A 62025-nucleotide genomic window follows, 5' to 3' on the forward strand; every position below is an offset into this window, starting at 1 on the left:
GACTTTTTTTAGTAAAAAGTCGCTAGGGGGTCTGAAAACTTGCTAAATATAGCGACAAAGTCGCTAAGTTGGCAACACTGGTACCAAGTCCACACAAGTCACCACCGATGCATGCTCGATAAAATGGACGGAGCGAGAACACATCCGGGACTTTTTCGTGTTCTCGGCTTGATGCGTACTTCGAATTGGAACAGTACTTGGTCTCCGACTGATGACGTATCACGAGTACGCATATTGAGAAAGGCCCCACGTAAAAGTGACCGGTCTCGAGACATCCAACTCTACCAAACACAGAGGATGCTGGGACTTGTAGTTTTTTCCTTCCGGTGCGGTCTTCCACTTTGTTTGTGTTCAAGTTATTTCGATCATGTAAACATCAACAGAACACGTGAAGCCACACAGAGTTTGTATGTCGAGGTGGGTAGGAGGGTTTGGGGAGGGGGGCTCAGAGGGAAGAGGTCTCTGAGTCTGGACAATCCACATTGATGGCATTGCATGAAACAGCCAGGTCGCTGGACTCGCTGCTCCTGTGTCAGCGCAGAGCAGAGGCTATGAGGTGCCGTAAGGGACATTATTACTGAAACGCTCTCACACACACTAATGAAACGCTCTCACACACACTACTGAAACGCTCTCACACACACTACTGAAACGCTCTCACACACACTACTGAAATTTTAGCTCTCACACACACTACTGAAACGCTCTCACACACACTACTGAAACGCTCTCACACACACTACTGAAACGCTCTCACACATACTACTGAAATTTTAGCTCTCACACACACTACTGAAACGCTCTCACACACACTACTGAAACGCTCTCACACACACTACTGAAACGCTCTCACACACACTACTGAAACGCTCTCACACACACTACTGAAACGCTCTCACACACACTACTGAAATTTTAGCTCTCACACACACTACTGAAACGCTCTCACACACACTACTGAAACGCTCTCACACATACTACTGAAATTTTAGCTCTCACACACACTACTGAAACGCTCTCACACATACTACTGAAATTTTAGCTCTCACACACACTACTGAAACGCTCTCACACACACTACTGAAACGCTCTCACACACACTACTGAAATTTTAGCTCTCACACACACTACTGAAACGCTCTCACACACACTACTGAAACGCTCTCACACACACTACTGAAACGCTCTCACACATACTACTGAAATTTTAGCTCTCACACACACTACTGAAACGCTCTCACACATACTACTGAAATTTTAGCTCTCACACACACTACTGAAATTTTAGCTCTCACACACACTACTGAAACGCTCTCACACACACTACTGAAACGCTCTCACACACACTACTGAAATTTTAGCTCTCACACACACTACTGAAACACTCTCACACACACTACTGAAACGCTCTCACACACTACTGAAATTTTAGCTCTCACACACACTACTGAAACGCTCTCACACACACTACTGAAACGCTCTCACACACACTACTGAAACGCTCTCACACATACTACTGAAATTTTAGCTCTCACACACACTACTGAAACGCTCTCACATACACTACTGAAATTTTAGCTCTCACACACACTACTGAAACGCTCTCACACACACTACTGAAATTTTAGCTCTCACACACACTACTGAAACACTCTCACACACACTACTGAAACGCTCTCACACACACTACTGAAACGCTCTCACACATACTACTGAAATTTTAGCTCTCACACACACTACTGAAACGCTCTCACACATACTACTGAAATTTTAGCTCTCACACACACTACTGAAATTTTAGCTCTCACACACACTACTGAAACGCTCTCACACACACTACTGAAACGCTCTCACACACACTACTGAAATTTTAGCTCTCACACACACTACTGAAACGCTCTCACACACACTACTGAAACGCTCTCACACACTACTGAAATTTTAGCTCTCACACACACTACTGAAACGCTCTCACACACACTACTGAAACGCTCTCACACACACTACTGAAACGCTCTCACACACACTACTGAAATTTTAGCTCTCACACACACTACTGAAACGCTCTCACACACACTACTGAAACGCTCTCACACACACTACTGAAATTTTAGCTCTCACACACACTACTGAAACGCTCTCACATACACTACTGAAATTTTAGCTCTCACACACACTACTGAAACGCTCTCACACACACTACTGAAATTTTAGCTCTCACACACACTACTGAAACGCTCTCACACACACTACTGAAACGCTCTCACACACACTACTGAAACGCTCTCACACATACTACTGAAATTTTAGCTCTCACACACACTACTGAAACGCTCTCACACATACTACTGAAATTTTAGCTCTCACACACACTACTGAAATTTTAGCTCTCACACACACTACTGAAACGCTCTCACACACACTACTGAAACGCTCTCACACACACTACTGAAATTTTAGCTCTCACACACACTACTGAAACACTCTCACACACACTACTGAAACGCTCTCACACACTACTGAAATTTTAGCTCTCACACACACTACTGAAACGCTCTCACACACACTACTGAAACGCTCTCACACACACTACTGAAACGCTCTCACACATACTACTGAAATTTTAGCTCTCACACACACTACTGAAACGCTCTCAAATACACTACTGAAATTTTAGCTCTCACACACACTACTGAAACACTCTCACACACACTACTGAAATGCTCTCACACACACTACTGAAACGCTCTCACACATACTACTGAAATTTTAGCTCTCACACACACTACTGAAACGCTCTCACACACACTACTGAAACGCTCTCACACACACTACTGAAATTTTAGCTCTCACACACACTACTAAAACACTCTCACACACACTACTGAAACGCTCTCACACACACTACTGAAATTTTAGCTCTCACACACACTACTGAAACGCTCTCACACACACTACTGAAACGCTCTCACACACACTACTGAAACGCTCTCACACATACTACTGAAATTTTAGCTCTCACACACACTACTGAAACGCTCTCACACACACAACTGAAATTTTAGCTCTCACACACACTACTGAAACACTCTCACACACACTACTGAAACGCTCTCACACATACTACTGAAATTTTAGCTCTCACACACACTACTGAAACGCTCTCACACACACTACTGAAACGCTCTCACACACACTACTGAAATTTTAGCTCTCACACACACTACTGAAACACTCTCACACACACTACTGAAACGCTCTCACACACACTACTGAAATTTTAGCTCTCACACACACTACTGAAACGCTCTCACACACACAACTGAAACACTCTCACACACACTACTGAAATTTTAGCTCTCACACACACTACTGAAATTTTAGCTCTCACACACACTACTGAAACACTCTCACGCACACTACTGAAACGCTCTCACACACACTACTGAAACGCTCTCACACACACAACTGAAACGCTCTCACACACACTACTGAAACGCTCTCACACACACTACTGAAAAACCAAGGCATTTCAGTTGAACAGGAAGGCATTTCAGTTGAACAGGAAGGCATTTCAGTTAAACAGGAAGGCGTTTCAGTTGAACAGGAAGGCATTTCAGTTGAACAGGAAGGCATTTCAGTTGAACAGGAAGGCGTTTCAGTTGAACAGGAAGGCATTTCAGTTAAACAGGAAGGCGTTTCAGTTGAACAGGAAGGCATTTCAGTTAAACAGGAAGGCGTTTCAGTTGAACAGGAAGGCATTTCAGTTAAACAGGAAGGCATTTCAGTTGAACAGGAAGGCATTTCAGTTGAACAGGAAGTTAATTCTTGACAAAGAAACTGAAGGAAAAAGTGGTAGATTTCAAACAAACCACTACACAGATGTCTACTCAGCAACCTGCTAGTTAGGGGTGGGTTTTTATAATCGATTTATCAATTAAAATCGATTCTGGCTTGGATAACGTAAAATTGATTCATTAAAATCCTGAATCGATTTTTTAATATATATTAATTTTGCCCGAAATGCCAGAATCTCAGGTGAAACCGCACAAAATTTCAACAACCACCAAACAGCTAAAACAGTAAATGAGAGCAGGAACACGGATTCTGCACAAAGACGTAAACACACAGCGCGGACCCGCGGATCAGAATCAATGGGATGTCGCCTTTCTCACCCGACAGCACGGACACGGTCGGGGCTGAAAGCCAACAGCTGGCTGATTCTGATCTGTCGGCGGTCCGCGCTTTGTTTTCACGCCGTTTTTGCGCAGATTCTAAAGCTGTTAGTTTGATCTCTCTCCAAACAATATTGACTGAACCAGCAGCAAAAGAAGATCCAAACTGCGCTTCACATAAACATCGTCATGAATTCCCTCTGACGTTTACTGTTTTGCTTCCACCACGATAAAATCACACGTCATGCACAGCTCTCTCTCTCTCTTTCTCTCTCTCTCTGTACTTCAAGAACTTTTTCCCGTCTAAAAATCTGTTTTCTGCATTATTCGCTTGCTTGTTATGCACAAGTCTACTGTTGTTTACAGCGCTGTCGGCCGCTGGTTTTTTTTTGTTTTACATACTTCCGTAAAGAAAATCTTATTTCTGCCGTTCAATACTGAACAAATTTAAACATTTAAAAATTATGCAAAATGCAAAACGCTTAGCCGTGTGTCTAATAAAACTGCTGGAACGTCAGAGGTAACGTTCATATGTTGATTAATGGTTTTCTTTCGTTTTTGATGTACTGCAGAATATTTTTTATAAAATCCCAGGCCAGGAAAAATCACCTTCATGTTTTTCTGTGTTTTATCTTCAGCTACTTTTACACAAAGGCATCTGCTGTGACGCTTACACCTTTGATAAAGTCTTGCTTGTGTCAGCTTCCTTTTTTTAGATACAAAAATATGTAAATGTACTGATCTGAATTATAATATTGCTGACTGTCAAAATTTCCCAGAATCAAATTGAATTGAATTGAATTGAATCGAATCGAATTGAATCGAAACATGGAACGATAAGTTAGACAGCTTAGTCTTAGTGAGACAGCTGCATTACTTAAAAATATATTAGCCTCAGCATAAGTCAAAATTTAGAATAGCAGGAGACGGGCATTATCCTGTTTTTTTTTTTTTTGGCATATGTGCTTTTTGTCTTTTTTAGCAAAGAAAAAAATATCTTAAAATCATCAATAAAACCAGGGAGAGAAGGCTTAGCGTTCCTCCATTTAACACAATGGATATGATATTTACTCAAACGTATGATGATGTTAATAATGTCTGAGACAGATGATCCATATAAAAAAAATTATGATGTAATTCAAATAGTGGCACATCATTAATATTTAGGAAAATCCAATTTTTTAAGTTGCACCAAATACATTGTGTGATAGGGCATAGAAAAAAAAAAGATGTTCTAGGGTTTCATTTTCATCAGTACAAAAAGAACACTGATCCACCTCAAAGCCAAATCTCTTTTTTTTAGAAATTCTGCCACAGGATTAATTTTTTTTAAAGTGTGTTTCTTTAACTTTAGGTAGAATAGGCTATTTCATAAATTTTTAGTATGCTTTATCCAGTGTATATGAAATAACTAAATTAGAACCATGCAATGTAACCATTCTGTTGTAACTATGAAATATTTTTGTCTTTGAAGAAACTACTAACAAATTTCTTATTGCATTTTTATCAAACAGCTGACATTGCCCTAGCAATAAATTTGGGAGCACTGATGAGAAATTATTGTATATCATAAAAATTTTAATCAAATGAAGCAGAGGCAGTGGGACCAGTTCACAAAATTTGTTATATTCTCTTTGAGAACAGTTTAGACAATATTTTTCTGAAAAGTCTGGGTAACTTAGAATTACACCGTTATCATCCAACAAATCTGTTATGAATATAATCTTTTTGTTCAAACCAGTCACTCTTGAAAATTGATTTTTGATTAAGTGTTATTACCCTATTATTCCATAAGGTTGAACTATGGGGAGAAGTTGTGGGTAAATCTCATTTTCCCAAAAATGCACAGTCTGTTTTGGAAAGTTTGATATCTTTATGGGGATTTTATTTACCGCAAAATCACATTTCAAAATAAAGTCTAATCCTGTATACTATTTTATTAAACAAGGATCATAGGATGTGGAGCTAAGTAGAGTCTGGCTGTGACAGACAAGATTTTAACCATTTAATTCTAAGGGTGCCATCCATAAATTCTAATTCTGGAGTTTTGATACCACCTTTATTGTATTCCTTCACAAGCTGATATCTTTCTATGTAATGGGTTTTATTCCTCCACAAAAATTCGAAAATAACTGTGTTAGCCTTATTAATGCTTTTAGAGGAGATATATAGAGAGTGACAAGGATAAATCAATTTGGAGATGCCTTCAGCTTTAGATAGGATGTTTCTGCCAAAAAAAGCGAGGTCTCTGCTTAACCAGTGGCTAAGTGATTTCTTCATCTCGATGATACAGTTAGAAATATTGGTGTCTTTTCTGCTAACTGGGTTTTTTAGATATTATCAGCCCTATATATTTAACTTTAGATTCAACTCTAACCAAAGCTATTGAGGAGTCAGAGCTCGTATGAATCGGAAGAAGTTCACATTTTTTGATACTGAGAGATAAACGAGAAGCTTTAGTTTTCTCTACCATGTATTTATCTTTCAAAAACATAGATGTATCATCTGTGAATTGACTTATTTTGAAGTCTTTATTAAAAATTGATATTCCTTGTATGTCGTTAGAATTTTTGATTAATAGTGTTAACAACTGAGTTGCCAATATAAAAAGCTTAGGGGAAACAGGACATAATTGCCGAATTCCCTGTTGCACCTTGAATCCATTCCTTGATTCAAGGAAGCTAAAATATTGTTAAGTAATGCGGCTGCTTCACTTAGGCTACAAGCACAGCCGTCCCCAACCCCCAGGTCCTGGACCAGTACCGGTCTGTGAGTCGTTTGGTACCAGGTCGCAAGAGTTGAGGCTTGAGTTTAAAATTTATGGTTTTCATGGTATTTATCATTTTTTTTAATTTTTATATTGTTTACGTGGCACAAAAAAGGTTGGGAACTGCTGTACTAGCAGGTTGCTGAGTAGACATCCTTGTAGTGTTTTGAAATATACCACTTTTTCCATCAGTTTCCTTGTCAGGAAACAACTTCCTGTTCAGCGGAAATGCGTTTCAGTTGTGTGTGTGAGAGCGTTTCAGTAGTGTGTGTGAGAGCGTTTCAGTTGTGTGTGTGAGAGCATTTCAGTTGTGTGTGTGAGAGCTAAAATTTCAGTAGTGTGTGTGAGAGCTAAAATTTCAGTAGTGTGTGTGAGAGCGTTTCAGTAGTGTGTGTGAGAGCTAAAATTTCAGTAGTGTGTGTGAGAACGTTTCAGTAGTGTGTGTGAGAGCATTTCAGTAGTGTGTATGAGAGCGTTTCAGTAGCGTGTGTGAGAGCTAAAATTTCAGTAGTGTGTGTGAGAGCGTTTCAGTAGTGTGTGTGAGAGCGTTTCAGTTGTGTGTGTGAGAGCGTTTCAGTAGTGTGTGTGAGAGCTAAAATTTCAGTTGTGTGTGTGAGAGCGTTTCAGTAGTGTGTGTGAGAGCGTTTCAGTAGTGTGTGTAAGAGCTAAAATTTCAGTAGTGTGTGTGAGAGCGTTTCAGTAGTGTGTGTGAGAGCTAAAATTTCAGTAGTGTGTGTGAGAGCGTTTCAGTAGTGTGTGTGAGAGCGTTTCAGTTGTGTGTGTGAGAGCGTTTCAGTAGTGTGTGTGAGAACTAAAATTTCAGTTGTGTGTGTGAGAGCGTTTCAGTAGTGTGTGTGAGAGCGTTTCAGTAGTGTGCGTGAGAGCTAAAATTTCAGTAGTGTGTGTGAGAGCGTTTCAGTAGTGTGTGTGAGAGCATTTCAGTTGTGTGTGTGAGAGCGTTTCAGTAGTGTGTGTGAGAGCTAAAATTTCAGTAGTGTGTGTGAGAGCGTTTCAGTAGTGTGTGTGAGAGCGTTTCAGTTGTGTGTGTGAGAGCGTTTCAGTAGTGTTTGTGAGAGCTAAAATTTCAGTTGTGTGTGTGAGAGCGTTTCAGTAGTGTGTGTGAGAGCGTTTCAGTAGTGTGTGTGAGAGCGTTTCAGTAATAATGTCCCTTACGGCACCTCATAAGAGGCACTTAGCTCCCTCTTCCCCCTCTTGTGTTTACATGTTGCGCTGTCACGTGACGTGACTTAGACGCATTGGGGGTTGTTAAGTTGTTTACATATTATTTATATTTTTACCAGTTATTGTTGTTGAGAATTTTAATTGTAAATTTTGTATTATAGTTTCTCAACAGTACTTGTTTTGATTTGTTTACTGGTTTGCGCAATTTACTGTAAATTTTTTATTTTAAATTTTTTTTAAAAAAAAGTAAACTGCCACGGCAGACCTGATGGCATTTTCATGCTTCACAGCATGATTTATTCTTACAATAATCACATGGCTGCTGTAACAGTACATTCTGCTGCAGCTTTCCTGCTGCCAGCTGTACACATCACAATCAACAACAACAACACAGAACAGGTTTTACGCCGGCGAGGCATGATTGTAGATGCCGCGCAGGTGAGTCCATCTCACCTGCAGCGCATCGCAGAACGTACCAGCCTCCGGCTCACCCCGAACCGGTCCTTCCCGTGTGCTGTCCACCGTTACAATAATCACACGATTTCTCTAACAGTACATTAGTACAACGGCTGCAGCTCGCCCGCTGCCAGCTGTACACATCACTAACAACAACACAAGCAGAGCACAGGTTTTAAGCCAGCCAGGCGTGATTGTAGACGCGGTGCAGGTGAGTCCATCTTACCTGCAGTGGCATCGCAGAGCAGCCACAACAAGAAAGCATTTTCTATTTAATTATAAACTTTATCCTAATTATCTCCTGGGTTTTAACTATTTAATAATAAAAAAGGAAACATCACAAAAAAACCTTAAGGTTATAAAAATTAATTGAGATTTAGCAATTCAATGACGTATCCACCTTATTTATTGAAAAGTATCGGCATTGATATCGGCGATACTGGCCAGCATTTACTTGGTATCGGATCGATACCAAAATATGCAGTATCGCATACCACTAGACTAGTGAACGAAGGACTGAAATCTGGTCAATTTTTATACAAATGAGCTGTGACGCACCGGAAACGGAAGTAGTGTTTTCCCCCATTCGTTCTTTTATTTTCTTTCCAGTCCGGCTCCGCTCTGCCAGAGTTTTAAATACAGGAGAATGGAATACAAGCTGATCATGGCGGTCTCTGGCTTCCCGAGTCTCTATGACATGAACTCCCCGACCTATCGGGACCTGAACATGCGGAGCGACGCGTGGCGGCAGGTGGCGGAGATCGTCGGAGTCCCCGGTGAGTTTCAGAACAGCGCCGAGATCCCGGCGCGAACTTCAGCTCTCACACGGGAGCACTTTCGATGTGTGCGAGACGGAAAACTTTCAAAACATGTCAAACATTCAGATTTTCATCAAAGAGAAAAGTTCAAAACAAATACGGTTCGACCCTTATTATCTTCCGACGCTCGTCGCCTCTCCGCTCCAGCACAATAGTTCCTCTTCAGAATAATCAGCACAGATTTATGAAAGAAACACTGTAAGAAAATCTACGACAACTTTAATAAGCGGTTTTTACTCATATATTGTAATTACTGGGAATTAACTGGTCTTAGTGGATTTTTCTAGTAATCAGAACTGGGAAAAAAGGTGATGACGACCAAATATGTATGTGTGTATGTGTGTGTTTGTAAAATAAGTATTTAAGGTTTTACTCATGTAGACAGTCTTTGTTAACTGAACTTAAAAACTTTCAAATACAGTAAATTATGGTTCGCTGAAGAAAAGAAAGGAAAATAAAATAAAATACAGAATAAAGGAGCTGTTAATACGCTTTTGTTATTTATGTTGTTTGTTTTGTTATTTATGTTTATATGTTTTAACAAACATATAAACCTGGCCAGTTGCCTGGCTGACAACTGTATAAAACAAATTAATAATAACATGATAGAAATTACTGACTTTTTAAATTATGATATTTAAAAGCTTTTAAAATAAAATTCAACGGAAATTTTATTATTTGGATTTTTTTTTAAACAAACAGCCTAATATGTTTAATCATAAATGTATGGAAGGAAACATAATGTAAATTGTAAAAAACATCCCAAAAAATAGTTTGAATGTTTATAATTTATCTGGATTCTGCATTTTTTTTTTTTATAAAGAAATTGGTTGTTATTTTATTATTGCCTTTTTTGTCCTTTTAATTAATACTATTTAGTTAATTGTTTGCATTATTTTTAATCATTTTTTTAAATAACCGTTGGAAGCAAAAAATATGATTGAAATTCATATTTGGCTAAAAGTCACACAGGAGTTTGGAGCCGTGAGTATTTTCACATGTGAGTAATACTGTTTGTTATTTTCAGTCAAATTGCTTCAAATGTTGAATATTGTCCAAACACAAGTTTGCTGTGAAATATGACCAAGCAAACAAAAATAGTTTGGTTGTTTGGGAGTTTGTTTTAGTTTTTGCAGAATAAACTAAATTAGAGCAAAGATTAGTTTTAGTTTTTGTATGCAGGGTAAAATAAAGCGTTTAATGTGACTCTGTGTGTGTCTCTGGTTGTGGACACAGCAGGATGGTTTTACTATTGGATTTGATGGTTTTATGGTTTAAAGCAAACTTGTGGTTTTCCACATTAGAGTCGGAGTGCAGAAGGAAGTGGAAGACGCTGAGAGACCAGCACAGGAGGGAGAGGCAGCGTGAGAAGGAGCGGCGCGAGAGCGGCATCGGGCTCTTTAACTACCGGCCATGGAGATACTCGTCCATCCTGTCGTTCCTTAATCCGTTCATTGATGCCCGGGCAGCCGGCACCAACGGCTGGGCCCTGGACACACAGCCCTCTCAGGTCCAGGTGGCCGAAATGGTCGGCTGCAGCACGACCACGGAGACGCGGAGCGACGACGACGAGAGCTACGGTTCGTACTGACGCTTCCTTCTGATTGGCCAGCCTGCAGTAGTTCCTCATCAGCTTTTCCATGTGCAGTCCGAGCACCCGGATCTCTGATGGCTTTTGATTAATATTTTCTCGTGATTCGACATCGATTTAGTTCTGATTGTTTTGTCTGTTTTCAGGGTTCGCCGTAGCTGACGCGACCACGACGACATCCTCGTCCTCATCCTCAGAGTTCCCGCAGAGGAAGCGGCCACCCTCCGTCGGCTTGGACCCGTCCAGGCCCAAAGAAGCAAAGGTTGAGGTGAACTCAGGCGCCACAGCCACTGACGACGGCCTGCAGACGCAGCAGCACGCCAACATGAAGGAGCTGTTTGAGATGATGATGCACTCGGTGACATCTCTTGCTACGACCTTAGCTTCGTCACACTCTTCCTCGCAGACCCCTCTTCTGCAGCAGGATCCGCAGAGTCATCATCGCAGCCTGCCGCTGTCCTGGACCGTGGCGCGGCTGAACCAGCTGAAGACAGAGGAGCCGGAAGGCGACGTGGACGAGCTGCTCGTCCAAACGGACGATGAGGAGGTGGTGGAGGAAGAGTGCCGCCCCGCTTCTCCCAGACCGCTCCGGCCAAAGAGGAAGAGCGTCGACGGCCTGCTGGAGGAATTTCTGACGAAGACAGAAGCCAGGGATGCGCAGAGGGAGCGTGACATGGAGCGTGACATGGAGCAGAGGGACGACGTGATGCTGTTCCTGCTGAGCCTGGCTCCGGCTATGAGGAGACTGACAGCAGAGAAACAGTCATGGGTCCGAACCAAGATGCAGCAGTTTCTGCACGAGGCCGAGTTTGGCGCCACAAAGTTCCAGTGAGCCCACGAACGTTTTGATGGAAGCTCATTCAAAGGGGAAGGACTGAATCCTCCCTGCAGACTCCACACGTGCCGACTCTTCTTACAGGTGATTCAGGTAGCTCCAGATTTGATGGTCTGTCCCTGACCGATGACTCCAGATCATGGGTTTCTGTTTTCATCGATGACTAAACGGATGTCTGCACAAAGCCGGATTTCGGGCACATCGGGGTCACTGCAGGGTTAACGCCACGCTTCAGTGTTGATGTCTGACTACTTAATGGGAAATTTAATGGGAAGTTTAATGGGAACTTAAACTTCTGCACAGAGGACTCTGTGCACGTGCACATCCGTGTTCAGCAGCAGGAGACTTTCTAAAGTTTAGATTTCTCACAAGAATCTGTCCAGAAACAGTTTTTCATGACCGACTTTATTCCTGCAAGATGACCGTCTGCAGATGTAAAACAACTTCATCGGCTTGTGTCAAAGTGGTGATTTGATGCTAAAGTGTCTAAAATTTGAACCTTTGTAGATGAAGCCTACATCTGAATACAGAGTATTTATTCTGTCGTCTTTCTCAGACGGTCAAACAGCGCAGCCGAGGACAGTAAGCAGACGCCTGTTCTCTGACGGTCTGCATTTGTCCAGCTGTCAGTTGATCACAGAGCTAAGATGAGTCTGTGATCGAGCACCGTCGGCGTTCATACTCACTAAAGCATTCAGAGCACACACTTTAATACTTCACTACTGTACAGCACGCTGTTACACACACACACACAGAGACATGAACGGGTGCAGCTTGTATCATGTGTTTAATAAGCTGCAGGCTCCGCCTTTATCATGTGTCCATGTAGCCTGAATCCTGATGCAAGCAGGTAAGGTAAAGTGATAAAGATCTGCTGTTAAGATCTTTGTAGCAAATTAATTACTGTGTTGTTAAGTTTGTGTTCCAAAAGTGTCACACGCTACGTCAGGGCGGGTGGTGCACTCCAGCAGTGCAGACACACTTTTCCTCCTCTTCTCTGTCCCCGACCAACATACTTCTTTATCTGACGTGAACAAGGATCTTTTATGACTTTTGAATGACGCGAAGGTCAAACAGAGACGTGTTGGTTTGTGTGCCTCTGAGATCATCTCAGACTGTTAACACCACTCAATGTATTTTATGTACTTTTATTTTGAAAGGCCGGTCACACTGAGACCAAAGTGTGATCTTTGCTTTACTGATGTTGACCTCTCCTCTGAATCAGGAATTCAGTGATGATCAATGAAATTGTAAATAATATTTGTACCTGTTACCGGTAACCAGTTGCCGCTTTCTCCTGGTTTCCATGGTGACGCAGTATTTATGGAGCTGTGGTTGCAATCAAAGTTTCCTCCTGGCTGTGAGAGTGTGAGGCCACAGCGTCTTTGGTTATGTGTTCTGAGCGCAATGCTCCATGTGTGATGCAGAAAAGCACATTTTGTATTACCGAAAAGTTTCTGGCTGTATTTCTAAACAATCATAAGAGCGTGATTTTTCCCAGATAGCATTGAACGCTTCAGCAAAGGATTCCTTTCACTCTGGTATGTGTTCACTACTCTCCCATGTTATTCAGTCCTGAGTTGGAACATTGTTATGTTTTAGAATTCTGCAGCTGATTTTATTTTTCTTTGTTTGTGCTGTTTTTGTTTTTTGTTTTAAAAAAAAAACTCTTCTTGCAGTCATTTGTGTTTTTATTTCAAAGTGAATGCTCATAGCTGAGTGATGCTTAGAGTGAACTTCATATGCAAACATCTGAGCAGACTGCTGCAAATATTATTGCACCACTCATAAAGAGAGCTTCAGGAGGAGCCGATTAAAACCTGATTACTGACTGAAAAGAGCTCTTAGTGTGCTGCTGTGAATATTTCACCTTAATTTGAAGTTTTCATCCTTGTGCTGTAACACCGATTCAGCAGGAAAGTGCTGCTGCAAGGATGTTTTCTCACATATACAAACTATCATTTTCTGTTCTCTGGAATAACATGTGGATTACTGAACGCGCACAGACTCTGAACACAGTTTGAAGTCAGTTTCCAGAAAATTGCTGTTTTAAAAATAAAAATAATCTTTGGTCATTTCTGAGGAAATGAAAACTAATATTTTAACTGCACGACGCACAAAAGCAGTGACCATTACTCCTTCCGTGAACGTGCAGATACTCCATCTCGTAAGAAAAGAATCCAAAAATGTTATTTAATAGAAAATTATAATTAATAAAATATGAAGTTTTCCAGTTATTTATAAAGCTTTTCTTAAATTTAAAAATGAAAATAAATTTTTACAAATGTAAGTAACATTACCTGTCTAGCTTCATTTACCTGAATGTCGTGTTTTTGAAAAATTATAATTTCTAATAAGCGCACTTGTTGGTTTTAAGGTAAAGAAATGTCTCCACCTGGCGGCGAACTGCACAACTACAAGTATAAGCACGTTCAATCCGGAGTCAGCTGATCCAAACACGGAAGTGGAGGAGCAGTGAGTGGAGTGAGAAGAGCAGCGGGAGCTTCTTCTGTGGGTCTCTGAAGTTTTGAAGCTTTTTTTTCTCTCGATCCCACGAGACGACCTGGTTTCTGTGAGTCACGTGACAGCCATTTTCAATTTAAATGTGATCAGGGTCCGTGAAGTCACTCTGTCACCTGCAGACCACACGAGAGCAGGTGCTGATCGGACACGGTCTGAGTCATAAAACGTTACTTTAGTACTGCGGACTTCTTACGTGTGAACAGATTAATAAACTCAGAGCTTCACATCTCTGAACCCCACGGATTATTTGTAAAAACACAACAGGGCGGGTTCAGAGCGCAAACGTGGACCGCGTTAACCTGAATCCCCAAGTTTTAATTACGACCCTATCGCACCTGCTGGAGGACGAACGAGAGAAAGATTAATACGTGTGTGAAAAACGTGGTTAGAAAACCGACCCCCCCCGTCCCGCTGTGAATGTAAATACACTGAATGTTTGTTAGGAAATTTGGCGTCTTACAAGTTTTGCGCACATTAATTGTCATATTTTCTAAAGTATTTCGCCTGAGAGTCATAAAAAAAGCTTCAAAGTAACAGTACATGCTGTAGTAAATAGTCGGTGTCATCTTTCCAGACTTTTTAAACCTTTTTGTCCATCAGGGTTTCTTTGTATGTGACGACGATGACGGTGAAGGTGTTTCGCAGTCCGGCCCGTCATGGTTACGCAGTGGAAGTGTCTCCGTATATCCCCAGCAGAGTGGCCTGTGCTGCCTCACAGTACTACGGGATAGCAGGTCAGTAAAGTTCAGTGGTCACAGTTTGGAGAACACACCTGGATGTGATAAGAAAAGCCCCTGGTTCCGGCTCACTGCTGGAGCCTCGTGCGGACGTTAGAGGAACTCCAGTTTGTGTCTCTTCATCACTTCTGTTTCCTGACTTTTGATCCGTATAAATATTATGAAATAAAATAATACGTGCTGTTTGTTTCTGGACGTCGACCTCAGCGAGCTGAACAGACCCCGATGACGACGAGCATCACGCGGTTTTCGCACCAAAACACAGATCTGTGCGTTTCAGCTGTTTTTAAAGAGTCAGCTTTCTCATTCCCATCCACTCTGTCTGTGTGTGTACAGGCTGCGGCACACTGCTGGTCCTGGATCAGACCGAGACCGGGCTCACCTTAGTGAGAAGGTAACATCTGTTTCCTCATCAAAAACATCTGTTTTTGTCCTTTATGCTTACAGATGATGATTATAAGAAGTTGCAGGAGGTTTAGGACTCGGTTTCATCTAATTTCAGCACAGATCAGATTATCATCAGACTGCGAGGAAACCAGATAGAAACCCCTGGTTTTATGTGACTTCCACTGACTTCCAGGACTTCCACTGAGAGAGTGACATGGTCTAAAAACTCAGAAAATAATAAAAATGCAGATGATATATACAAATCAGTAGAAGTCACATTCCTCCTCATCTGCATTCTGAATGATGACGCATGTGTGATTATTCAGTAGATATGAAATCTTTGTGTGAAGTGTGCCATGTCTGAGGTTGTTGACTCCACATCTGGGGAAGACTGAAACACAGAGAGGGGGCAAAAACAAAACCGGCATCGCTGGTCGTCCTGTGAGGCGTCAGTGATGATGGACCCAAAAATCATGTTTGTCTCCTTCTGTTCTATCAGTTAAAGTCACCGTTTCAGAAGAAAAGGCTTCGGGCTGATGTAGAGAACTCTGTGGCAAAATAAAAAGGAGTGAGAATAGTCTAGCTGTTTTTTCAGGAAGTTTACTTTTCTGCTTGTTCGGTCGGAAGCTGCATAGCTCCGTGCTGGAGGCGACTGCTTCACAACACCATTAAAAATCCCGGAAATAATCCTTTAAAGTCGAATAAAGGAAACAAGAATTCAGTCAAAGGTCAAAGATGAAGTTTTTTATGTCGTCCTCGTGTGTGTGTGTCTCAGCTGGGAGTGGGGTGACGGCCTGTTCGACGTGGCATGGAGTGAAGCTAATGAGCACGTTTTGGTGGCAGGCGGCGGCGATGGCAGCCTCCAGCTGTGGGATACAGCCAATCACAGTGCTCCACTGAGGGTGGCCAAAGAACACACACAGGAGGTAACGCACACATGCTCACACACACACAGACACACATACAGGTGTTCTGACTGTGACGTGTGTGCAGGTGTACGCTGTGGACTGGAGTCAGACTCGAGGAGAAAGCCTGATAGTTTCTGGATCGTGGGATCAAACGGTGAAAGTGGTAAGATGAAAGTTTCTCCTTTCTTCCCCTCTCCATCTGTGTTCTGTCTTCTTCATGTTAGTTTTATCTCCGTCAGTGGGACCCTGCTCTCAGTCCATCGCTGACCACCCTCAGAGGTCATGAAGGGGTCATCTACAGCACCATTTGGTCGCCTCACATCCCAGGATGCTTTGCGTCTGCCTCAGGTGAGTCGGCTGGCCTGTCAGAGGGGTTTAAAGTGGCTGCTTTCACCATTAGATGGCGTTGTTGTGATGGTTTTTGGAAGCAGGCCTTAACATTTTTTGAACTTTGCTTCAGACCGCTCAGATTCAGCTTCACTTTGGATTTAAAGCTACAAAGAAGGAAATGTTTGATGTCATGAAGCTTTTTCTCGGTGTCTGTCTGCGAGCATGAGTGCACCTGAGCCCTGGAGGTTTTCGTGGTAATCACTCGTGTTGTTTGTTGGAGGTTTTCCTCATTGTGTGCAGTGTAGGAAGTGAGGTGAGTCTGTATGATGCTAGTAAGTATACTACTGAAGGTTTTAGTCTTAGTAGGAATTCATAGTTACGAATGTAAATCTGTAATTTAAACACGATGTGGAAAGAACTGTGCTTCAATAATGTAATATTTAATGTAATATTCTTGATATTTATAATTGAGTGATTTGCATATTAGTGCTATTTCTTAAATTTGCAACTTCTGTAACATATTGTATTATTTAATTAGTTTAGTCTGTTATTGTTGCTGTCTTGGAGCAACTGTAACCCATATAATTTCCTTAGAGTTTCCTGATGATTCTGATTTAAACCTGCTTCGGTGCTGATGCAGACACAGGGGTGTAGTTTGTAGCAGGAGGCGTGTCTCTGTCACTGTGATGTCATCGCTGGGTGCATGAGTCTGCCATCCAAGATTGAGGTTGCAGGTGTTTTTAGATTTTCTGCATGATGCACTTCCTGTTTCCTGTGGCACTTCTGTGGCTAATCAAGCAGTGAAGCATTTTTTTGGGTTTTTTCCCATAATGAAGGAGACTGTGGTAATAGGTTGACTGCTTTGGGGATCTCCTCCAAACCTCTGTCACAGTGATTTTTCTCTGTCGTTGTGCTTGATTGTTGAGTGGTGGGATCTTTAAAGCAGTCCTCCTGGCTCTGTTTGCTGCTTTTGCTGTAGCAGTGCGCTCCACAGTGACGTCAGACTGCTGCATGTCTCATTGGGTCATGCTGGAGACATCGTCATCCGCTGCCAGAGCAGGACTTGACAGATTCTCTGAGACTCTGCAACAGCTTGAAACTTAACTTCCTGCTCTCAGACCTACAGATGTTTGGGGTCAGCGACAGTAGACGGTAGCCTGAAGTCTATAAAACTTGTCCCACACGAGCATAAATCAAAGGCATCATCTTTGAAGGATAAGTCGAAGGTGCTGCGGTGCAGGGCTTAAAGAGTTGGTTCCTGGTTGGGTGGAGACTGTGTGGAGCTTTCATGTGTCCTCCAGCAGATGTGCACTTTAGGTTAACTGGCCTCGAGTGTGGAGGAAGAGTGGTCAGTAAGACCAGAGAAGCATGTAAAAGTCTGAGAAGTTGCTTTCTTGTGTGTCTGTCGAGAAAGTTTTCATCCACACAGCGATGTGAGTGAGTTTGTAGCCGGAGGGAGCATTTGGATGATCTCCTGGAAGCGTGTTTAAACTTCATACAGGGGCAGCAATGCATCATCCAATCTGCAGCAGCCGCCTTCAGCTCGAGCTCGGTTTGGGAGGTGCTGTCTGTCACGTGACTCGGCCGATGAGTTTGGGTTAATTGGTTTGTGAGCGAGCAGAGGTCTCTGATGAGATTCTTAAAGCAGGAAGATGTTAACCCCCCGCTGTTCACGGGGTAGTCCAGGTCCAACCATTTGACCTTAAATGAGTCTTTAGTTTTGATTGAGTGTATACAGAACACACAGCTGGGACAATCCGTGAGGGTCCTAACTGTTGAATCCTGTGTTTGTGTGCTATAAAAGGTCTGTTCGGGTTGGGTTCAGTTATTAGAAGTGTGCTGCAGTGGACTCATGCATGCACCAGCAGTCCTCAGATGGGATTTTTAAGGAAGTTCTGGATGTTTTTCATTTGATTTATGAACAAATTTCTGAGAATTTATTTTTCATGATGGCTGTGCTGAATTAAAACAAGTAAAATATCGTGTTTGTGTTTAGATCTGAGTTCTGAGTATGTGTCAGTGATCCCTGTGACAGATGTGTGATTAATGGCTCCTTGTTGTTGGCACCATACGATGACCGGTGCCACAGATGAACTTGAAGGCTGTAATTCTGGGGTTTGTTGTTGTGGTTGATGCTTCATATTTGTTTTGATTTGATTTGATTTTTGATCTCTCTGCTTTTTTTTATTGACCTGTTTCTCAACTCGGTGAACTCATTAAATTTTCTGGTCTGTAAAATATCAGGTTACGGCTTCAAACTGCCCGGGACAGTGTCTCGCAGTTCTGAGTTACACTAACCGGCTTTAATAACAGCTCTGCAGCTAAATGCTTTACTGAGAGCACGTCTCCATAATGAGACCTTCAGAGTGTCCGTGTCCGCCGCTTACAGCAGTTCAACTCCATGTTGGTCTCGTACATCAGCTCAACCGAACACACTGCATTTGATATTCTGCCAGTCAACTCGCTGCACGCTCACAATTAGTAAAAACACACAGTGTTTCTGTTAATGTGGTCCTAAAACACATAAAAGCCTCGGCTTTTACCTACAAGACATCCATTAGACAACAGATGGTTTGCATGTGTGACAGATTTTCCGTTATTGGTGTCGATATGTGAGAGAGCAGCTTTATTCTGCTCTCACTTCTAATAGGTTCCTGTTATTAAGATCTCCGTGAGGTTCAGCAGTGCAGCAGCTCTGCTCTATAAAGACCAACACACAGAGCTGTAACATAACAGCAAACAAAACACAAATGATGGCCCTTGTCAGGATGATCTCCTCCTCACAGTTTTCTTTTATATCGTCTGATTCCTCAAAAGTTCCCTCACAGTTTTGGTAGATTTTTATCCTTAAGTAACTCTTTAAGGAGTGATGCCATGTTGCCAAGTTCGAGGGTTTCCATTTTTCAGGATTTTTCCGTAGTCCAAACACTCGGCTGTGGTTTTTCCGAACATTCTCTTTATACGTCTTTGACTTTTGGAGTAACTCTTCTGGTTTCTGAAGCATGTTTAGCTGACCCTCACAGCCAAAAAACTAATCTTTAAAGAACTGTTTGAATCCTTATAGATACAAACGGTTATTCAAAATCAGCAAAGAACCAGCCATCACTGACTCCTACGGGGGGTCATAACATAGCTCCCTAAAACGTTCCAGCTCCTGCTTTAGGAAACAGTCTGTAATCCCTGCAGCAGCACTGGGGATTCAAGCTGCTGGAGCTGGAAGAGGAAACACTTTCTACGGCACAGGGATGAGGGTGTAAAGCGCTTGTCTTATCGGTCCTCCTCTGCGGTGCTGAGTGGTGTCCTCTCACCAAGAGTTAAGCTCAGAGATTTGAATGAGGACGCTCAGGCTCTTTGAAAATGTGTCTTGATCCGAGCACATCGGCGCCAGGACCTCTTAGCCGCGCGTCTGCCGCTAAAAAGACAAAGCCAACGATACCGGCTCAACCACAGAGCCGAACCCGAGGAGACTCGTTCACATGCAGCTGTGCCCCCTATCGTAGAAACAGCTGTAAAGGCGCCACTGTGCTTCCTTGGTGGGCGAGGCCTTTTGTCTTTACCTTTGAGCCGGAGGTCACCTGCTGATGTCAGGACTCTGAGCAAGGTGCATGGACTCCATTCACATTGAGACTTGCCTGTGAAACCCACGCTGAAAATCTGCAGCATTACTGAGCTGTGCTATCAGCACACAGCAGGCTACAGTAAAGGAGCCAGTGCAGTATTTATTTTGGCCTCAGGGTCTCATGAAGCTCTAAATGCTAAACACCTTGTCTGTACTTTTGTGTGTGCAGCTCTGCCTCCCAGAACCGAAGCAAGTATTTTAATGAAACATGTTGAACTTTAGTGCTTTTTTAAGCTTTTTAAAGCTAATTGTGTTGGAGGTGTTGCACGCATGCACAAAAACTGGCAGAGAAATGTGAAGCCAAACCTAAAAGTGGTCTGAAAGCGAGAGGAGAGCAGCTTGTGTTAAAGCTTTATTTAATGCGTCCAGTTGCCAGTTTGTTTACGGCAGCAGCCGGAGGCGAAGCTCTGCTGTGCTCCGCTTTCTGACCTGCAGCAGGAGTGATAAAACTCGGCATCAAATTAGCTCCGCGTTTATCTCTGTGTGCTCCTGCACCTGCTTCCAGCAGGCGCACTCACGCTCGATCCAGGTTTCTCGGCGTTCTGCACGTCCTTTTTTCTTTTCTTTAACTTATAGGCTTGGTCACAGCTTGCTTCTGCGATCAGGATGTGAGGTGGGCGGTCAGTTGTGGGTTTAATGAGGAAATAATGAGCAGAGCTTTGCAGCAGTTATAAGCTTGGTTATGTAGTTATGTAAAATTTGAGCGATGAGACGACATTCTGAATATTCGTTTAAATTAGAAATGTCAACGTTTAGGTTGCTGTCAAGGGCTTCTGGAGGATGGTGGTCCGCAGGAGACGGGTGATGATTGATGCTGGATGGGTGCGGTCTATACAACCTTTATTTCCCCCAAATAGTGTTGGCATCACCGTGAGCCTTGCGGGGTCCCTGTGGGGGCTCTTGAGCACTGTGCTGCTGCAGAATTTGCACAACTCGCTGATCATGAAACAGGCCAGAAGACTCTAATAGCTACAGTAGGTTAATAAAGAGACATCTGACATGCACAGGCATCAAAGACCAAAAACAGCAAGGCTGTTAAGACTCATGGGCCCTCCTGGGCCATGGCAGCATGTTACCTGAACAGTGTGAGTCCTAAAAGGTAAGACTGTGTATGATGTGAACCCTCAGAGGGGAGTTTTCGTCATGCATCCATGTTGCCCACTTCCTAAAAATTAAAGTCCAGCTGAGGGATCATCGTGTTTACACACTGGAGGAGATCCAGCATCCTTTGTAGAGGCACAAGTAAAACAGCCGAGCTAAAAGCTGTCCAGAGGTGCCCGAAAAGATGATCGTGAAGTGGAAATCATCATTTATTTTTTGGGGGGACGTCTTCTCAGAAGGTTCTGATCATGCCTGTACTCTCAGCACACTCTTAGCAGAGGTTGGAGTCAGAATGGAAGCTCTAATAAAACCTGCAAGCTCACCACAGTTTAGGAATCAAATATCAAATCTGACATTACATTTTGAGTTCTGTCACACGCCTTCAATGTTGGAATAAAGGTTATTCAAAACGGCCGGTGAGAGGTGAAGGTGTTTAAACTCCAGGCCTCAAGGGCCGGTGTCCTGTAGGTTTTATTATAAATCACCTCCTCAACATATCTTGAAGTTCTCCAGAGGCCTGGTAATGAACTGATCATTTGATTCATGTGTTTTGACCCTGGGTGATATTAAAAACCTGCAGGACACTGGTCAAAACACAAATGATGGCCCTTGTCAGGATGATCTCCTCCTCACAGTTTTCTTTTATATCGTCTGATTCCTCAAAAGTTCCCTCACAGTTTTGGTAGATTTTTATCCTTAAGTAACTCTTTAAGGAGTGATGCCATGTTGCCAAGTTCGAGGGTTTCCATTTTTCAGGATTTTTCCGTAGTCCAAACACTCGGCTGTGGTTTTTCCGAACATTCTCTTTATACGTCTTTGACTTTTGGAGTAACTCTTCTGGTTTCTGAAGCATGTTTAGCTGACCCTCACAGCCAAAAAACTAATCTTTAAAGAACTGTTTGAATCCTTATAGATACAAACGGTTATTCAAAATCAGCAAAGAACCAGCCATCACTGACTCCTACGGGGGGTCATAACATAGCTCCCTAAAACGTTCCAGCTCCTGCTTTAGGAAACAGTCTGTAATCCCTGCAGCAGCACTGGGGATTCAAGCTGCTGGAGCTGGAAGAGGAAACACTTTCTACGGCACAGGGATGAGGGTGTAAAGCGCTTGTCTTATCGGTCCTCCTCTGCGGTGCTGAGTGGTGTCCTCTCACCAAGAGTTAAGCTCAGAGATTTGAATGAGGACGCTCAGGCTCTTTGAAAATGTGTCTTGATCCGAGCACATCGGCGCCAGGACCTCTTAGCCGCGCGTCTGCCGCTAAAAAGACAAAGCCAACGATACCGGCTCAACCACAGAGCCGAACCCGAGGAGACTCGTTCACATGCAGCTGTGCCCCCTATCGTAGAAACAGCTGTAAAGGCGCCACTGTGCTTCCTTGGTGGGCGAGGCCTTTTGTCTTTACCTTTGAGCCGGAGGTCACCTGCTGATGTCAGGACTCTGAGCAAGGTGCATGGACTCCATTCACATTGAGACTTGCCTGTGAAACCCACGCTGAAAATCTGCAGCATTACTGAGCTGTGCTATCAGCACACAGCAGGCTACAGTAAAGGAGCCAGTGCAGTATTTATTTTGGCCTCAGGGTCTCATGAAGCTCTAAATGCTAAACACCTTGTCTGTACTTTTGTGTGTGCAGCTCTGCCTCCCAGAACCGAAGCAAGTATTTTAATGAAACATGTTGAACTTTAGTGCTTTTTTAAGCTTTTTAAAGCTAATTGTGTTGGAGGTGTTGCACGCATGCACAAAAACTGGCAGAGAAATGTGAAGCCAAACCTAAAAGTGGTCTGAAAGCGAGAGGAGAGCAGCTTGTGTTAAAGCTTTATTTAATGCGTCCAGTTGCCAGTTTGTTTACGGCAGCAGCCGGAGGCGAAGCTCTGCTGTGCTCCGCTTTCTGACCTGCAGCAGGAGTGATAAAACTCGGCATCAAATTAGCTCCGCGTTTATCTCTGTGTGCTCCTGCACCTGCTTCCAGCAGGCGCACTCACGCTCGATCCAGGTTTCTCGGCGTTCTGCACGTCCTTTTTTCTTTTCTTTAACTTATAGGCTTGGTCACAGCTTGCTTCTGCGATCAGGATGTGAGGTGGGCGGTCAGTTGTGGGTTTAATGAGGAAATAATGAGCAGAGCTTTGCAGCAGTTATAAGCTTGGTTATGTAGTTATGTAAAATTTGAGCGATGAGACGACATTCTGAATATTCGTTTAAATTAGAAATGTCAACGTTTAGGTTGCTGTCAAGGGCTTCTGGAGGATGGTGGTCCGCAGGAGACGGGTGATGATTGATGCTGGATGGGTGCGGTCTATACAACCTTTATTTCCCCCAAATAGTGTTGGCATCACCGTGAGCCTTGCGGGGTCCCTGTGGGGGCTCTTGAGCACTGTGCTGCTGCAGAATTTGCACAACTCGCTGATCATGAAACAGGCCAGAAGACTCTAATAGCTACAGTAGGTTAATAAAGAGACATCTGACATGCACAGGCATCAAAGACCAAAAACAGCAAGGCTGTTAAGACTCATGGGCCCTCCTGGGCCATGGCAGCATGTTACCTGAACAGTGTGAGTCCTAAAAGGTAAGACTGTGTATGATGTGAACCCTCAGAGGGGAGTTTTCGTCATGCATCCATGTTGCCCACTTCCTAAAAATTAAAGTCCAGCTGAGGGATCATCGTGTTTACACACTGGAGGAGATCCAGCATCCTTTGTAGAGGCACAAGTAAAACAGCCGAGCTAAAAGCTGTCCAGAGGTGCCCGAAAAGATGATCGTGAAGTGGAAATCATCATTTATTTTTTGGGGGGACGTCTTCTCAGAAGGTTCTGATCATGCCTGTACTCTCAGCACACTCTTAGCAGAGGTTGGAGTCAGAATGGAAGCTCTAATAAAACCTGCAAGCTCACCACAGTTTAGGAATCAAATATCAAATCTGACATTACATTTTGAGTTCTGTCACACGCCTTCAATGTTGGAATAAAGGTTATTCAAAACGGCCGGTGAGAGGTGAAGGTGTTTAAACTCCAGGCCTCAAGGGCCGGTGTCCTGTAGGTTTTATTATAAATCACCTCCTCAACATATCTTGAAGTTCTCCAGAGGCCTGGTAATGAACTGATCATTTGATTCATGTGTTTTGACCCTGGGTGATATTAAAAACCTGCAGGACACTGGTCTTTGAGGCCTGGAGTTCCCCACCCCCGCTTTAAAGCGTTAAAGCTGCTTCTGCTTCAAATAAATCTTTACACACATTATTTTTATCCACATTTTCATTTCTGCCTCACAATAACAGATTTATGAGAGTTTATGGTCAATTTCAGTGAGATTCATTTGTAATCACTGATGTGCTGCTGAGCCTCGGTGTTCTCCATCACTCCTCACAGCCTCACCGCCGTGCTCTCGTGTTTTGTTCTCCAGCCAAATGATGTTTGATGCAGGACACTGAAACAAACACACACACACACACACACACACACACACACACACACACGGTTTCATACCGCTTAGTGTATGTGTGTGTGTTGGACTTTGTGAGCAGGTAGTGTCTGTTTAAATAACTGATAGCAGGTGTCCACCAGATACAGCAGGCTCTCTGCTACACACACACACACACACACACACGTGCGCGCTGAGCGGTGTTTGGTAGGTCCTGGCCTCAGGGAAACTTTGGCCACACTCGTTCTCTGTATCTGCAAACCTACATTAGGTCATGAGCTGTGATAACAGACACACACACAGACAGAGAGACACACATACACACCGGCTGGTGTCGATGGAGGCATCGCGTCTCGCTTCAGAGAGCGCTGCTGCAGGCCTGGTCACAGCTGTAATGAGACGATGGCAGCGATCAATGGTGAGAGAGGAGCGCTTGTTGTGATAACAGCATCGTTTTTTTTCTGAGTCAGTAAGCTGTGAAGAGTTTCTGTCGCACATGCTCAGTGTGTCCTCTCTCTATTTGGGTTTACTCAGGTGAGAAAAGAGACGAGGCGTTACCGAGGTTGGAAACCCAGAGGTCTGCTCACGGTCATATTTATGATGAGAGCAGAGGACAGATTATTCATTTTTTTCATGTTTGTAACTGAACAGTGTTTGTCTGAGAGTTTCAGGCATCTCAGAAACATCTGAAGAGAAAAGGTTTGAATCATTTTGAAAAATGTGATGCCACTATGGATTTTGGAGCTCAACACAATTTAATGACTGTGTGTGATGGTGTAATTGTCAGGCTGGTGGAGAACGGCTGAAGTGGGTCCCAGTGGTGTTTCTCAGTGGGTGATCTGACCTTTTACTAGTGTACCTGTGTTCCTGTGACGTCAGCTGTCTCAGTGGAGCTGCCCTGTACACACACAGAGGCTGAGTGGCAGTTTGGAGTTTTTTGTTTTTTGCTGAAGTCAAAAAAATACTGTAGTTTTTATCATTATTTGAGACTTTACAGTGTTGAAGATCGGTGTTGGCGAAATATTTTAATGGTGCTCATGTTGAAGCCAGAGAAGACTCTGCTCGTGCTCCAAAGTGTTTAAACAGACTGGTGGATGTCAGCACCGTGCCTTCATGTTGAATCACTGGTGGAGCGCTGGATGCTCATAGATCAGTGACCTGTCAGTCAGAAGCTCTGCTGTTCTTTTTTTAAATGACTTTAAATTCAACTTTGAGACCATCCAACCTGCTGTTTGCAGGGATAACCAATCAGAAGACGGCTGCCTTAAAGGGGGGAGGAGCTAATATCACGTATTTGAGACAGATGAACTGAGGAAATGCAATATGAGATCCATATGGATTATTTTGACCTGTGAATCATGCAAAGCTACCCTACAACAGATCGCCTTGGATCATGCTCTCTGTGCATTATTATTATTATTATTATTATATAGTTGTTATTACTTGTTATTAGGGGTTTAAATCAAAATTCATATTTTTGTATTTTCTGTTATGACTTATGAGTCGGATAATAACTGAGAGGGATGGCTGGATGGATGAGTTTTCAAGCACAGCTACCTATGATTAGTGTATGGTGGAGCTTTGCCACCTTATCTCTATCTTACGGCTTCCATTCTGGTGGCACTTAGTGTCATGACTTTGAAGAGAAAGGAAGTGACAAACCGGGAGAAGCAGAGATACGGTGAAGGCGTGGTGCATATGGCGTCTCATTCCGATAAGCTTATCTGGGTTTCCATGCTCCTCACTGCTTCTCTCCCTTGCCTCCTCTTTTGTTCCTTGCCTCCTCCTCAGTCCTCTCGTTTCTCTTTCCGCTTAGCTCGATTCAGTGGCAGACAAAGATCCCCACCTCCAGCCTGAGAATCAGATGAGGGTCTGTGTCTGTTTGTTAGGCTTCGATCTGCCCTCCAGGTCTCCTCTGGAGTCTGCAGTGCTGGTTAGTCGCTCTGAGCTCTTAGTGAATCAAAGCTTCAGTAATCAGCAGTTAAACTCTGACCTTTCAATGAACTGTTTTTAACTCAGACTCCACCTACACGTGTCATTCCTACTTCCTGTATTTAAAAAAAGGCCCAGAACGACTGAGGTTAAATAAACAATGGTCACTCACGTTCTGTCCATCATATTGACAGAAAGCCTGTAAAATTACAGGTGCAATCAAAAAGTTCAGCCCATAAAAATAGAAACTGGATTTAAACTTTGTCCGATCGCTCCTGCTGGTGCACGCTGGATCTACTCCAGTGTATCGAACCAGTGATCCTAGAATATGAACAATTACGTTTTGGTTTTTTTTTTTTAATGAATGAAATTGCAAATCAGTGTGCAAATGGATAATTATCTCAGAGATAAAGTAACCAATGGTTGATAACAACTTACCAATCAAGGAAATTCTTCCTTCAGTTTATTTCCTGGTCATTGCATTAAAGTTTTAAAGGTTCATTTCAGCACTGAGTGCACATGCTCACATCTCTGCCACTTTTAAACTGGATGTGCATCCAGGGAGCATCTACACGGACCCATCGTTACCAGAAAGGAGAGAAAATCCTGTTTTCAGTGCACGCTCTGGGTCATGTCCTTCAGATACTTCAGGATGTTAAAGCAGACTCTGTGCTAACAGTCTGACCTGGGGAAGGAAGTCATGGTGCACAACCCTGCGAGTGTTCCTCACCTGATGATCCACCTTCAGGGAGCTGGCTGGATGTTTGATCTCTGCAAGTGTGAAGTCTGTGCTGAAATCCCAAAATGGATGAGTAATGGACCAAATTAAAAGCAGGTATGGTAGATTTTATGGACTCATTCCACAAACTTGTTGAACTCTGTGCAGCATCCTTCATTTTAATGAGCTGATTGCATTTCATGGTTTTTACTGGAGACAAAGCTGCTGAGATGCTTGGATTTGTGAGTCAGCAAAGCCCACATTTATTTGTGTATGTTGAAGGCTTTACATTCATCTACCAGCCACCTCTCTTTGTTGTCTCCTGCACACGAGCACAGCTGTGACGGAAAGTAATCTCAGAATATAAAGAAGCTGTTCGTCTGCGTGTAATTCCTCTGCTTGATTGCTGCGGTGCCAGCTCGCTCTGATCAAAGATGCGATGAAACTGCACGCGTGCTCGTTTGAACCAGTGGTCACGGTGCTTCAGATAAGCTCTGGAGGTGGTTGATCTCCGTCTGCCACTGAAAACAATCATGTAAATCTTTGTGTTTGCAGCTCCTCCTGCAGCTTCTTATTTGAGCCCTCTTTGCTACAGTCTCCCACACACTTGCTGTGATCACATTTAGCCTGGACTCTGGAAATTCAAGTGAAACGAGAAAAAAGGTTTTAAAATGCAAATAGTAAGGCGTGAAGAGAGAGCAGTGCTCCCCCGTCTAGAGGTTTAGCCAGCAGAGATGCCATCAGCTGCTGGAACCAGTTTGGAATCAGACGGCTCTTTTTGACCACCAAATTCTCTAGAGACCTTTTTTAAGTGAGGTTTAGATGTGAGATTTTTGGTCCCAAATCTTGTTTTAGTGTCGTTTGTTTAAGCGTTTTAACCACCTACATATATTATGTGTATAATAATGCTTATATTAGTGTTGACAGGGGTGTATTCAGAAAACAGTACATGATGACTGTGTGTGTGTATGTGTGTGTGTGTGGACCAGAATGATGTAACCACACTGTGGTCCACACACACATACACACAGACGTTCTACACACAGTTCAACACACACAAAAAAAGAAACTCTGGTGTTGAAACAAAGACTTTCCTGATGCACTGTAAAGTCATTAAGTGAGATGAGTAGAGGAAATCACCCCCGCTTTGCTGAGTGTGGATGGACCAAACTCTTCAAACCTTTATCAGCTGTTTGGCGTCTTGACTCCTCGTTTCTGATCTGCAGCCACAGCAGCTCTCTCTCTCTTGCTCTCTCTCTCTTGCTCGCTCTCTCGGTCTCTCGGTCTCTCTCGCTCTCTCTCGCTCTCTCTCTCTCGCTCGCTCTCTCGCTCTCTCGCTCTCTCTCTTGCTCTCTCTCTCGCTCTCGCTCGCTCTCTCGCTCTCTCTCTCTCTCTCGCTCTCTCTCACAGTTGAAGAGCTTGAATTTCATCCTTTAAGTGAAGGTTTGCTGTGGTTGGAATCAAACACAGAAATCTGTTTCTCATTTATTTATTTGTGTTACATAATACGAGCTTAAAGCGCAGACTCTCTGCATTCGTGTCCAAACTGGAGGAAGGGTTTGGATTTGTGACTCTTATATAATTATACATAGCCCCCTCTTTACAAAGAGCAAGTGTAATTGGACAGTTGACTCAAAAAAAAAAAAAAAGTGTTAGACGCTAAAACGTGGCTGCAGGTGTGTCTGTGTGTATTAGCTGAACCTGCTGATACAGCAGCGATTATAGGTCTAATAAACCGTGACCCTTTTACAGAAGTCAGCACTGCAGAACACACACACACACACACACACACACACACACACACACACACACACACACACACACACACACACACACACACACACACCTCAGAGTGTGAATGAGAAAAAGAACCAGAGAGGAAGAGGAGGATAAGGGTTAAAGGGTTAAAATGTTACTCAAAGAATCGATGAAGAGCCATGTGGAGGGATGCTGGGGGAGGGTGCAGAGCCATTGCTGGGATTAAAGAGGAGGTGCAAGGAGCGAAGAAGAGAAGGAGATTAATGTGCTGGTCAGCAAACAGGAGGTGAAGCCTGGGAGAAGCGGTTCCCCTCGGCCTGCTCTTTAATCTGTCCTGGAGCTGATTATTCAGCCTGTCGGCCTCCAACGGGCTTCAGGTGGCGTTGTTTCAGGAGAGCCGACCACACAATCCTGTTAGCCACATTTATTCTGTTCCCAGGTACGTGGCCCCAACTTCTATCCCCCATCCGTGTTCTTTGGCTCTTTGACATCATTACAAATTTAAATAAAGCTCTGCCAGAATAAATGTCAACACTGGGTTTATTCCCAAGCTTCTAAAGCTTGAAACCATCACAGCTGAGAGCCAAACCCTAACCCAACTCCGACTTCACGCCTCAGTCCTTCCAACATTACAGTGACTCACTTGTGCTGTCTGATAAGCTGCAGTCCTTCATGTCATGCTGGTCTGGTTGCACCTCTCAGTTCATCCTCTGTCTGAAACAAGCGTTAGGATGCAGCGTTCTTCTGTTTGGACGCTCCTCACAAACGGGTGGATGGCCATCATGACCAGGTTAAGGACGCCCACCCTCCTTGACATCACTCAGAGCCAACCCATATTGAAAAGATATATAAATCTTGTAAAGTTTGTATCTGTCTTGTGTGAAACTTGTATGAAAAGCATACAAGAGTGAAAACGGATATAAGATCCCTTGAAAAATTATATAAATGAAACTTGTATGTTTTGGATACTTCTTAAAACAATATACGTATGAAAGTAATGAGAAAGTGGCCACTTTCATGAGTAAATCATATAAGCCTTATATGATTCACTATATGAAGCAAGCCAAATCTGATGCAAGTCTTTTATAAGATTTTTCTATTTCTTTTCCATATAGGAACAGTGGAACATACGGTGTGCAAACTGACTGAAACAGTAGATGTACTCAGCATGACAGAAATAAGGACACAAGCTTTCAGATTTGACTCACGGACCGTCAGCACAGGGAACCAGGATGTAGTCATAGAAGTAAAACTGGTATTTCAAGGGTGAAGCTTTCTGAATGGGAGTTGGTTGGAGGTTTTAGCTTCGTCAGTTTTATTTGGAGGTTTTTCTGCTGTGGCTTCAGCCTTAGTCTGTGACAGTCAACTTTTTTAAAGACGGAAGTAAAAAAACTGCTGCCAGGTCGGCGAAGGTCTTCACTGCAGTTCGAATAAACCTCTGAATGAAGAGGAGGAGGAGGAGGAAGAGTAGGAGGAGGAGGGGTGTAAAAGTTCTGCTTGATGATTGTCGCAGTGTGTTGGCAAACCCTCAACCTCTGCCCAGAAACTCACACACACTTTTCTGTGTGTGTGTGTGTGTGTGTGTGTGTGTGTGTTGACCAGTAGGAACATTCTGGTCAGTCTGAGTTTATCATGTTGGGACAGAGGTTCAGACTTAAAATCAGCTTTTAATTTGGAATTCGCATTTTTTGGAATTTTGTCAGACTGACACACACACACACACACACACACACACACACACACACACACACACACACACACACACACACACACACACACAGAGTTGGGTGGATGCCATAATGAGTGGTCCCTGAAATGAGTCCCATAACTCATGAGAGACAATGAAATGAAGGAGCTCACGCGCTAAAATAAAAGCTGACGTCAGCAGGAACTCGAAACACTGGCAGCAGTGTTCCCCTCAATTAACCTCCTTTTACTTTCTGTCTCCACCTGACTTCTTTCACATCCTTCTCTTAAATTCTTCACCTCAGAAGTTTATTTCACTTCATAGCTGATGGCGAGTGAGTTGGGATCAGCACATTGATAATGGGACAAATGTAAATCCAGTAGAAGGTCATATTATAAGCCCTCCATTTCCATAGTTTGTCTTCATCATTGAGCGTTTTTCAGTGGTATGTGAAGTTTCTGCCTAAATCTCAGCTGTCTGGACGCCTTTTCTTTCTTTTTCTGCAGGAAATGTGTTTTCAGTCATTTTCAGGCGTCCTGAAAATGACTGAATTCTTCCCCCATGTCAGCAGATATGATAAGAGAAGCTCTCAGAAACTCCTGCAGGTTGAGCTGCTCTAACCAAACACTTTTATTGCTGACTCTCAAACAAATAAAGATATATTGGATTGACTGTGTGTGAAATAAAATAGAACAAATACTGAGCGAGGTAAGGCGATAAAACTGAGGAAACAGAAAAAAACAAGGTATATTTACACAAAAACACCTGGATATATTATATAAACTCGAATACTCTTCTCTTTCTATTTGTACTCTCAGGTGACGGGACGCTCAGAATTTGGGATGTTAAGGGTGCGGCGTGCAGACTGGCCATCCCAGCGCACAAGGCAGAGATCCTCAGCTGTGATTGGTGCAAATATGACCAGGTACAGGCCCTCCAGTTGTTCAGTTGGTTAAAAGGTTCCATATATTAAATGGCATATTTGGTTTAAAAGATACTTAAAAACAAACAAACAATACATTTAAAAACCTCTATGCCAGCCTTCCTTTATACAGAGAAGTGTGTTTGTTTAAATGCATTTTACTGTCTGCATCAAACACTAAAATTACATCTGATTTAGTGACCTTTAACCCGGTTAGCTTTGTAAAGATTAGCTGGTGTCTGTCTGCAGAATGTTGTGGCCACAGGTTCAGTGGACTGTACTGTGTGTGTGTGGGACCTGAGGAACATCCGGCAGCCTGTCAATCAACTGCTGGGACACACCTACGCCATCCGCAGACTCAAGGTAGCCCCTTACCCCCAACCCTAACCATGAAAAATGTTTTCGCGTCACACACAGACTGCATAAACGAAGACTCTCGGAAACGATGACACATTTTAGTCCTATGATGCAGTCATGTGACCAATGAAACTAAGACAGCAGAGGGCATTATAGGGCAGATGTTTTGTTTGCTCTCAATTTTGACGGCCCTATTAAAGATTAATATCAGTTTGTACTGATAGCTTTTCTTCAAATTCTTTAATTCTCAAATAACAGAGGTTGAGTCGTCTTAAGTTTCATGAATGCGCAATGCAGGAATGTAAGCCTTTCAGCCATTTCAGTGTGGATGAACAACTGTTCTGAAACGATTGAAAATGATAGTGTGGACGCGGAGCATTTTTACATGAAAACACCGTTTTCAAATTTATCCGGATTAGTGTAGACGTAGCCTAAGTGTGTGCCGCTGAAGCATATTCACTGTAATCTGCATCAGTGTAATGTCCTGTGTGTGTGTGTGTGTGTGTGTGTGTGTGTGTGTTGGTCGAGATGTTGTGTGAAGTCTGACAGCGTCAAAACACCCAACCAAATGGTGCTAATAAGACCTCACTCTCGTGCTAGACTGTGTGTGTGTGTGTGCAGTGACGTGTGCGCTGATCTCTCACTCTCTCTCACACACACACACACACGCACTCACTTGGAGGACATCACACTGAGGCAGATTTCGTGCAGACTTATTGTGGCATCGTCGCTACGTCGTAACCACAGACCTCTCTAAAACACTGCACCGTACCCTGACGTGCACTTCCCTGAAACATAACCACATGTCGTGAATCTTCACTACTGTCGATTCTGCCACCTTTTCTCTGTGGTTTTTTACATTTATCAGTGAGAGAACAACACTCCCTGTTTCAGTAAAAGGAAAAATAATTATAGCATCAAAATGAGGACTCACCGATGTCATCAGATTGGGTGGAATGGGCATGAGGGAATGTACGAAGAAGTGGAAAAACTAGATGGACATATGGAGAGCCATTCTCCATAATAAAGCGTTCATAACACACACTGGGTCACCAGAACGGGATAAAAAGGAACATGCTGAGATAAAGATAAAGAGTTTCATATCTAACGAAGCACACAGAAGCTCTCCAGGTTACAGGTTAGCATGTTCACAGCATAATAACCATAAACATTCTGCATTTAATCACGCGGAGTCTGCTTAGACTCATTCATTCCCAGTAACTGTGATCCTCATTAGGATCCCATGAGGATCCCACTGATATATATCGGCTGATATCATTCCTGTTGACTGTTGGCAGATTCACTGACATTTGAATGTTCAAGAGTCAAGAAAAAAAACCCCAATGACCTGTTCAGATCAGACAGGCTGTTATTTTAAAGGTTCAGCCCGTCGAGCTGCTGCTGTGGGCTTTTTCAGCACAGGTGTACCCCATCGATCGAGGAGACTTGCTCTGAAACTGCTTGTCACCGTTTGCAAATCTGTCAGCTTGTATCGATTCTCTGCAGGGAGCACAAACAAGGTGATCGGCAGCAGGAGCGTAACGAGATAAAAATAAAGCAATGAACAGAGGCGGACCGCGGCGTTTCTGTTCGGCTGTCACATCAAAAATTCACGGCGAGCGAGTTTCTTACAGACGAGTGATCAGCACGTAATGAACCTCTGAGAAAAGAGGAATCCCTGTCTCTAAGTACACAAGTCACAGCGTGCTCAGTCCGTTTTGCGTACTGCTCTGGCTTTACAGGTGGAAGGCTCCTCACTCAAACTCCAGCCAAACCAAACCTGGGGTAAACCATCAATGGATATTTCACTGTGACCTCACTCACTGGTTTGTTGAGTCCTCATTCAAAGCCTTGATTTTTTTTTATCGTTTTTCACTATATTGTCCTGGTTGGGCGCATAAAGTTGTGTCTGAACGAGATAATGAGGGAATATAAACCCCACAGACACACACATCTGCTAACTGCTGCACCTGTCAGGTAAAGCGGCCCGCCTCGATCTTTAAGCCATGCTATGAGGACCGACTCACTGCTGCCGGCAGCCTTAAGTGGACGTCATAGGAAGTGCGGTTTTTGGTGCTTCTGTGATGCCTTTACTTTCCAGCCCTGCCAGCTGCTGCTTGGTTAGCAGTTTCTGAGCAGCTTACCTGCAAACCAAACATTTCTGCTGCATCGTCACAGCTGCCCGGGTTTTACTTTGGTAATAAATGTGTTTGCAAGTAAAGCAGCGTTAAATGAACGTGAAGTACAGTAAAGAGAAGGATGTTAAACGAGGCCAGGACTCGATATGAAAGGTGAAACTGTCAGACGCAGAGAGGGGAACAAATGAGCGAATAAATTAATTTGGGAGTGCTTCGTCGGTGAAATCGCTCTCCGTGGACTCCTCGCAGGCTCTCCATGTCTCTGCACAAACTGCTGAGCAGAGAAATGCTGCAAACTCTGCTCAGCCTGCCGGAAGCTGTTTTTCTTTTATGATGGAGACGAAAATGTAGTTTTTTTTTTTGTTTGTTTGTTTTTTTTGATGATGGGGACAAACTGGAGCTCAGCATCAGAAACAGTGGAATGTGCATGAAGCACAAACTGAGCAGCGTCTTCTGTTGTTCTGCATGTTCTGAAAAGAAAACTGCAGTTATTACTGGCCTTTTTGTAAAACACACACAGTAATTTTTACTTTAAAAGCCTAAAACATTTCAGCACTTTTTCACGTTGTGGTTATTATCTTGTGTGTGCACAGCGGAGCTCAAAGTTCCAACGACACATTGTAAAATGTGTCATTTTTTTTCATTTAAACCTTCTGTCAAACATGCCCCACCTCCTTCACCTCCACGCTGATTTAAGGTTAAAAGGTCTGCAGCATGTCCCTCTGGAGGGTTTTTGACTCCCCTTCACATTATTACATATTATTGTTTCTTTGTAATCAGATTATGAATATTTGAGGAAAGCAGCAGGTGTTCGTGATGGAGATTAAAGTTGATAACTTGATATTCTTCCTTTCTTCCTTTGGAAATACGATCTCAATAAAGCGTTTTCCATTTTGTTCCTTTTCCTGCAGTTTTCTCCCTTTGACACGACTGTGCTGGCGTCCTGCTCGTATGACTTCACTGTCAGGTAAGATCACCTGTGCCGTTTCTGTCTTTTCGACCTGTTCACGAAGCGGCAACTGAGCTTTGTTTGTTTAAGGACCTTTAAACAAGGTTCTCTGCAGCTCAGTGCTGGTAGAACGTTAGGAGCACTTACAGGCGAGCAAGCATGTGGAACTCATTTTGTTCCACATCATTTTGTGAAAGCCGCTCTACAAGTTTAATGTGTTTGCACAGAGAAATGGAGAGAAAACATTAGAGAGCAAAGCAAAGCATGAACCCCACTGAGCTCATTTACACATTAAACAAAGAAAATAAAGATGTGAACAAATAGTTCAAGATGTTTAAAAATGATGGGCCTGACGTCACTTTGCTCTTTAGTTATTCAGCTCCGGAGGTTAATGCAGAACATTATTCACAACAGGCGTATTTAGAAATGATTAACGTTGTGAGCTGCAGTGGATGCCAGAAATCAAAAGTTTAATCTGAAATTTGAAACATCTCAAATAAATCAGACTTAAATAAATGACTTCGACTTCACTTGAGACAAAATGGACAAAAACACGAGTAAACTCTGGTGGTTTCCGCTTGTTTTTACCCCCCAGCTGAAAGCCCTGGGTACCAAAGGATGAGTGTGAACTTGCTGGATTGGTGTCTCCACACTAGCACAAATATTTTTGATTTCACATTTTCACAGAAAAAGTCCAAATTCCCAGTGAGCCAGTACATCATGTGGAAGAACAAGCATCTACTCTGGACAAATAAACTCCGAGGTCGGCTTTAAGTTACAAAGAGGAATCCAGGTGCCAGCGGTTATTTCAGGGCTGGGGCGTGCAGCATGTGCACGGTGTGGATGACCTACACCTGCAGAGTAATGTTAACATTTCTGCAGAAATGAGTCTCCTCTCTGGGTCTTTAAGATAACCTGTAAAGTTTTTGTCATGCAAATTTGATTCTTTGAAAGGAACTTTCTTTCGAGGTTAAAGGAGCGGCGATGTGATGTGGCCTGCACAGTATTTCTGCTCATTTCCTTTCAGAACTGCCAAAGGGCTTCTCATCATGGCAGAAGCAACGAGTCAGGACACTGAGGGATAATTTGCGGTAAAGTTAACCAGTGTGTGAGATGGAGGATGAGCTGCTCCTTTATTGGGCCGCAGAGGATGAGTTAATAAAATGTGTAATTTCAAGGGAGACTGCCTCTGTGCTTCTCATGAGAATATATCTGATCCATCCTCTCTGTCCGCTTTGGAGTCCTCTCTGTCCGCTCGGCTCTTTAAAACCACAGAGGAATCGATGTTGTTCTGCGCGTCTGTCAGGCTGTGCGGGCAGATGATGGATAAACAGACACAGTTAGATGGATGAAGGGTGAGGTTGCCCTGTTGTCCGGCCTGGAGCAAGACGTTGTTTAACAGTGATTAATCAGTGAAAGGAAAACGAATGAGGAAGCAGTCTGGCAGTCGATGAGTCATTTAAGCCACTCAGAAGTTAAAAATTTGATCATTTTGGGCTTTTTTCTTCGCTAATGTGAGGAATGTGTTTGTTTTGGGGACTGTTGCTCTGACAAAATAACTCATTTGAAGATGTTGCTTCAAGTTCTGAGAAATTTTCAGAGGGGTTCCCAGAGCTGGCCGCTATCTCTTTCAAACCAGGCGGATCACTCTGCCCCGAGATGACCACTTTAGGGTTGCGCCCTTTCTGTGACATCATACAGCTTAACGGGACAGAAACAACTGGTTGACTTGAGTGTTTGGAGCAACCGGAAAGCTGAGGGAGTGTTTAGTTTGCAGGGATGATGTTTTAAGAAGATCCAACGTTGTAACAGTGGATATACGATGGAAAATGAGTGACAGCGGGTCTCTGCTCATGTTGCTCGATGCATCTCTGTGCTGCACACGCTTAAGAAACGAACAAAAAGCATTCAAACTCTAAGTTTATCTTTAATAAAGAGAGGATGTGAAGCTTATATGCTAATTATTCAGAGCTGCCGGATGGAAGAGGATCTAAAATAATCTATTTTTTAAGAGACGCAAGCTTCTTTCGGATGCTTTGCTAACAGTGTTAGCATTACATAATGACAGCCAGTGGAGAAGGTGCTGATGTATCTCCATCCGTCCAGCCGTCCCTGCAGAAGTGATGCTGCTTTGTGGCCTCCACTTATTTTCTCTTCCCTCTGTAGTTTGCGGACAACCTCAGATACAATTATAATAAATACAATGATGATGTTGAGAGGTACAGATGGGAAAAATTCTCATGCTAACATGATATGAAGACAGTTGAACGATTAAAAGTTTGAAAATGGGAACGAATTTTAATGCTTCGTTCATTAAATTTATTCTTTATTATACAGAAGATCAGCTTCGGTTGATATGAAGTGTCCTTGATTACAATTATCATGAGTGAAGTCTCAAGTTATAAATAAAACTTGGACATAATGACATCCGCCTTTAAAAGTCTAAACGATGTTTCAGATAACACATCTGTAACAAGGTCCATTATGTGGTAATAAGCAGCTGGAGGTAACTAGGAAACCACTACCTGTACCTACAGCGTTTTCATATGAAAAATAAATACCAGAATCAGTTCGGACCAAGTTTAGACCACTTTCAGTCTGGTTTGGCACTTAATTTTGTCCTTGGCACCAACTTTTCCTTCATGTAGTCTCTCTCTGGTTCCACTGCCTCTTCAGGTCTTTTAATTTTTTTTCTAGTCAGAATCAGCTTTGACCGGAATAAATAAATGATGGATATGCGACCAAGGGAGTTTTTCCTTCCCACTCTTTCTCTGTATTATCATCTTTACAATATAAAGTACTGATGGAGAAACAACGGTGGCAACAGTTGTTGTGATTCGGTGGTATATAAATAAAACTTTTAAACACATTCTTTTGGATTCTTCTGTTTCTTCGTGTGATCCTAGCCCGAGTCCATTATGATTATCCAGTTGTGGAATTGGTTTTGTGCTCTTGGTCTTGTTTTAGATTGATTTTGTTGTTCTTGTGCTTCGCGTCGCCGCGATCAGGGCTCTGTTTGGGTCAGATTGTTGTTCTCGAGAATTTCTTTACGTCTCTGTCTGATTTTGAGTCTGAGTTTCTGCCTAATAGATAAAACATGAAAGTATTTAAAGTGCTTGTGTTGCATGGTATAATTTGAGTGTTGAAGTGCTGCTGCCTGTTTGTATTCCGCAAACCTTCCTTGCATATGCAAAGTGTTTTTCAGAATTTATTGTCCTAAATTATTTGTATTTGTCACTTTTATGCCAGAAATCTTTCTCTGCAGCCTCGGGGCTTCATTGTAAAGGACGGCAACAGTAAAAACCTTTGTTTGGTGCTTTCTTAGTGTTTCTGTGGACTGCAGATGCTGACAAGCTCACAGCCGCAAGCAAAAATCTGCTGGAATCTGGCAGGTGGTAATATGTGTGTGTGTGTGTGTGTGTGTGTGTGTGTGTGTGTGTGTGTGTGTGTGTGTGTGTCAGGGCAGCCTAGCAGTCTACATAGAGTATCTGAGCCAATTAAAGCTCAGATCAATAAAACAATAAAACACGGGGTCTGACACAGAGCCAGCTATCGGCACGTCCCGCTTTGAGCTGTCCGTCTTCCCTTTGGCGTTTTAGCTGTTTTCCCTCAGTTATGTTTGGCATCTTAAATGTCTGCTGTTTATTTCAGCGGGCTCCCTCTTTCAGCTCGCCACCAATCTCTCCTTTCATCCTTTGTTTGGTGTCTTGTCAGCTGCAGGAGGAATTAAGTCATGCAGAGAAACATAATTCACCATATCACGCAGAGCTTAAGATGAAAACACGGCGAAACCAGCAGAACGGGTCCACTTTGAAACTGACTTAATACCTGCATGTAACAGGATAGCAGCTGTTTGTAATCATAAACCCACAAAGAGTGATGAACGGCTCAGCAACATAGAGCTTAAAAGCTCTATGTTGCTCCTAGTTTTGGTATCAAGTCGTTTTTGTAACAGCAGCAGGAAGCAACTGATTGATATCACCCTAGAGGTGATTGATTGACCAAACAGGTGTGTGTGTGTGTGTGTCTGTGTATGTGTGTGAGCGTGCATTCACATCTTTGTGAGGACCAAAAATTGGAAGTTTACTATACTTGTGGGGGACCAAAATCCAACTTTGAGACTCAAAATGTGGTTTTATTGACAGAGTTACATTTGGGTTATGGTTAGGTTTAGGCTGAGGGTTAGGCATTCATCTTTCATGGTTAGGGTTAGTAGAAGGGGCTCGGGAAAGCATTATGTCGATTACATGTCCCCACAAGATATGAATACCCGATGTGTGCATGTTTGTGTGTGTGTGTGTGTGTGTGTGTGTGTGTGCTTTTTCAATAGCAACGTGATGCATGTTTGTTTTGTGTTGAGTAACCCAAACACAGGATATGAAGACAATTATCACCCATTGTCAGCTCTGTGTGTGTGTGTGTGTGTGTGTGTGTGTGTGTGTGTGTGTGTGTGTGTGTGTGTGTGTGTGTGTGTGTGTGTGTGTGTAAGCATCCCTCAGATGTGACAGTTGTGGGCTCTAATAACCCCAATAAGAGGAAACACCCTCTTCTCATTCAGGTCCACAAGCTCCCACACACACATCAGTGAATGATTTTCCTCACTTGTTGGTATTTGGGGTCACAGTAGAACATCTGTTAGCATTGTTGCTAACACTCACTGCGAGCGCTCCGACTGCCTCCATGTCCAAACATTCTGAATTCTGTGCAGGTGTGAGTTATTGTCTGTCTTTCTGCTGGCCCTCTGTCTCTGGGCAACCCCTGCAAACTTAGATTAAATAAGCAGTTAAGGATGGATTATGGATGTATAGCTTATTTATGTTTTGGGCACTCATTGTGAAATTTTAATTATTAACATGTTTCATTAATGTCGTAGTCACGAGGGGGAAACAATGGTTTGAGACCGCAGCATGGTCAAAGTCATTGTCTGAAGCAGTTGCTTTGTAGACAGGGAGCAGGTCTGCTGCTGTCTGCAAAGCAAATGTGTCAAGGCAATAAAATGCCAATGAGATGGATTCAGTTTCTCTGTGACTGAATGGGGTGAACTGGTTGTTACATGCAGTCTGTTTGTGGTGATAAACTGGTGAAAATTGTAAATCTTCATGTTAATGCCTTTCCTTCAGAGTCCAGACAGAACCTCACAGATCTGAAAGAGAAATTCGAAAAGTCACCAAACTGTCTGAGTCGGACTGCAGTCACTCCGAATCAGACTGGGATTGTTGGGAGACAAATTGCCTCCCGCCAGGTGACCTGTGGTTGACAGTGGGTGCAGAGCAACACGTTCTCAGTGATTAATGATTTCCAAATCATTAATCACTTTGGAAAACACTATCTAATAAGATTAAGATTGTGGTTAAGGTTAGGGTTATGGTTAGGGTTAGGATAAAGGTTAGAGTTGGACACGGCTGGAATACGTGTTACCACTGGGAGCGTCGTTCCATTGTATGCCATCCACAATCCGGCGCGTATCATAGGGACGCGGAAGGTCACCTTTCTCGTTCCTATGGGATGCCTCGAGACATGACAAATTGTCGGTACATTACGCATTGGGAATGAGAATGGTCTGCGCAAAGAGAGATTAAAGGTGAGGCATATTCAAACTCAGTTTGTTACCGCAGCTACTTGTAATTGTTTTTTTCTAGTCATGGGGCGGTTGCCGTCCTGTCCTGAGTGAGCCATCATACACAAAATATTGACTGATTTGAACCAAAAGCATTTTATTTTTCTAAAGTTAATCAGGTGAATAACTGAAAACGTTTAAATGCTTGTGAATATTACCCTAAACACACCACCACCACTGCTGCAGCTAAAGTGAAGCAGTTTCAGTGGTCAGTACTAAAAAAGGTGCTACGTTAGGTTTGAACTCCGACTCAGTAAATATCTCTGCTTCTGTGGGCCTTCCTTTATGTTGAGACATATGTGGAAGCAAACACTCACCTAATCCACCTATACACACACACACACACACACACACACACACACACACACACACACACACACACACACACACACACACACACACACACACACACACACACACACACACACACACACACACACACACACACACACAGAGTTGTTTTAATCACTTTCTGTCCTGTGCTTGAAGTTTGATTTAGGCTTCTGCGGGAAATCTACGTCCTAACTTACGATGTCACCAGAAAATCCTTTTAACCCTATGCGCCAACCTTCCACGCCATTCAAGTGTAATTACATTTCATGGGAGGTGCACATCAGGTCACGTGGAAGGTTACGGCGTAGATTTCAGGGATTTTTCTCATCATGAATGTATTAATGCAGTTTAAAATGCTCTGCACAAACACTTTTAGACTCTTTTAGGCCACAGTAAAGTGATGCCAGCCAGAAAACAAGTGTTCCAGTATGTGTTTTTTGTGTTTTTGTGGGTTTTTTCTTTCTTTTCTTTGGTTCTTCAGTTGTATTTTAAAGATTCAGGGACAGGGGCAGGTTAGCTGAGAGTAAATGCTGTGCTACATTCATATCGCTCTACACATTAATGTCAAATAAATTAGATTAAGATTTGCAAGCTTAGCAAAATTAAGGCTATAAATGATCCATAATGCAGCTCTGCATTTCAAACCTGTCAGAGAACAATCGCGGTACATTTAATACATGTAATTAATCGTCTTTTCCTTTCTTTTTTTAGTCTTGCTTTATATATTATACTTCATATTAAAGATTGACTTCAGCACCACAATCCAAAATATATGACTTTTAATTAAGCCTTTCTTCTCTGCGGGCTCTTTTGAAACACACAGAGTTGGTGTTTAGTTTGAAACGGAGACTCTGAGATCATGTTTTCCTTTTATAACGTCTCGTGTTTGCTTTAGATAACACAATCTGCCGCGTGCGTGTGTTTGTGTGTGTGTGTGTGAGACCCTTAACATTAATTTCCTGTTTAAATTAAACGGATCAGAGTCATGAGCTTAATGGGCACGCTCTCTTTACATTTCTGTCTCGTTGTTATCTTATCTTTAATGTTGTTGTGTACACGTTCTGTTATTTTTACAGCCTTTGCCCTTTATTTTCGCCCTCGTGACCCCCCTCCACCCCCCCTGCTGTGAGTTAATGAGTTTTATAGTAATGCACAAAGCTGACAGGTGAATGGATAGTTCTATAGAATAAAACACAAAAGCAGCTAAATAATCACCTACCATGGAAAATGCAGACAAAAGACAGCCAAGCTTCATTTCTCCAAATAACATGTTGTGTTTGTCTAAGCGAGACAGTCACTGGGTGTCACGTATGTTCACACAAACACACAAACGCATGACCTGCTGTCATCTATAATATAATCTGAAGATCCCACTTCCTCTTCCTCACATTTAATCTGATAGCTGCTGGTGTCTCATTTTTGTTGCAGTGATGATTGATTGATTAGTAAGAATGTGCAACTTGATGATTGGATCCCCCAAAAAACTAGTCATCACATACAGTACTGTGTAAAAGTCTTGAGCCACCCATTATTCTTCATGTCTTGGCAGGTGGATGATTTATTGAAACATGGAAACATATATAGCATATACAGTAAAAACAGAGCTTGTACTAATCTAACGAGCTTCAGAGTGAATATTAAGTATGAGTGCCTTTATTCTTCAGCTCTATGTCAGCTCTGTGAGGATCTTCAGGATCAGTTCTCCAGGGTTCATGAAGGATGTTCAAAGCTCTTCTTTGGATGTTTCTGCCTTTTGTTCTGTTCTCTGTCAGGATAATCTCACAGAGATCTGGCTCTGGGGAGGCCCATCCATGACTGATAGTGTTCCCCTATATGTTCTTCTATCCAGGTATGATTTAATTATTAGCAGATGCGTTCTAGGTGGTGGATCAAACTGATTGGATTTTTCTTCCTTCATAATTCATCTGTTTATCAAAGATCTCCAACATCACAGAAAGACCTGCAGCTGAGACCATGACAGAGCAATCTGTCTGAGAGACTGCAGTCAGTCCAAATTGGGCTGCAACTGTTTGGAGACGGGTTGCCTCCCACCAGACAATCTGTGCAGTTACTCTGCAGTCAAAAGACGCTGAAGGTGTTACACGATCAACATCTGGGCCTTTAGTTGGTTTAATTGGTTGCTGGAACTACTTGCAGTTCGTCATCATATATATATATGATCACATATATATATCATATATCATATCTTTCCCTCGTCACAAGGAGGTGTTGTCATCCTATTTTTACTCTAATCCAGGGGTGGGGGACTCTAAATTGCGTCCTCAACATGTCTTGAAGTTCTCCAGAGGCCTGGTAATGAACTGATCATTTGATTCCGGTGTGTTGACCCAGGGTGATATCTAAAACCTGCAGGAGACGGGGCCTTGAGGCTGGAGTTCCTCACCCCTGCTCTAGTCCAATATGATAAAAGCTATCTTGGCTCGTACTAACTGCTAATGGAAGGAATCCGGTCTTTGGTGATGACATGATGAATCCTGCTTCCGGGCCCAAACTACTCTGTGTTTAATAAGGCTTTTGTGTTTTTTACATGTTTAATGCTTTGTATCTTGTTCTATTTAATCTCAACAAGCCCTAAAAACAGTCAGTGATCACTGTCGGCCTCTCTCGGGTTTTATTACCACTAATCATTTTAAAGCTCAGTTTTCAAAACCTTTTGATGTAACTGCAGCCCAGCCCATGCAGCAGTATATTAATAACTAATCTCGTATTGTGGATGGATTATCTCAGCTGTTCTCCCGACTGAAGTTTGGTCCGTTTACAGCATCCTGCCATGCGATTGGATTTGTCCTGAACCTTCGGGAACACTCACGTTAACTTTGAGTGGAAAAAAGTTAGCGTTCATCGTCTAGCTTCACTGTTTATATTATGCTAACATAGCTGTGTCGCTAGCGATGAAGTAGCACATCATTATATACAAGCAATTTCAGTAACCCTACAAACGTCACTGCTATTTAGTTTCTGTCTTTATTTATGTTGGCAGTGATAGCAGAGCTGTACGTTTTAATTTGTTTTGCAAATCTCTCAGTCAGAACATGGTATATTTTATGTTTAGATGGAAACTAGCGAGCTAATTCCCTGCTAACTTCTAACTCAGTTACATTTCATAAATTAGGTTTTCATGGATGCCTGGATGTTAAACTTAATTGTTACACCTGGTAGAGCAACAACGCTGATCATTTTATTACAGATGAAAGGAGTTGGATAGTTTTAACTCTCAGTGACGCTGCAGTGATCATTTGACTTAGGGACCTGCAGCGAGTTTAGGCCCAGGCACGGCTAATGACGTAAGACTTAAAGATTGGATTGGTTGTGGTTCTTGTAAACACAAACCCCAAACATCTGGCATCAAAGCAACACAAATGTGTGACTCCTCCCTGACAGAGGTAACTCTGGGCAGTGTTCAACTTCCCCAAGACAGAGAAGAGCAAAGTTGTCTCTGATGTTCATTCATGCAACATAGTGTTTTTATGCTGTTTACCATTCAAAAATGAAGGATAAACAGTTATATTAATAGTTTGTTTTAAAGTGAATGAAACATCAGTTAACTAATATCTGTATGTTTTCATTCATTTTTCATAACCGCAGTGAAGCTTGAGCTTTCTGTGCTCAAACAGATTTATTCCCCCACAGTGCTTCACAGGACAGTTCTGTCACAGAGGTCCCATTCAGTGCATTAAGAGGCAGAATAATTATCTAGCAGCTATGAGCTGACTGCAGTGGCTCATGCTTTTAGATATCGATACTGTGGAAAATGTAGAAATCAAGCTGATTTTGTTTTTATCCCAATATTTGAGCATTAAATCATTAGATAATAATAAGAAAAATCTCATTAAACTGAGACTTTTTATTTCAGAAAGTCTCAATTTTCCAAGAGGTCACACAATGTTTTCAAAGGACAACTGGCTCAGCACCAGTGTCCAGATGTTTCTGTTTTCAGGGTCCTGATGATGGATGAATGTTGGGGTGTTGGTTTTTCTTTGGAAACAGGGTTAATAGGTTGAAGCAGCAGCAGTCCTCCTCTGCTTCATGCAGGAGTCTCTGGAAGAGATCGTGGATCCTTTATTTGAAATATAAAGGCACTGGGCCCGGTTCACTGATATATTTGTACAAATTGTTTTTACTTTCTGCACGAAATAATCAAGATCTCAAAATCTTGGGTGCCGGTTTAGCTCAGCGTGTTGAGCAGGCGCCCACATGCCATATGGCAGAACAGCCAGGTTCAAGTACGACCCGCTGCCCTTTGCCGCATGTCTTTCCCCTTCTCTCTCTGCTCCTGCTTTTCTGTCGTTTCTTCACTGATCTATCTAATAAAGCTGAAAAAGGCCAAAAAAAAATCTCAAAATCTCTTCACTCATCACAAGTGTTGCAAATTTAAAATCTTGTTTTGAAAGTGCTGTTGTGTTGTTTATTTCAGGTCCTCAGAAGAGTTTTTATCTTCATGAGTTTGAATTATCAAAAAAACTCGTTAAGCTTGTTAAGTAAATTAGTGTGTATGAGAGCAAACACACACACACAGAAACATGTACAAGTGCAAGAAATTGAGCATGAACAGTGATTTACACCAACACACTCGGCACATAATATCACTAAATGCTCGACTGTCCCCAGACACCTATCACTCAGTGCGTGTGTGTGTCTGTGTGTGTGTGTGTGTATGTGTGTGTGTGGCCTCAGTATTAATATGGGCCTAATGGAGCCCAGTGAGAGCTGCAGTGTTCCCTCTGAAAATGATTTAATTACATTTGCAAAGTGGATGAGTCTGGAGGGAGTGTTTGCTGCGTCAGGGCTTAAACACACACACACACACACACACACACACAGTTACAACCAGAAAGAGAAGTAGTCTTTCAATTAGAGTGATTGGCCGCCGTGCCGGGGTCTGGATACTGTGTTTTATTTGCACTTACCTCGCTCGCTCTGTCATGTCTTTATTTTTCATAACCTCATTTTGGAGATTGCTCTCTCACTCACATCTCCTCCTCTTTAAGGATTTAAAGCATCGACTCTGGTTCTTCCTTTTCTTTTGCTCGTAGTATAATAGGATTTTAGAATCAGTGCACAATAATGATGAAGTGAACTTTGAGTTGGTTTCTGGCATTCTGTCTCCACAGCGCATGCTGTCGGGATGCTTCTTGATCTGAGACCTGGCATTGCAAAAAAGCTTAAACTGCGACTGTGAGAGGATCCTCTGTGGTCATTAAGCACCTTTTTTATGCAATATGCATCTTACTGTTTTGTTTTGTTATGGATGTTATGGAAGGGAGGGTGGCCTCATAAATAAGAATTATTTTGAACTGTGAATCATGCAAAGCCTCTCTAGTCGCACCTGAATAATAAGCATAGGTGTGTAGTCTATGGCAGAAACATGAATGAATGAATGATGATGAAATAATAATGCACCATATCTTTAGCTATAAACAGCACAGAGAACGCTTGGGGTCGTCGTTTTGGTCCCACTCTGTTACCTAAACTTCTGACATCTTTTTCTCTTTGTCCCTCTCCTCCTCCTCCTCAGCAGTTTGTCATTGCATTGAATGGAACAACACTGAGCTCTTCATTTGTCTTTGACATGCTGCAGCTTGAAAATGATCAATTATTTGTGTGTGTGTGTGTTTGTAGGTTTTGGGATTATAGCCGACAACAGCCTCTCCTGGATACCGTAGAGCATCATTCAGAGTTTGTCTGTGGATTAGACTTCAACCTGCACATCCCCAACCAGGTAACAAACACCCACCTGTGCTGTTTGTAATGAGCCAGCTGACTTACTGAGGTAACACTCAAAGGATGAAAGAACCAATGTTTTGTGTGTATGTGGGTGTTCAGCATCTGCTGAACAGGTTTTAGGTCTCAGACCAAAACACGCTCGCAGACTCGGCTAAAGACAAACCAAATGAATAATATAACCTTCCTGAGTGTACGTCAGCCTTCTCACCACCATATAAACATAACAGTACTCCAAAAAGTCTTTTAGCAGAGGTTCTGGGGACGATCTGTGTCCCCAGAACTTAGTTTAGCATTGTGACGCTCACTCGGGTTTATACATTACCAGCGACGCTTGCTGAGAGTAATTAGATGCACGGAGCGTAAAACCGAGTCAGGTTGGCCTTTAGACTTCTGCCATGAAACTGTGACTCTGGAAAAATGAGATGGATTTAACTTGATTAAAATGGCAAAGAGTGAAATTTACTAACATTTTATTAATCAAGTTTTTGATTTCCATTATTCTCTGAATTTGGTATTTTTAATAGACGGAAATGTACCATTTAAAAGATCTGGATCATTCCTTATTCAGGTATTCCTGCTGACTTCCATATTCAGGCATATTCCTTCTTCTGTTCTCGCCTCATTGTGCCCACTCCATGTTTCTAGTAATTTTGAATTGGGGCCATAAATCAATCTGTCCGCACAAGGCTAAGTTTTACCCACACACCGTAACGCTCAGTCCCGGTCGCCCGTCACTGTGTGGGGTGCTCTGATGTGTCGGGGTAAGACAGCAGTGAATTGAAAAGGCCACCGGTGTCCAGTCCTGTTTTTGGTCTAATTTTGACAGGAGCTGCACCGCGTGGCTCTCAAACTGAAGGAAACATGTGACATCCAGCAGACTCCAGCGTAATGCTGCCGGATGAGTGCGTGGGGTATCCTGACTAAAGCTATATTGGGATTCTCATCAGCTTGGAAATTAGTGATGAAATCAGCTGCAGCTGCTTTAGGAAAGTGTGAACTGAGGTTATCACTCCTACATCTGTACGCCATGTTGAAAGTCTTCTAAAAAAAGAAAAGAAAAAAGTTTAGCTTAGTTAGCCAAAGTTCACCATAACCCTCAAAAATGCCTTCAGCCAGTTTCCCGTCTACTATTTGATGCAGCGATGCACCTTAACCAAGCAAGCTCTGCTTTACAGGATTCAGCCCGTTAACTTTAAATGATGCAGAAATCCCAGCTGAGCTTTTAACGAACCGCACCAGAAGTCCTGAGATTGATTCCTTACCCTCCGGGTGGCCATCAGATTCACTTCATTTAGGCAGCTGTTGGTTCCTTCCTGTGTCTTATGGTGGATATTTCATGGAAATGCAGCATTTGTCTTTGAGTTTTTTAATAAAACACAATTTTTCATGGAGCTATTTTGACTCTAGATTGACTTAACTTCAGGTCATGACTTGGATCAGCTGCTGCAGATTGAAGCAGAGAAGAAGCAGTTGAAAACTAACTAGCACGATAACTTTAGGTCAGGAATCCTTGTTTAGCCACTGTTTTTAACAAGGAAGATAAAAAGTTCAATAGTTTTAGCTGATTTGATTGGATTTTATTCTTTGCCTGCACAACCATGACCAATCGAGAAGACTACCAACAAAAACCTGAAAATTTCAGCTCCAAAAATCGGATCCCTTCTGATTCTCCATCATATGTACATATTTGTAAAAGTGAGCGGAGAAGGGATTTCTGTCGCACTCTTACCTATTTCCCCCAGGGTTACCACAGCAAATGGATCCACATGTTTGATTTAGCACAGATTTTTCCAGGACAGGAGCAGACTGGCTTGTGAGCCCTGAGGCAGATGTGTTATAACCACTACACTGCAAGAAAGTACGAAACTCAGAAACAGACCCACGTTTTTTTTTTGTTTGTTTGTTTGTTTTGTGGAGGTTTGTGAAGGATGGAAATAATTCACCTCTCCGCCTTGAGAGCATACAAATTCATTTTGTCGGCGTGCGCCATCATCAGAGTTTTCAATTGAAGCCAGAAATAGCTCAAGTGGAAAATCAGATTGAGCAGGATACAAACGGTGACGAGGTGAAAGTGCGTACGTGATAACGGCCTCACGATCCACGGCGTGACCCCACAACATGACGGTAAACAGTCAGTTACCCACAGCAACCAATCACAGAGGGCAGGCTGTCCCGAACGCCCGAGTTCACTGTGACAGTCAGCGAGCTGTGTGTATGTGTGTGTGAGAGTGAGGTGCAGTAATGAGCTGCAGAGTGTGTGTGTGTGGGTGGAAGCACCAACAGTAATGAGTTGTATTGTTAGCCGCGCTGTTATCAGTCGTGTCATTGTGGAGAAGCAGGCTGTGAAAATGCGAGCCACACTCAGTGACAGTGTGGAGGACACTTGCACTGACGTCATGGATCAGATCGCCGCTCTTATTTTCCGTCTTCCTCTCGGGTCGAGTTTCTCTCCTTGGGACGTCTCTCTGCTCGAATCACATCAGATACTCAGGGAAAAAAACAAAAACTCTTTTCAGGAATAGTTTAGAAGCATTTCTAAATAATTTGAATGAAGAACAAGAATCGACATTCATCTGTCCTGCTTTCAGAGGATGTTTCTGGCAAATAATCGATTAAGTAGAAAGATTAGACTCTAAAAAGTCAGAAAATCGTCTAATAGACGAGGTTAAACACTGCTGAGACAGATATTGCACATGCATTTAAAGGACATTTGAAATCACTAGTCAGTAATCAAGTCATATTTTAACTGCCAGTGAAACATTAGCTTGCTTACTGTAGCTAATTTTAGCAGAGCTAGCTAGCATTAGAAAATAAGACAGAAGAAGAATACGAATTTTTTTATTCACTTCGTATTTTAAAGTGTGAAAGTATTCAAATAAAATGCTGACATCAGCAATAGTAATGACGCTGAGTAACTTAAATGGAGGTAAAAGAATACAATAACAGCTTCACCTTGTAAGTCTGCAGGAGCTGCACAACACTGTCACACAGAAAAACAACCACCTTTAGCTCTTCCGCTCATACAGACTGAGCGCTCCAGTGATTCTCACCAGCTGCTGGCATCCCCTCCTTTGTCGCCTTTGTTCTTTCTACCTCGAACAGTCTTCTGTAATATTCTACAAAGAGCTGAGCTTCGTTGAAGTAGCTTCTGTTTACGTACTAAAATCATCATCGGAGGCTTATGTTCGCCTGGCTTGTCTCGTTGTTGTACTCATGATACAGCTCTGTCCTCCAGTTGATTTCCAAAGCTGTTATTTGCCAGTTTCATATGTACTACTGCAGCTGCGGTTCTCTTTTTGCACCTTCCCCTTTAACGTAAAGTCTTAGACCACAGTGTCAAACAAATGGTTTGCACCAAAGGGTCCAGTCTGGCATATTTTATGAACTTCCAGCTGTTCTCTGCACCAGGAAAATAGTTTTCAGATAGTTCGGAAGTGGTCATACCATTATGGTGGCTCCAACAGGCCTCGGGCACGTCCTCTGTAAGGACTACACATCTCTGATTTTTCAACAGTTACAGGTTCTTCTCAGTGACGAGTGGATGTGGAAAAACTCTAGAAATGTGTGAAAGTGGAAGCATCATGAAATCTTAACCTTTTAATGGAAAGAAGGACAAATAACTTTTGAAAACAGTAAAACGGACTTTAGTACAGGTTTCTATGTAATGGTTTTACTGGTCAAGCCAGTCGATACCATGTTGGACTTTATGACTCATAAACTAAACAGTCATAAAATTCACCGCCCCCATGTTTGACCCAGCAGCTGCTGCAAATTGATAAAACATGAATAATTAATATAACCGGCTAATATTTCAGGTGAAGTTTGTCTGCAGCTCGCGTGAGACACTGACAGCTGTGACCTGCTGCTTCCTCCACATCACGTGATTGGCTCATTCAGATTTTCGTTCTCTGCATCTCTGTGGGTGGCCGTTGAACATGTGCCTTTCATTCTCAATAAGACACAAGTTGAATGTAAAAGCTATAGAAGACCTATTGACGGGGTCAAAAAGGGAATTCTCCAGAGGAAGACTGCCCGTGTTACTCAAACGTGATTTAAAAACCAGCTCTTTGGTGTTCAGGCTTTTTAAAAAATAGGGTGTGTGCAAAACTTATTTTCTGTTCTGTTGTTCGAGCTGAACAAATTGACCAAATATTTACGTCAGTGGTCAGTCTCGCTGGTGTCAAGCGATAATGTCCACCTTTTGAGAGTTTGGAGGTATGGCAGTGGGATAAATACGACAGAACAGTGTTTTGGTCTGTTTTTACTTACTGATTAGTTTGACTCCCACCGAGGGCACGGTTATGTTTAGGCACTACAATCTGCTTGGTTAGGTTGAGAAAATGATGATGGTTTGGGTTAGAAATCCATCCGTCTGCTGCTGAAATGTGCTGCGTCACAGGACTGATACACTCTGTTTATCTGAGAGACTCCAGAGCTTTTAACGAAACAGCTAATAAATGTCTTCAAAGTCTCCTCGTCCATCTTAGAGAAGCAGGGACTGACTGACCCAATCACTGACACGCAGGCTGATTTGTCTCCACGTGTGAGGCTGTGGATAGTTTATTTGGTTGTTGTTTTGAGTTTTTTTTTACTGATTAAGTGTGGACAGTTGAGTGTTCGGTGTGGCTGGTCTTGGCTTTTTGTTCCAGCTTGTCTCTGGGAGGTGAACCATCATCTTCAGGGTTTTTATAAAAGCTGCAGATTCCTCTGATTATCTGTGGTATGGACATTTTATAAACCTGCCTCATAACTGGCAAAAGCACAGTTTTGTTTTTTCCAGAGGCAGAAAGTGTGTCTGGCTCCATCCTTAAAGTATTTTCTTTCGATCATATTGCATCTTCTGCAGTATGCAGTATGGCTAAGCATTAGCATGAAATGGGATTCAACTGTCCTCAGAATGTGTGCGCATACAAAACATGTACAAGGGATCTCTAATCCAGGTAGGAAATGTTTGTGCTGTTAGATTTCTCCTTGCTTTCCCAGGTTTCTGTGTCTTCTGTACTAATATCTGCTCTCTGTGACCAAACATGAAGACACGACTAGAAACAAACTGTCGTAAACTGGATGTTCAGAGCAGTCTGAAGGCCGAGCTTGTGGCTTTCTCTGTGTTATCTACCCTTTCCTGCTGGAGGTTTCTTCCTTTTAAAAGGGAGTTTTTCCTTCCCACTGTCACCAAGTGCTTGCTAATAGGGGATTGTGTGATTGTTAGGATCTTTATTACAATTATCAATATCTATAATTAAAACTGAATTGAAGTGAATTACTTGTGCTTCTAGAAAATCTGAAGATAAAACGAAATCCTGAATATGTTTCATGTGGGTATGAACGCCACAGCAGGTCGTCTTCGATGGGGAATCTGTTGAAACAATCTAACATAAAGTCGGGAAACACAGTATTCTGAAGTACAGGTGCTTGTGTGAAGTGGAGCACACATGCCGAGTCGTGTTGCACTGAGCGAACATGCAGACGGAGATTTGAGGGAAATGATGTGCTGCGTTCGATTTTAGTTGTAAGCACTCAAACTGAACTCGCACATCATTTCCATAAACAAGCTGTCCACTCCGTTAATCCTCGCACGGGCTAATCTACCGGAAACCCGATAAGGCTACATTATCTGTCCAACTGTCCAATGCCATTCATCATCCTGAAGTCTGTTCTTCACCACAGCTTCCATATTTTTCTGGTCTGTTCATATTTACCATATTTCAGCTCTTGTGTTTTAATTTCTTCCTCTGATAAATGTGCTAACTCATGCTCATCACTTTTGTCTTAATCACTTTCTCTTTTGCTTTGCTTTCTCCGTCCATCACACTGCCTTACCTCCCTCACTGGTGTGGTTTTATTCTGGCGTAGCCATGTGTGTCTGATGGATCACCCGCCTTTACCGCGCACACACAGGGACACACACTGCGCACTGTTTAAGTGGTTATCGTGTGTGTGTGTTAGAGACAGAGTAAGGCAATAGATCACACAGGACTGCAGGATGACATCTGTTCACTGGTCTGTGGATTGTTTTTTTTTTATTAAAACTCCTTCTAATAACAGCTCAAAGCTTGTAGAACTGACCACTGTTATTTTCGTTTCCTTGGAAGAATTGTTATTTTATTGCAAATGTTGTTATATTATGTCTCCCTGTTATGTGCATCGTTAAAGCACACAGTCCAATAAAGAACATAGACTGCTAATGCGTAGTTAGGTTTGATCAAACAAAGAAAATTTGCAGTAAACAGAGCGAAACTAAATCTCCCACACATGCAAACAGTATATGCACATGATGGACCAGCTGGTCATAATGTTTTGCCTCATCAATATTTAATATATCAGTAAATAAGGCAAGTTTTGCTCTTAGTGTATGTTTGTCTTAATGCTATGCTGTCCTTTTGTGGTGTAGTACAGACTGAAACTAACTGTGGGGTTATTTCTAACTCAGGATCATGCTTTATACTGAGGATCTAGATCAGGGGTTGGGGAACTCCAGGCCTCAAGGGCCGGTGTCCTGCAGGTTTCAGATGTGTCCTTCATCCAACACAGTTGATTTAAATGGCTAAATGACCTCCTCAACATGTCTCGAAGTTCTCCAGAGGCCTGGTAAGGAAATGCTTTGGATTCCGGTGTGTTGACCCAGGTGATATCTAAAACCTGCAGGACACCAACCCTTAAGGCTTGGAGTTCCCCACCCCTGATCTAGATGTTGGATATATTCACCATGCTTGTGGCTCAGATCTGGGCTTACTTGTCCAAAGGAAAAAAGAAAAGGTAGCTCAGTAGCAAACAGTTCAACTCCTCCATTATGCATTTGCTTTATAGATTATAGGAAAACACAATCTTGTCCAAAGCTTTCAGAGAATTGCAGTTTAAAGTCATGGAAACCAAAATTCCAGATCCATATACTTAATAAGGAAATGTTAAATATATTAGCATAAAAAACAAAGTGTTCTTTCTTTTTAATTTTGAGTTGGATAAGAAGACAAATGAGCTTCAGGTTGTGTTTTTTAAGTTTCTTAGTTACCAAAGCTGAAAGTAAAAAGTCTGTTAGCGTTATTATTACCCTTCAGATCAGAACTGTACACATTTCTGTGGTTCTCACTGTATTTACTCTTTGTCATCATAAAGGGGATGTCTTTGGTGGGGTGGACATTTGAGGACTTTGCTGCTTTGATATGTCACAGACAAAACAGTGAATGGATTTACTGAACAACTCTTTGTACATTCATAAGAGTGAGTACCTTGAAGCACTGCTATTCAAAGATTAAATGTGTATATTCTGCTACATAAATGCTGCATGACTTTTGCCTGAGAGTGCCATTTTGCCACCAGCTTATTAGTCTTTTAATTAATCATTTCATTCATGTTTTTCTTATGTTAAATAAAAAATATTTGAGGAGACATGAAACGTTCTTCAGACTTTAAACTATTTCTTCCTGTGGCCTTTTTCTTCTCTTACCTCTCCTCATCACACATCTTTTATTATTCTTGCTTTCTTTGTACATTTTCCCTCTTTATGCTTTGCTGCAGACTTGGCAGCCTTTGCCTTCTTTGCCTTACGACCGGCTGTTAAAGTTGATTAAAGAAGGGTATTCCTCATCTCAGTGGCTGAGTCACTGCACGGCCACTTTGCTTACTCATTCCCTGAAAGGCCATCCAAGCTTGTTAAGTCTGATTCAGATATTCGATAGAGCAGGAGGAAAGCCCGATGGACAAAAGGATGCTGATAGTGTGGTTACTGCGTGTCAGCGATCACAGTCAAACACAAAAACAGAGTCTCAGTCAGGTTTCAGAGCTCATCACAGTACAGAAAAAACAGCTTTAGTGAAGGTTACAAATGATCTTCTTACAGCCTCTGACAGTGGACTAGAGCATGCTGTAGGTATTACAGGTACTGCACTGCAGTAGTTTGTATCATATCTATCTAATAGACCCCAATTTGTTCATGTAAATGGAGAGTCCTCTTCACACACTGAGGTTAATTATGGGGGTCCACAGGGTTCAGTGCTAGGACCAATTCTGTTTACATTATACATGCTTCCCTTAGGCAGCATCATCAGAAGGCATAGCGTACATGACACCCAACCTTATCTATACATGAAGCCAGATAACACAAACCAATTAGTTAAACTGCAGGAATGTCTTAAAGACATAAAGACCTGGATGACCTCTAATTTTCTGCTTCCAAATTCAGATAAATTTGAGCTTATTGTACTCAGCTCTAGAAATCTGGATGAATGGATGGATGCCGTTACCTTGGCCTCCAGTAACACTGTGAGGAATCTTGGAGTCATTTTTGACCAGGATATGTCCTTCAATGCAATTTGCAGGTATTCAAGTTCAAGAGTCCATCTATGTTTTGTTATTAAACCTGACCTCTTAAATCCAAATGCTGAACACCTCTTCAAGCCACTTTTTAACCAATCAGGAAAAAACCTCAGCTTAGTGTTATTGGCGTTGGGTTGTCAGATGAGTCAGAGATGGCAGGTGAGTGTAAAAATCAGCAGTAGCTCAAACACGCTAAATTGATTAAGTTAAACAATAATATAATCTTAACATGTGTTAACATTTCTTTTGACCATACCCAGATCATGGCTAATGGTGTGTATGGATTTTTATAACTCCAGGAAGCAAACACGGCAGGTGAAAATAACCAGTTAGGGTGTTTAATTCGCCCTCCATCTCTGTGATGGATTATAACAAATCAAAGGATATGCAAGTTAAACCTGCAGCACATTTGCAGAGCAGAATTTCTTCAATCAGTTCTGTTTTTACAACCTCAACAGCACCCAGCAGACTTCATCCCCCGTCTTCTTCACTGTTCAATCCAACACAAAGCTGCTTCTAACACGTGCAACAGCACAAATCTTTAAGATTAGAACCAGGGTTGTACTTTGAAAGCTGAAATCATGAGCCATTCTGCAGCTGGGACAGATGACAGTGAGGCAGTGTGTCATTCAGCTGATAGCCTCGTCCATGCTGAGGCATGTCATTCAGATGATAGCCATGTCCCGGCTGATTATAGAGTAAAGAGAGGGAGGTGGAGCTGCAGCTGTATTTTCTCCTTCACTGGATCGTCTGAAAGCTCTGTCTGTGGAAAAAGACTTCAGCCGAATATATTCAGTCAGGATTTTTACCTCTTGAGTTTGTTTCAAACAAAATGTTGAATTTTATTTCTTATTGATAAACTCACACTGAATATTTGTATGACATCGTGCAAATTAGGGATGGGTATCGTTTAGGTTTTATCCGATACCAGTACCAAACCGGTACTTTTGAAACGGTGCCGGTGCTTAAACGGTGCTCGAACTGGTGCTTAAAGAATGGAGAACACAAAATTGGTCCAAAAACCTATCATGTTCAGCTGGTTTTTTTTTGTAAAAAGATTAGATGTCTCGTTGATGACGCTGTCTGAAAGACGGGAACAAGAAAAAGTTACATGAAAGTACAGGAAACATTTGGGTATGAAGAGTTTAACATGACTGACACTGACAAACTGTCCTGTTCTGATTCGAGTCAGTCTGAGTAAATATTCTGGTATCTGGATGGTTGAACTAAAAACTACCTCGACTCCATCTGAGCCGGCCGACTCCAACTTCTTAAAGCGCTGTGGTCACTTTTAACCCAATGAATGAATAAGCTGACAGTCTCAGAAAAATCTAAAACACAAAAATATGACTTTAAATTTTTATGATTTAGCTCTCAGCTGATGCCGTGACTGAAAGTAAACCCAAATCAAATGTTATTTCTTAACAGACACTCTTTTCTCTTCATTCATACTGACGAGCTTCTGGGAAACACTCAGTATCTGTGGTTTGATGTAAAACCACCGCAGCTGAGATGAAACCTGGATGACGAAGAGAAAATACTGCAAATATAAACGCATATTTTTATTAATACACTCTCAGTCCTGCTCAACCTGCTGGTGAATCAGTGGAGACTGATGAAAGCAAGAGGATGAAGTGCAATAAATGGATTTATGTCGATGGACAGCTCTTAAACTAGCCTTCACAAACCTGAGAGGATGTTGTTTGGAGGCAAAACCCAGGAAAGAAAAGAGAGTTTGTTGTGCAGACCTGGAGTCGCCGTGCTCTCTAAACGCCTTTGTGCCCGACCTGATAATGGAAGCTAATTCAGGTGGAACACTTTGATGTGTTTGTGAGAGGAGACAGAGACCACACTTAACCCGAACTCCTCTCTTGTCTCAGAGCTGCAGGTAATTTCAGCTGGAAGCTTGAGCGTGATTTAACTTTACCACAGAGAACCAGCTGTTACCCACCCAGTCACATCTTCTTTTTTTTGCTGCAGAAAAGAACATTCAGTTTATTCTAGATTTTCTCTGGATACGTGTTTCACTTTACATCAAACTTCACAAGCTCTATCTTCTGATTTCTAAAAGTATATAAATTGTGAGAGTTTTGGTTCAGACATCATGTTTCTGTCAGTGATGCCGATGCTTGCTTTATAGTCCTGGATTAAATCTGTGTTTAACCTCGTGTGGTGGAAATGAGCCTCATTTTTCCATCTTTCAGGGACTTCAGTTTTCATTAATATGAATATAAAAATCCAGAAATTTCTATATAATGTGGTTTTCCCATCATTACGGAGTGAAAGCATCAGATTCTTCTCTCACTGTCAGTCATTCCTTACTTGAACCGTCGAGGATTGTCAGTAAATGCCGACTCAGACTTGCAGAGCCTCAGGAATCATCTTGTTTGTTCAAGCACCAAAAAAAAACATGATTTTACTGTGATTTTAAGCAGTAAATCCTAAATCCATTAGAAGCTGGAAACAGAATATTTGGCTTTGTGTTTAGTCTTTGTTTTTTTTTTATGAGTGTCATTAAATAGAAATATTTCAGATGTCTCTTGCACCGTATTCTGTAAATCGTCAGCCTGACATGTTTAGTACGTCTGCAGACTGCAGGATGTTTTTTGTTCTATTGATTCGGTTCATTTGATGCTGCAGGTTCAAATCCCGATGTGAGTGTGAGGTGCTCTTGAATAGCATGTGTGTGGTTGTGTGTATGCAGGTGGTGGACTGTTCCTGGGACGAGACGGTGAAGGTGTACACACCTGCGTGCCTGTCGGTGGGAGCGCACAGTGCAGCTCCTTAAAATGCCCACAGACCTCTGAGGACGATTTCACCTCGGCGCTGGTATTCGAGCACTTCTCCCCGATGAAGCCAGTGCCTCGTCCTGAACCATAATGACTGCTTTGCCGACGCACACCCGACTCTTCACTTCTTCCTCAACGTTGTTCAAGATCCAAGCCTCAAACTTCAAACTGCGAATGGTTAAGACACGCCACTGAGACATCATTGCTCTGACACTTTGGTACCAAATCGGAGCCAAAATTCTGAAAACATAGGTTTCACAGGTGGCTACTGGACCCTTGTTGCCATAGGAACTGGAAAACACCAGCCACCATGTTTGGGCAGATGAGCTGGACATTACTCGGTCCCACAACTGTGATTGACTCTGTCAGAATAAAGCATGTGTTGGCTGAAAAAGCAGATATTTTACTGTGATGACTTTTGTTCTTGGTTTTGTGATTCTGGGCATTTCACATTATCAAACAGTGGCATAGTGGTACAGGGGTTGGGTTTGTTGCCTCACAGTGGGAAGGTTTCTAGTTCAAATATTTTTGTGTGTCTACTCTGGCTTCCTCCCACTGTCCAGAGACAAGCATGTTGAGTTATTCTAACTGACCATGGAAGTGTGGTAGATACATGCACACACACACACGTCTGGTTTGCATTCCTCATGGGGACATCCCATTTACATAATGCTTTCCCTAGCCGCTTACCCTAACCCTAAACCTAGCCTAGCCATAACCCATTTGTAACCTTGACACTAAAACCACATTTAGAGTGTGAAAAATGCCTTCAACCGGATGAGGACCTGGATTTTGGTCCCCACCAAGATAGCAAGAACCCGTACACACACACACAGCTATACTGTTTGCTCTCAGACCTGGAAACTTTGGAAAAACTCAGGAGTTTAGGAGTGAAGCTAACACCTCACACTGGACTGAAACAGGTCTGCCCACCATCAGTGTGTTTAGTGTTTTTATTTTTGAATATTAATTGCTGCAAGTTAATCTGTCATTTGTTTCTCAATCAGGGATATTTTTGTGTCTGAGTTGAACTTTGACCTTTGTACTCTCTAATCAGTTTATTTAAGTTAAACCTGCAAATGTCTTTTATGTTTCACACTTCACTGAAAGGTTGGTGAGTTTATTTCACAGTCAGTGGAGACGCTGTGATATTATTTTTCAGCCGGCACCAGCTTCAGTGTTTGGCGATGTGCCTTGAATAAAGCTAATTTTAATAGTGTGGATCATTTTTTGTGAAAAACGCACATCTGTATCACTGGAACATTTTCATAAGGGGAAAATGAAAAGTTAAAGTCTATCCCTCACTTTGGAAGAAAACGGGGATGATCACACTGATACTGATTCATGTTTGTTTACATGAAGATGAATTCTTGTCCAGGAAGATGAATTATTTTACATCATCATTTTACATGCTGTGAGGCTCTCTTCAGTGTCTTCTGGATAAATCTCAAATATCCTTTGAGTCCTTTCAATTTTTGCAGGTTTCACTGACATAAAATGTTGATTATATATATAAATTGTAATATTTTTAATATTGATATTTTCCGTCAGTGTTGAAAAGAACCTGCTCAGTTTAAGTTCAAAATGAAATGAGACATTGTGTACGAGCCCACAGACGGGTGAAACTGTCGCTGGCTTCAGGCGACGTGGTTTCTCATTCCTTCACCGTGATTGTGTGCTACACATTCATTTGGAAATCCATATTAAAAATGGATTCACGCCTGTTAAGTTCTGTGTTTGAAGTTAAATTACTCGGCCTAATCTATATTACCTATAGTTTCTAGAACAATACATGCATGTATTTGCACTTTCCCCTCTTCCCTCTCTCAGCGAGTTCCGGTCTAAATCCTCGTTTGAAAGCGCCTCCGTCTTCTCCTTTCTCCGCGTGTTAATTGAAGCTAATGGTCTGAGCTCAATAAGGGCGGATCTCCCTCCTCTGTGGCCTGCAAACTGATTTTCTGATGAAATATTTCAATTAAAATATTGTCCAAGTCATTTCCACGCCTGTTACGACTGATGGTGGAGTTTCTGTTTTTCGATAAGGAGGAGGTGGAGGAGGCTTAAAGGAATGAAAAATAGAGATGTCTGTTTCTCCAGGATCATGGCAGACGTCCAAATATACATAGAGGGTTTTTGTTGTTGTTGTTTTTTAGCTCTATCGAAGGGAAATCTTAATACTGAAGTAGATAAATCTTTCCATTAAGAAATGATTCTCTGTGTCTGATGTGGAAGAACACGAGTTCAGCCTCATCCAGGATCTTCGGGATGAGCTGGGCGCCAGAACACAGGGATGGAAATCCCCGCAGCACCATCACTTTCTCAGTTCAAGGCTGGAAGCAAGGATGTCACAGAGTCCCCGCCCTGTTTTATACCGTTACACATGCGGCGATGTCCAGGTTTCATCGTCTGTGCATGCTGGGCAAGGGTTAAATTTGATGATCTGAATCCTCTCACACTCACATTCATCCATGAAGGGCACACACAAGGGTGATTAATGCTCTGTGAGTGAGAAATTATCCACCAGTTTAATGCTGATATCAGTTATGTAGATGGAATATTTTACAGTAGGTCGCACACCTGCAAACATCGGGCATGCGCTTCCAACAGCCGCTGCATTTATTCAGGTGACGTACCCTCCAAAATCCTCCACTCATTCAGCTTCCTGCAGATGCCACAGATGTGAGGTCAAGGGTGCCTTTCTCCAAAGAAGGGCTGAAGATGCGTTACACGAGTATAAATGCAGGTGTATCTTCATATTCTGGCTTGTCGTTGTCCCACGATTGATCAGGTGCCCAGTGCCGTGTGCCAGGGTCTGCTGAGGTGAACCAAGAATGTGTTATTTCATTTCTCTACACACCTGGAGAACAGGGAACCTGAAACCTGCTCCACAGATCCGGGCCGATTCCATGAAACACGGAGTTAATAAAACTCGTTTAGTGCAAATAAATTAGCAGCTCATCTCCGAGGTCTTTAATCGAGTAAACTCTGATTTCAGCGTCTTTAGTGTGAGGATTTTCTCTGTGTTTTTTTCAGCTGCACTTTCAGATTTTTCTAGCATATTTGTTTTTTTTTTAAATTTCTCATATTTTACAGATTAATTAATATATTTCAAAAGATAATACTTCCAGCCCACACTCAGACTCCGAGGCCCTGCACTGAACATGCTGAGCTGCTTCCTGTTAATATCTGTAAAATCTGTTGATTATTTCATCCTATATCCACGCTGTGCGGTTTTCAGCTTCAGCAGCGTATAAATCTATGATCTGTCACGGCAATAAATCTGATTAAGACTGAACTGCAGAAGAGGTAAACACGGCTACAGTCATCTGTACTCCTGCTGAGTCTTTACAGACGTACTCGTCGGCAGTGGCGGCTGTGATCCGCAGCAGACGGAGTTTAGGAGATTATTACACCTCCAAATAAACGTTTTGCTATGTGAATCAGAACAGTTCAGGTTTTAAGGTGGAAGAAATGACTGCTCAGATATGCCAGATACAGAGTGTACAGGTCTAGTCTTTATCAATCTACCTGGTAATGTTTCGTTGTTTCCTGCATGTATGTAAAGGCTGCCTGCTTCAGACTGGAGACCCACGCTGAATCCCACACCTGAGACAGGTTGTGGCCCCGTCATGACTCTGAGCAAAGGAACAAAGTGGATGGATGCTCATGTCAGCTTTAGCTCTACAACTGTAGAGTTTATCTGGAATCTGTAGCTCAATAATAAGGTCTTTTTCCACCTTTCCCATCAAATTATAGTAATTGGCCGTCACTAAAATCGTAATTCCTCTGTAATTTAATGAATTTCTATTATGTAATTATAATTATTATGTAATTATACTTATGTACAATTAGGTAGCTACACTAGAGTAACAGTGACGGCAGATGGCTACCCCTCCCAGAGCCTGGTTCTGCTGGAGGTT

At 42.4% G+C, this 62025-nt stretch overlaps 2 protein-coding genes across 5 annotated transcripts; both read left to right on the forward strand.

The window, feature by feature from the left end:
- The first annotated feature begins 434 nt into the window (after positions 1-434).
- On the forward strand, positions 435-14099 carry LOC146502168 (uncharacterized). The gene is made up of 4 exons (XM_085133633.1): positions 435-556; positions 8139-9356; positions 10703-10978; positions 11136-14099. The coding sequence occupies exons 2-4, from the start codon at positions 9227-9229 to the stop codon at positions 11819-11821; spliced, it is 1092 nt and encodes a 363-aa protein (XP_084989759.1). The 5' UTR covers positions 435-556; positions 8139-9226; the 3' UTR covers positions 11822-14099.
- A 137-nt stretch (positions 14100-14236) lies between these two features.
- Positions 14237-58502, forward strand: pex7 (peroxisomal biogenesis factor 7). Of its 4 annotated transcripts, none has more exons than XM_085133635.1 (11): positions 14237-14335; positions 14948-15081; positions 15421-15478; positions 16247-16397; positions 16465-16542; positions 16619-16727; positions 31761-31867; positions 32114-32227; positions 35271-35326; positions 46899-46998; positions 58021-58502. In XM_085133635.1, the coding sequence occupies exons 2-11, from the start codon at positions 14970-14972 to the stop codon at positions 58102-58104; spliced, it is 969 nt and encodes a 322-aa protein (XP_084989761.1). In that variant the 5' UTR covers positions 14237-14335; positions 14948-14969; the 3' UTR covers positions 58105-58502. The 4 variants fall into 4 exon arrangements, with proteins under 4 accessions (XP_084989761.1, XP_084989762.1, XP_084989760.1 ...); XM_085133636.1 differs by lacking the exon at positions 58021-58502 and adding an exon at positions 54117-58014 and having other exon boundaries at positions 14276-14396; XM_085133634.1 differs by having other exon boundaries at positions 14277-14396.
- Positions 58503-62025: the final 3523 nt, after the last annotated feature.

This window comes from Neolamprologus multifasciatus, chromosome 15 (genome assembly GCF_963576455.1).
Source record: "Neolamprologus multifasciatus chromosome 15, fNeoMul1.2, whole genome shotgun sequence".
Lineage (NCBI taxonomy): Eukaryota > Metazoa > Chordata > Actinopteri > Cichliformes > Cichlidae > Neolamprologus > Neolamprologus multifasciatus.

Bases quoted from the DNA above. Each gene is read 5' to 3' on its own strand.
- LOC146502168 (XM_085133633.1), top strand. From the start codon at position 9,227: ATGGAATACAAGCTGATCATGGCGGTCTCTGGCTTCCCGAGTCTCTAT. The intron at 9,357-10,702 runs GTGAGTTTCAGA...TTTCCACATTAG, and splicing joins GGAGATCGTCGGAGTCCCCG to AGTCGGAGTGCAGAAGGAAG. The intron at 10,979-11,135 runs GTTCGTACTGAC...GTCTGTTTTCAG, and splicing joins CGACGACGACGAGAGCTACG to GGTTCGCCGTAGCTGACGCG.
- pex7 (XM_085133635.1), top strand. From the start codon at position 14,970: ATGACGGTGAAGGTGTTTCGCAGTCCGGCCCGTCATGGTTACGCAGTG. The intron at 15,082-15,420 runs GTCAGTAAAGTT...GTGTGTGTACAG, and splicing joins ACAGTACTACGGGATAGCAG to GCTGCGGCACACTGCTGGTC. The intron at 16,543-16,618 runs GTAAGATGAAAG...TATCTCCGTCAG, and splicing joins GGGATCAAACGGTGAAAGTG to TGGGACCCTGCTCTCAGTCC.